General features: G+C 49.5%; 2 protein-coding genes across 3 annotated transcripts; one reads left to right on the forward strand and one right to left on the reverse strand.

The window, feature by feature from the left end:
* The first annotated feature begins 8,180 nt into the window (after nt 1-8,180).
* On the forward strand, nt 8,181-26,153 carry Castor2 (cytosolic arginine sensor for mTORC1 subunit 2). Its single transcript, XM_055606034.1, has 9 exons — nt 8,181-8,305; nt 9,858-9,928; nt 17,382-17,575; nt 17,741-17,873; nt 18,277-18,400; nt 19,248-19,358; nt 19,741-19,823; nt 20,273-20,367; nt 20,456-26,153. The coding sequence occupies exons 1-9, from the start codon at nt 8,181-8,183 to the stop codon at nt 20,519-20,521; spliced, it is 1,002 nt and encodes a 333-aa protein (XP_055462009.1). The 3' UTR covers nt 20,522-26,153.
* A 3,777-nt stretch (nt 26,154-29,930) lies between these two features.
* On the reverse strand, nt 29,931-60,073 carry Rcc1l (RCC1 like). Of its 2 annotated transcripts, XM_055606221.1 has the most exons (11): nt 59,714-60,073; nt 55,486-55,615; nt 52,683-52,811; nt 51,842-51,908; nt 50,241-50,292; nt 49,072-49,156; nt 47,665-47,846; nt 42,946-43,033; nt 41,047-41,220; nt 38,852-38,937; nt 30,725-30,872 (listed from the first exon to the last, which is right to left on the reverse strand). In XM_055606221.1, exons 1-11 carry the CDS (start codon nt 60,065-60,067, stop codon nt 30,795-30,797), a joined length of 1,425 nt encoding a protein of 474 aa, XP_055462196.1. In that variant the 5' UTR covers nt 60,068-60,073; the 3' UTR covers nt 30,725-30,794. The 2 variants fall into 2 exon arrangements, with proteins under 2 accessions (XP_055462195.1, XP_055462196.1); XM_055606220.1 differs by lacking the exon at nt 38,852-38,937 and having other exon boundaries at nt 29,931-30,872.
* Nucleotides 60,074-63,161: the final 3,088 nt, after the last annotated feature.

Consider the following 63,161-nt stretch of genomic DNA (forward strand, 5'->3'; position numbering starts at 1 on the left):
GCTGTCACTTCCCAATCATCTGTTTAGATGTGTGTGTGTGTCTGTGTGTATTATGCACACACCACAACATGCATGTGGAAGTCAGTTCTTTCCTTCCACCGCGTGACTCCCAGGATCAAATTCAGATGACAGGGCCTGGTAGCAAACACCTTTACATGCTGAGCCATATCAGTGGTCCCTCGATTAGGATTTCAATCTCAGCAATGGACTATGCCATTGATAAGGTTAGAGCCCTCATAATTTACTTGTCTCCAATATGCCCTAGTGCCCTCTACCTCATATCCCCTCACACACACCTACTGGAATGTGCTTTACCTGATGCCTCTGGGTTCAATTCATGAGGATTGGCTACCACAGCTGGCATTTTTACTGTTCCTCGCTTGGCCTGTCTCCTACATACCTGTTTGAAAACATCTTGTTTTGTTCTGAGACAGGGTCTCATGAAGTATCCCTGGCTGGCCTCAAACTAGCTGTGTACTGAAGCTGGCCTTGAATGTCATCCTTCTGCCGCCATCTCCTAAGTACTGAACTCATGTACACTCGGGCACCGTACCCGGTTTCTGAAATAGTGTTAAAATCTCTCCCACACTCTTCATGCAGAAGCTACAACTCCCCTTCCTCTCTCACGCTCCAGGCACTCTTGTGTTTGGTTATGAAGAGTAAGGTCTGCCTAGTGCGCCTTGTAGCCTTGTAGCCTTTGCTTGGTAGGAAGCCAGCCGCCATGTTGTAGGACACTCAGTTCAGTCCTCAGGAGGCGGAGTCAGGAGGATCACGAGGGCAAGGCCAGCCTGGGCTCCATAGCAAGACTGTGTCTCCAAAAAGACGAGAGAACAAGAGCAAATAGTTTTGTTTTTCAACTCCGAAGCTCTGTGGAACACAGTTTGTGCTGACACTTCCCAGCTCGTTGAAGACTGTTGCCTCTTCGTCACTCTGCTGAAAGGCCCCAGTTGACTTGGTTTCTCTTGCCTTCCCCCCTGACAGGAAGTAGTAGCATTTTCTTTCACTGTTTGGTGGAGCATCTTGTGATCTGCTGCTGTCAACAGATATAAGACCCACATGGGGGCAGGAGCTGTGGCTCAGTTCCCAGATGCTTGTCTAGTGTGCCCGAAGCCCTGTCCCCAGTGCCGCATATCTCAGCATTCAGGAAGTGGAGGCAGGAGGATCAGGAGTTCAAGGTCATTGTTGATAACACAGAATAGAAAGCCAGCATGGACTTCATAATACTCTTTCTTAGACAAAAAATCAAAAGACACTGGCCAAGGAGGAAAGCTGCCTGAGATGGGGTGGCAACTATTGAGAATATGAAATGTCGGGTGTGGTGTCGCATGCCTGTATTCTCGGCATCCTGCAAGTTTGAGGCTAGCCTGGTCTACAAATCGAGTCCAGGACAGTCAAGGCTACACAGAGAAACCCTGTCTCCAAAAGCAAAACAAAAACAAACAAACAAACAAAACCTCGCTGGAGAGAATTCAGTGGTTAAAACACTTGCAACTCCTCCAGAGAATCCAAGTTCAATTTCCAGCACCCATGCTGGGCAGCTCACAACTGCCTGTGTCATCTGCGGCCGGTACTCACACACAGATACACAAGTACACATAATCTTTTTTTTTTTAAAAGAACTCAAACAGCAAACATTAAATGAATAGAACACTGGTGAGGAGAGAGAGATGTCTCACCTGTTGTTCATAGGTGTGTAAAATAATTATTAGTAGTGGGACACTTCCTCCAGACACTTATAAGTGGAGCTGGCAGGATGGCTTCAAGAGTAAAGGCCCTTGCTGTCAGGCCTGACAATTTGGGTTGGGTCTCTAGGGTCCACGCTTTCTAGGGGAGAAACCATTCCCACAGAGTGTCCTCTGACCTCCACACATACAGACGGACACACACAATTTGAATAAATAACTTGTGTTGTTGGCTTTTTTCAGTCCATTTTTTAAATTTGTTGTATGCTGTCTTCATGCACACCAGAAGAGGGCATCGAATCATATTGCAGATGGTTGTGAGCCACCATGTGGTTGCCGGGAATTGAAGTCAGGTCCTCTGGAAGAGCAGACAGTGCTCTTAACCTCTGAGCCATCTCTCCAGCCCCCAATAAATTAAAAAAATATATATTTTTAAAGATTTATTTTTTAATAAAGAGCTAAGCATAGTGGAACACAATTGTCACCTGGTACTCAGAAGACTAAGGCAGAAATTTCAGACCAGCCTACAGAGTGAGTTGAAGCCAGCTTGGGCTACATAACGAGACCCTGACTCAAAAAAAAAAAAAAAAAAAACGGAGAGGAGGCTGAAGAGATGACAGTGGAGTTCCAGGCGCTTGCCAGCACCCACACAGCAGCTCACAACTGTGGCTCCAGGAGATCTGAAGCCCCTGTCCAGCCTCCACACACACGGGCACATACACACACACACATCAGATAACTAAACATACGGGTTTTTTGTTTTGTTTTAGTTTGTGTTTTGTTTTTTGTTTTTGTTTTTTTATCTGAGAGGAGGGAAAAAATAAAAGAATTGCTTCTGTGCTTTTTGGGATACATCCTGAAGAATTGGAAGGAGGATCGTGTGCGACTCATACATTCATGTTCTCGGTGACAAGACTCACAAAAGCCAAAATAGGGTTGAAACCCAAGGATTCCTCAACAGGTGAATGCATAAACATGTTCTACATGGGTATGAGGAAATGCTAGCCACCCTTCAAGAAGGACGTGTTGACGGTTGCTGCAGCCTGGATGAGCCTTTAGAACACTGTGCTGAAAGATAGAAGCCAGTGCTGTGTGGGGGCAGGGCAGGTTGTGTCACTTCTGTGACTTTCTCAGAGCAGATTATAGAGGCAGATGAGACAGGTGTGGCGCCCCAGCACCTTCGAGGTAGAGGATCAGGAGCTGCGTGAAGGTCATCCTTAGCTACATCGTAAGTTTGAGACCAGCCTGGGCTATATCAGACCCTGCCTCAAAAATATTAAGAGAAGAGTAGTAGAGGTGGCTCAGCAGTTAAGAATATGCCTAATGTAGCAGAGGTTGGTGCCACACACCTTTGAATGGGTGGATCTCTGAGTTCCAGGACAGCCAGGGCTACACGGTGAGACCCTGCCTCTGGGGAGTGAGGGGGGTTAGTGTTAATAATTAGAAAAGCTAGGTATGGGGACCCATGCCATAACGGAAGAGAAGGGGAGAGGGAGGAAAAAAAAAGAGAGAAAATACTTTTTGCCCACAGCAGAGAGGACCAGTAGCCGCCCAGAGAAGGTCCAAGAGAAAGAGCTGAGAACTACAGGGGACAGGAGACATGGCTCAGTAGTTAAGCACACTTGCTGCTCAGCACCCAAGTCCAATGACCCACAGCGTCCTATAACCGGCTCTGGGAGGTCCAGTGCCTCTACTGGCCTCCATCTGCACCTGCACTCTTGTACACAGGCACACATACATACTTTTTTTTTTTTTTTTAAGTCTTTACAGAAAAGAATGTAGAACCACAGCTGCTTCCTGGGGAGCATCTCACCTTCCCTAGTGAAGTGTAGCTGTCACACAGGGTGACTCGGTGAACTGTTAAGACACTGGAATTGTGGACATGCACTGGGCCTCACCCAGCCTCACACTCCCTAAATTAACACAGTTCTCTGAAGCGAGGCACTCTCCCCCAGGGATGTGGGGGACATTGGACATGGCCGTAAATTCCCACCAACCTACAGCTCCTCACTGGACAACTTACTGGGGGCCTCCGGTGACGGGAAGGGCCCAGGCTTCAGGAAGGGGCACCATCCCCACACCCCAGCCTGCCGCCATGGTGTTTGTGGTTGTTTTGGGGGGGGGGGGCTTATTGAGATGGTGTAGCCCAGGCTTTGCTTTGAACTCACAGTATTCCTCCTGCCTCAGCCTCCCAGGGGGTGGGATTACAAGCATGCACTGTCACGCTGGGTTTTATATGGTACTGGGCCTTGTGCATGCTAGGCAAGCACTCTGTGAACTGAGCTATGTTCCCAGCCCCTTGGTGTGTATATGTGTGTGTGTACACATATACACACACACACACAAACACATGGTGGCCAGAGGTTAACTGTGGTTGTTGTTCCGCAGGCACTGTCCACCTTGTTTTTGGAGGTGGAATTTCTCACCATTTTGAAATTTACCAAACAACCTAGGCCAACTGGCTAGCCGGCAAGCCTAGGCTTCCCTGCCTCCACTGAGATTAGGGTCAGAATGACCACACCAAGCTTTTTCACACTGGTTCTGGGATCAAACTCTGGTCCTTGAACTTACAAGGGAAGCCCTTTATCCCTGTCCTAACACCAGTTGGGTTTAGATCTTACCAGGTAGTCAGGTAGAGAGCTTGAAGCAGCATTTAAATCTAAAACAAGACTGACTGCATAGGATTTCTAAAAGCCAGGATAGTGAGCCTCCTGTCCCCAGGAGTATGCAAACAGGCTACCCAGAGCGGCCTCCTGTGGTCCTACCCCTTTCCTGGCTCTCTTTCCGCCCTCTGTCAGGGTGAGGCCAGGAAGTGCCTTTCCTTTTCTGAGACTGGGTCTTGCAGTGCAGCTCAGATTGGCCTCCAGCTGGAGACCCGCCTGCCTCAGCCTCCTGAGCGCCGAGGTTCTCAGTTTATCTCAGCACACCCAGCCTTCTGTGATGTGTCGAAAGGTGAGTGGCGGATACCGCATGCACACTCATGCACGGGTTCTGCACACTCATGCACGGGTTCTGCACCCTCATGCACGGGTTCTGCACACTCATGCACGGGTTCTGCACCCTCGCAGTCATGAAGAAGGCGTCTCAGGACATCTTCCCGTCAGTCTCCATCTTACCCCTCTGAAGTAGGGTCTCCCACTGAAGAGCTCCTGGGATCCACCAGCCTCTGTCCCCCCATGCCAGCATTACAGGCACACACAGCCATGGGTGCAGGTTTTTCAACCCACTAAGCCATCTCCTTAGCCTTCTGTGCTTTCAACAGGGACCTTGTGATAAACTGCGCCACTAATTAAATGAGCACTTACACATCTCTTCCCTTCGCTACATTTATCCTCTACATCCATCTGTGAGAAGGCTCTCCATCAGATACTGCCTCCCACTCACCCTCCCTATCTGCTCTTTTGGCTGCAAGTGTGTTTCTGGAACAGGGCGTGGCCTAGCCCAGGCTTGGGGACTTGTGGCCCAGGATGCCCTGGGGAGAGGCCCTAAGTGAGGGCCTCTTTCTGCTGGGTGAAGAAGCAGAGAGTAAACAGATCAGATTTCCAGAGGCAGCCAGGCTAGCCACCCAGGCCACCACAGTGATTGAAGATAGGAATGTTCTCAGAGGTGACTCAGCGCCTGGGCCCCTGATTCAGGCAGCACTAGGCCTTGGCTTTGCCTGGGTAGTTGGCTCCAGCCAGGCCCAAACAGAATTGCTGTAAATTTTGAAGACAGGCTTATGTCAATCCCGTAAGGGTGAGGGAACACAGACATCTTCAGTGGGGCTTGCTGCAGGCTCAGTGACCTCCCAGGTTCATTGAGAAGCAGGCAACAGTGGTATTCATGTGAGAGCTAGATATGTGACATTTGTGTAAGAGCCTGGCCTGGAGGCTGAGGCAGGAAGATCTCTACTTGCAAACCAGCCTCAGCTACATAGGAAGAAAGGGAGGGAAGATAACGGAGAAAGGGTAAAGGTATGAAGGGAGAGAGGGAGGGTGGGAAGGAGCTTAATGCATTTCAGATAGTTGACAGCAGTAACCAGGCAGGGAAAGAGTTGTGGAGAGAACAGCTGCGCCTGGAGGAGCCTGGGGATGGAAGAGAGAGAGTAATAGTCCAAGGCTGGCAAGTCCACCCCCAGGAGTGGGGAGGCTGCTCCAGAGCAGTCACTGCAGACTCGGGCTCTTCTTCCAGCACCCACATCATAGTTCACAGCCATCCATAACCCCAGCCCCAGGAGCCGATGCTCTAGTTTGACTTCCTTGGGTACTGAGCAGAGAATAGAAGACAGTTGCCATCCCTGAGAAGACTGGAGACTGTGGGAAACTCAAGGTTTCCGGAAAGGCTCTGGCCAGCCAGCTAGGAGCCCAATCACAGGTCAGGGGCAGGATGGTAGGGCGCCTGCCATCCGATGTAGAGTGTGGAGGTCACTGGTAAGATTAAGTGGGTGGAGAAAAGCCAAGTGCTATCCAGCTGGCAGTGGCTGTAGGCTTGTGACCTGAGGAAAAGATATGGATGAAGGACAAGCCTTTTTTAGAATGGAGAAAAAGCGGACGGAGCCTGGAAGGTGGCTCGGTGGCCGAGTGCTTGCTGCAGTGGCAGAGGACCTTACTTTCCCAGCACCCATGTTGGGCAGCTCACAACTGCCTGTAACTCAGCTTTAGGGGTTCCAACACCCTTCACTGGTAACTGTGGTCACCTGCATTCAGCAAGCACAGACCCCCCACAAACACAAAATTAAAAATAAAATAAATATTTTTCTTTCTTTTTTTAATGGAGAGGCTTGCTGCTCTTTGAAAGGACTCAGGCCCTGCTTCGGCAGCTCACATCCATCCATAACTCCAGCCCCAGGAGAGCAATGCTCTCATCGGACTTCCTTGGCTTCTGGGCATGCATGGGCTACACATACACGTGCCCACAAAACACTCAAACACATCAAATAAACAAGCCTGTAAATAAAATTCTTTTAATTGGAGAAAACTTGAGCCCTGGGAGGGGAAGAGGCCCAGGGGTGAAGAACACAAAATGAATGACAGTTTTTGAAGGAAGTGATTCTTAAAGGCCAAGCTGCTCACAGTTGTGAGGTTTTGAGAGGGACCCTCAGCACATACCTATATAATAAAAATTAAGAATGCTTAGCTGGAAGCTAGGCATAGTGGCTCATGGCGTTAATGCCAGCACTCGAGTGGCAGAGGCAGGTGGATCTCAGTGAGTTCAAGGACAGCCTGGCCTACAGAGTGAGTTCCAGGACAGCCAGGGCTACACAGAAAAACCCTGTCTTGGGGAATGGGAATGCTTAAAGGGCCAGAGGGGGAGAAATAGGTGAGGCCTGGAGGTCTAGGGGGTGGGATCAAGCCTCAGGGAGGAGATGTCTACACTAGAGTAATAAAGACCATCTAAAGATGGAGTCAGACATGGGCCACAACCAAAACCGACAGCTAAAAGAGCTAGAAGAACCAGCCATCAACAGGGAGTTTGAGTGGCATTGACCTAGAGAGCAAGGGACTTCAGTTACTAGGCAACTGGTCAACAGCCTCAGGCAACACCCGAGGGGGGGGGCCCTCCAGGGAGTGTCATTTGCAATTAATAGTGTCTGGGATGTAGGGAGATGGCCACAGGACCACAAATTGCTTAACGCAAGGGTTTGACTTCCAGTGTTCTTACCTTCCCGTGTTGACAGAAAGTTGGGTATCCTTAGGAGATGACTGGACTGTTGTGCAGAGCAAGGAACGTAGGAAATCCATTGGGTCTCCAGTCCCATTAGGAGAGGTTAGGAGAATGTGAGCTCCTTTGTCCAAACTTAGTGAGGACAGGGCAAACAAAGAAACTGGGGTATGGCTCAGCACTAGATCTGAGCATTAGACCTTCAGTGAGGGGCTGGGTGTGGTAGAATGCCTGCCTAGAATTTCCCTGTAAGGGGTTGGGGATTGTGGCTTAGCATGCAAGGCCCTGGGTTTCAACCCTGGCACCTAAAAAAAAAAAAACAGGTGTTGTCAAGCTGGTAACCCGTCACTGTGGAGGCTAAAGCAGAAGGATCAGGCGTTGAAGCAGGGGAACTGCTGCAAGCCATCCTGGGTCTATGTGCAACCATGAGGACCTGAGTTTAGATCCGAGCCCCCGAGCCCAGGTATTGTGTGGCCCTTGTCTTAGAAGCCATATGGTGGGAGTTGCAGATACAGAGGCGGAGATTCCTGGGGCTTGCTGGCTGCCAGGCTAACCAAAATAATGTGAGCTCCAAGCTACAGGGAGACCCTGCCACAAAGAATGAGAAGGATAGCGGGGGACACCCAACACCCTCGGCTGGCTTCTCATACATATGGGCACATGTGACAGCACACACATCCAGATATCTCGAACACACACACAGAAACAAAGGAGACTGGTCTGAATGGTCGGTGGTGGCTCTCAGCCTTCCTAGTGCTGCGCCCCTCTAATACAGTTCCTCATGCTGTGATAACCCCCCAACCATTAGAACTTTCATTGCTACTTCATAACCATGGCTGGCTACCGTCGTGAATCGTAATGGAAGTGTCTGGTATGCAGGAGGTCTGCCGTGTGGCCGCTGCAGGGGCTGTGACCCCCCAGGCCCACAGGCCCGGAACTGCTGCCCTTGAGGAAGCTCCCACATGCAGAGCCCTTGGTGACCAGTGAGAGCAACAGGTCCTTCTGCCCCCTCTGCCCTAAAGGTCCTCTCTCAGCCTGTGTGCACACTGAATGGAGATGGATGTCCACCAGCTGGCCGGCCCCCCGGGACATGTCACTTCAACAACTTCTTTTTTTATACCTCATGTCCACAGAGGCCCTAGTTGCCCTCTGCTGGTGTTTATGCCCTCCTGACCAGTGTGTCCGGTCTATTTCTGGAGTGTCCCTACAGCCCTGAGGGTGGCTGGAGTGTCATGCCCTCTCCTGTAGACCAGGTTCTCGGGCAGCTGGGAGGCCCCATCCCTCCCAGCACGCACCTGCTTCAGCCCTCCAGAACCTGAGAGCTTTAAGGTTCTCTGAGGATCTGAGGCCCCTATAAGGAACCCCACAGGAGTACTGATGGCCACCTACAAGGTGACAGTTTACTTGAGTCCTTTGAGGCAGTGAAATATTGTGTAGGTTAGAGTTGACAGTTGACCAGGCCGTAGTGGTGCACACCTTTGCTCCCAGCACTCTGGGAGGCACAGGTAGGTGCATCTCTGAGTTCAAGGCCAGCCTGGTCTACAGAGTGCCAGGACAGCCAAGGCTACACAGAGAAACCCTGTTTCAAGGGGGAAAATAAGTTACAAGTTGACAGTGGGGCAGACATGGACAGAGAAACCAACAAGGGCTGGCGAGATGGCTCAGTGGCTGAAAGGGACTGCCACCAAGTCTGACAACCTGAGTTCAATACACAGAACCGACTCCCACAAGTTGTCCTCTGGCAGCTGCACGTGCACCACAGCCTGCTCACGTGTGCACAGACACAAATAAATGAAAAGGGAAGAAGCAAAAAGTCAAGAAGATGAGGAATGGGTGCTAGCCGGCCCCAAACAGGCATTTTCTTTGTTGGTCGGTTGTTTGGGTTTCAGGACTTGTGAATTTAGTGTGTGTATGAGTGTGCCTCTGTGAGTTTCTGTGTGCCGCATGGAAGTGAGAAGGCATTGGTGCCGGAACTGAAGTTAGAGGCAGTTGTAAGCCACTTGATACGGATGCTTGGAACCCAGCCTGAGTCCCCACAAGGGCGGTGAGTGCTGTTAGAGCCATCCCTTCAGCCCCTTGAAGATCAGGTTTGTGGCGTATCATTTAACACAGGGCAAAGGTTGCTTTCCTAGTTAGTTGTGGTGCATATCTGTAATCCCAGCCCTTCGTAGGTAAAGGATTGGGACAGTTGCAGGACAGTATTGCTGCATGATGGATGGATGAGATGGGAGTCAGCCTGGGCTACAAGAGACTGTCTCAAAAAAAAAAAAAAAAAGTCACCCTTTTTAGTGGATAGTTCTTCGGGTTTAATACAGAGGTCTGATTTTGCAGCTACCACCACATACCAGAGAGTACACAAGGGACTTGACCTTGTAGCTTATTGGTACAAAACCTGCCTAGAATTCCCCAGTGAGGGGCTGGGCCTGTGGCTCAGTGGGAGAATGCCTGTCTAATCTCTCCCAGTGAGAGGTTGGGGGGTTGGCTCAGCAGGGTCCTTCCCAAACTGACCAGATATTCCTGTGTCTTTCCACTTAGGTGCAAGTTTTTCAGCCTGACAGAGACCCCCGAGGACTACACCATCATCGTAGATGAGGAGGGCTTCCTTGGTAAGTATTTCTCTACCCATGCTGGGCTACCTCCCTGCCTCCTAATTTCTTTTTCTATTTTCTTGTTATTTTCGTTGTTAAGAAGAGTTTGAAGGGAAGCTGTTTTGGGGATTTTTGTGCCTTTGTTTGTTTGGAGATTTGGATTTTTTTGTTGGTGATGACTTTTTTACTTTTTTCATTTACTGATTTATTTTGTGTATGTATACACACGTGCCAGAGCATGGGTGTGGAGGTCAGAGGGCAACTTGTGGAAGTCAGTTCTATCTTCTACCATATGGGTTGCTGAGATTGTAGTCAGCTCATCAACCTTGGTACAAACATGTTTACCTACTGGGCCATCTCACTGGTCCTTGTTTGTTTGTTTGTTTGTTTGTTTGTTTGTTTGTTGAGGTAGGGTCTCCCAGCATAGCCCAGGCTAACCTCAAGCTTATGTTCCTCCCAGCAGCTGGGATGATAGGAATGTGATCCCATGCCTGACTATCTTTTGTCCATTTTTTTTTTAATGTTTTTAATACAAAGACATTTTTATTTAGTTAATGTATATGTGTCTGTGCCTGTATATACGAATTGCACCACATGCATGCTGAAGACTGAAGAGGTCAGAAGAAGGCATCAGCTCCTCTGGAACTAGAGTTACAGGCCATTGTGAGTTACCATGAGGGAGTGGGAACCAAAACCAGGTCCTTTGCAAGAGCAGTAAGTGCTCTTAACCACTGAGCTATCCCTCTAGCCCTATTTTTTTTTCATTTCTTCATTTAAATATCATTCAGTTATCCTAAAATTCATCCTTCTGAGGACTAAAAAGATGGCTCAGTGCATAGAGCACAAGCTGAACTTCCAGAGGACCTGTGTTCAATTCCCAGCACCACATGGGTGCCTCAAAACCATCTGTAACTCCAGTCCCAGAAGATATAATGCCTTCTTCTAATATCTGTGAGCTCCAGGCACACACATGGTACACAGACAACATTCAGACAAACACCCATGCACATAAAATAATAAAACAATAATTTTTTTCAAAACTTAACCACCATTTGCCAGTCAGTGGTAGCACATAATCCAAATAATTTGGAGGCAGAGGCAGATGGATCTCTTGAGTTCAAGGCCAGCCTGGTCCACAGAGGGATTTCCAGGACAACCAGGGCTACACAGAAAAACCTCAAAAAAAAAAATTTTTTTAACCACTATTTTTGATATGTAGGTGTAGCAAGTTTTGTTTTTGAGACAGTCTCAAGTATCCTAGACTGGCCTCAGACTCTCTACTTAGCTGAAGATGACTTTGAACTTCCGATTTTCCTGTCTCTCTTCAAGTGCTGACATTACACATCTGGTTTATGCCACGCTTCTGGCAAAACACTGGGTTTCTTGCAGGCTAGGGCAGCACTCTCCTTGACCCTCAGTGAGCTTGCGAGAATGTTCAATCACCTCAAAATGAAGCCCTGTACCTATTAGCAGTTATCACGTGTCCTCACCAAAATCTGATGCCTACTTTTGTTTGTTAGAGAAGCTTTTTTGAGCCAGGCACACACCTTTAATCCCAGCAAGCAGATCTCTGAGTTCAAGGCCATCCTGATCTACATAGTGAGTTCTAAGGCAGCCAAGGCTATAGAGTCAGACCCTGTCTCAAAAACAACGACACTGGACTTACTTAGTCATTTAGTTTCGAAGTTCTAGAGCTGATAGTGTCTATGGTAGGTATGTGCTGTACTGCTGAGCCTCACTCGTAGCGCAGTCTCTGGCTTTCAGTGATTTCCCAGAGGCTGTCTGCAAATGGAAATGCACTTGTCTTGTCTTGCCTGCAGAGGGAGCCTTTGAACGTCCTCACAGGTGTTGGCAGTCCTGGGAAAACTCTTAAGTGACAGTCTTCAGAAGTCTGTGGCGAGAGCTAGGAGGGCAGGCACAGGTACCTCAGTATCTAAGAGACTGAAATAGGGGATCAGTAATTCAGAGTTAGCCTGAGTTACATTGGAAGACCTTGTATTCAAGCTCAAAGGGCTGGGGTGTGGCTCAAGGGTAGAGCACCTGCCTAGTGGGGTCCATCCTCAACAAGAGTATAAAATCATGACTTGGATCTTGGAATTGCTTCACCTGCTACTCCTGAGCTTCCTCAATGAAAAAACATACTCTAGTGATAGCTGTCATTCCAAAAACAAAAAAGCAAACTTTTGATAGAAGTGATAGTTGCCACTAAGGCAGGAGGGTCTCCTCACCACATCAACAGCTTCAGCAGGAACCTTGAAATCTAATTCTAGTGGTCCACAGGCTTAAAGTTAAGTATACATTTTACAGAGGACGAACCAGCCGTCAGTCAACAAAGTAAACTCAAGGCTAGCCTGGGCTACATGAGACCTTTAGACTGGAAAAATGCCTCAGGACTTAAGAGCACTTACTATTGCAGAATTGATCTGAGGTCAGTTTTCAGTCTCCGTTTCAGGCAGCTCACAGTAACTCCAGCTCCCAGGGATCCGACTCCCTCTTCTGGCCTCCATAGGCACTTGCACACACATGAACATACAATACATACAATACATACATACATACATACATTCAGTTTGATTGGGGTTCTGTTTTTTTGTGTTTTGTTTGGTTTGGTTAATTGGGTTGGGTTTGGGTTTTGGTTTTTCGAAGCAGGGTTTCTCTGTGTAGCCTTGGCTGTCCTGAACTCACTTTGTAGACCAGGCTGGCCTCAAACTCATAGAGATCTGCCTGCCTCTGCCTCCCTGAGTGCTGAGATTAAAGACCTAGAAATACATAGTTTTTAAAAATAAAAATATATAAATAGGTCTGATGACATTGTCACACTGATACAGAAAACATTAACCACTGAACATGTATGCCTCTGACCCTACCAGAATCATAAAAAAAAAAAAAAAAATAGCTTAAGTTGTGCTCCAGACACCTGAGGCGTTATCTACTTCATCGTTGTGTGACTGCCCAGTAACTTCCACCTGAGCTTCCTGACTTGCCGCCATCAGGAGGTGGAGTCGACACCAGGAACAAAGGGGGACCACTTCACAAAGCTGGAATTCAGGGTACCCAGGCTCCTGGGAGACAATAAGGGCATCAGATGCCACCCCCTAAGAAGTCCTTTCTGTTAGGAAGTTTGGGATCCTTAGAATTCTAAAAACAAGAGGCTAGGAAACGGACCAGTTCATAAAGTGCTTGCCAAGCAAGTAGGAAGAACTGAGTTCATATTCCCTGAACCCATAGGAAGGAAAGAGGGAAGGGAGAGAGGGAGGGAAGGAGGGAGGAAGGGAGGGAGGGAGGGAAGAAGGAAAGAAAAAAGAAACTGGGCATGTTATGTGCTTGTAACCAGAACTAGAGTTTACAGAGGCAGGAGGATTTGTGATGCTCCCTCTCCAGCCAGTCTGGTTCAGTGAGAGACCCTGTCTCAAAAACACAGGGACTTGATTGCTCGGTGGGTAAGGACGCCTAACAACCTGAGTTCCATCCCCACAATGACATGTGGAAGGAGAAGACTGACTCCCACAAGTTGTTCTGACCGCCACATGTATATCGTGGCACACAGGCCTGCATAAGTACATATACACACGGTAAGAACTTAAAAAAAAAAGATGTGAGCAATTAAGAAAGACACCAACTAGACCTCTCACGCACATGGATGCACACGGGTACACACAGAAAAGAACTGAGACAGGGCAAGGTGTTCCTGGAGAGACAGGTAGAAAGGACAAAGCCTGCCACCTGGGCCGCAGGTAGTCCAAGAAGCTCAGGGCTCCGGGATTAACCCTGCGCTGGTCGCTTCTCTTTTCTCTTTCCTGTGAAGCGGCCTGCCTCTCCATTACTACCTGGCTGACCACAGGCCCTTCTGAGTCAGCAGGACCAATGGGCTTCTCCAGGCTATGGTCACCATGGCGACTGAGCTAGGCAGATAGGATTCTGATGGACTTCAGTCAGCATCCCCTCCTCCCAAGCCATCCTTTTTGGAGCCTGGCCCAGCCGTGCCCCTGTCCTTGTCTCTTAACAGTGCTTCCAACCCCATCTCTTTGGAGACTCTAGATATTTTGAATGTTTGGAGCCTAGATATTTTGAATCTTCTTTTTTGCTTATTTGGTTTAAAAAAAAAATTTTTTTTTGAAGCATTATCCCATATATCTCAATCTAGTAGCATCAAGGATGACCTTAAACTCCTGATCCTCTGCCTCCACTTCCCAGGTGCTAGGACCACAGGCCTACACCACCACATCTGGTTTTATATGGTACTGGGGCTGGTTGTGGATACCAGAGGCATTCTGCCAAGCACTGCATGTCCTCAGCCCATTTTTGTCGATGTTTGTTTTGGGAGGGTTGGAATGCAAGCTCACCATGTAGCCCAGGCTAGCTTGGAATTCAAGCTTCCTCTGCCTCAGTCTCCCAAGGAGCTGGTATGACAGGTGCACGCCACCATACTACACCTGCTTTTGTCTTTGAGTCTTGGTTTGGTTGCTCCCAATCTAGAGAAATTGGGTAAATTGCTAGTCCCTTCCAAACATCTGTGTGGAGTGGACAGCTGTGCTTCCTCTACAGGGTCCCTGTGGTGTGCATAGCTTCATAGTCCACTTCTTCCCATATCTCTGTCCTACTCCGTGCCAGGAATGGGGCCAGGGGGTCTTAGCAGGAGCGTGAGATTTTATGAAGAATCTAATAGGAATCTCTGGGCTTATATCCGTGGAGGTACTGTATAAATGGTGCTGTGTGACATTTCCTGGGGAGACATAAACAAACATCTCTTCACCCCAGATAGGGCACCAACAGCAGACCCAAGAAGATTCCACCCAAGTCTAGCTTATTGAGCCTGTAAGTTTATTGGGGATCTGTAAGTTTACTTACAGGAACATGGATGAGTCAAAGGCAGCAGGATCACCAAAAGTCCTCACCAGCATGGGTGATGACTCATGAAACCTGCATCCCTGCAGCTCCCTGCACAACCTGAAGACAGCTCCTCCAGAGTCTCCTTCTCCCAGCGACTGTATCAGGGGCTCTGTGAGGCTTGTAAGCTTCAGGATCTTCCTGAGCCCTGTGACATTAGGGGTTTGGTTACTCTGTTTGTTTGATTTGGCTTGGTGAGACATAGTCTTCACTAAGTATTGGCTGTAGATGAGGCTGGACTTGAGCTCATAGAGATCCTACCTGCCTCTGCCTCCTGAATGCTGTGGTTAAAGGTTGGTGCCACCATGCCCAGAGCCTTGTAAGTTTTGTTGGCTTCCTGGTTTTTCCAGAGCCTATCTCCAGGAGGGAATGCTTCTGTTTAGAAACATAGCTCCCTGACTTTTGGGTGCCTGTATCTCATGCCCGGGATTCCTTGGAGACTGTCTCTCATGGATGGGACAAAGGTTGAGAGAAATAGGAACTCATGGGGTGGAGCTCAGTTGGTAGATCCTAGCCTGGCATGCATAGAGCCCTGGGTTCCACACCCAACACTGCATAAACCTGATGTAGTGGTCTGATGCCCGTCATCCCAATGATCAGGGGGTGGAGACAGGGATCCTCAGCTACATAGCTAGTTTAAGGCCAGCCTGGGATACATGAAACCTTGTCTCAAATAAAAAGTGGGGTGGTGAGCTGACTGTGTGGGTAGTTTTGCTTTCTGTACAGGTCTAGTGACCTGAGTTCAGTCACATCGAATAGGAGAAAACCAACTCCAGTTATCCTCTGACCTGTACGTCCACACCCTGCCATATACACCCACTCAAACGCATCATGTACACATACATACATGTGATAATAATAAATAAGGGGCTGGAAAGATGGCTCAGTAGTTAAGGGCGCTTGCTGTTGTTGCAAACAACCCAACTTTGGTTCCCGGCATGCGGCTCACAACCATTTTATGGCTCCAGTTCCAGGGAATCAGATGCCCTCTTCTGGCCTCCAAGGGCAACTGTGTTGGCATACTTTTTTAAAAGACTTTTATTTACATTTCTTATATATCTTTCTCCCTACTCCACCCCAGTCCCTTCCAACATCCCAAAACTAGGTAGGAGAGAGAAAGGGTTAGTGAGAGAGAGTGGGCCACAGTTCTCTTAGCTACTTCCTGCTGGTTAGGGTTGTTTGGTTCCTTGGAACCAGTCCAATCCTCCTTTCAGGAGATCTCCAGCTTCTTGTCTCACTGCATCAACAGCAACCAGGAGTCCCAGGGGGAAAGCAGCAGCAGCAACAGCGTTGTTCTTTCTTGGAGCTCCTCAACACTTTCTGGACTCTGGCATGTATTCTCTCCAGAGTCCTAAGATTTCAACTGTCTGCAGCTTGCAAGGAGCTCCTCTCAGCCCGCACAAAGCTGCTGTGGGCTATCTGATTCAGTCCCACATCCCACACCTGGGATTAAAACAAGAACATGTTTATATCCACAACATCACTGCATTTACATGTGCACATGAACACACACACAGAATGAGAATAAATCTTGGGGCTGGAGAGATTACTCAGCAGTTAAGAGCACTGGCTGCTCTTACAGAAGACCTGGGCTCCATTCTCAGCACCCACATGGTGGCTCACACCCGTTTCTAAGTAACTCCAGCCCATGAGAGCCTCTCTCCTAGCCTCCAAGGGCATTAAGAATGAGTGTGGTATATAGGCATAAATGCAGGCAAACTATTCATATACACACAAAAAAATTAAAAAGGAAAGTTTTTAAAATTTTTATTAAAACAAACAAACAAACCAACAGAAGACTTAGGAATTCAGGGCTGAAGAGGTAGTTCAGTAGTTAAGAGGACCCTGGGATTAATCTGACACCCAGTAGTGGTTTACAACCATCCCTGACACCAGTTCCAGTGGATCTAATGCCCTTTTGTGGCCTCTACAGGCACCAGGGACGCATGTGGCACACAGACAAAAAAGGAGACAACATGCACATAAAATAGAGTAATAAAATATATTTAAAAAAAAAAAAAACTAAGAGTTCACTAAGACATTACCAACTCTGCTTTACAACAGAGGAAACTGAGGCTGGACACAGACAGAACAACTTGGCAGGTGCTTTAGGCCCCATTGAGTTACCCAGCATACTATAAGCCGTCCGGGATGTCACCTGCTCAGCCTTCCCTAGAAAGCACCTTTGAGCCATCCTGTTAACTAAATGAGGACACTGGAGGCTGGAGATAGTTAAATGTACTTGCTGCTTTCCAGAGGACTTGTGTTTGGTCCCCAGCACCGATGTCTGGTGGCTTACAAACATTTGTAACTCCAGTTCCAGGGGGCATCCCATGCCCTCTTGTGGCCTCCTCAGCAATTACATTCACGTGCACATACCCACACAAAGGCACACACATGCACATAAATAAAAATATTTTTTAAGTGAGGAAACTGAGGCGCAGAGACAGACAAGACAGTCTCTAAGACATCAGCCATCCTTACATCTCTGCCTACCTCTCAAGCATGGCCTGGTCTGGCCTGGGAACACCCAGGCCCCACGCAAGTCACCGAAACTATCATCCGTGTCGCCCGCCCCTTGCAGAGCTGCCCTCTTCCGAGCACCTGAGCGTGGCTGATGCCACCTGGCTGGCGCTGAATGTGGTGTCTGGTGGCGGCAGCTTCTCCAGCTCCCAGCCCATCGGTGTTACGAAGATCGCCAAGTCTGTCATCGCTCCACTGGCTGACCAGAACATCTCCGTGTTTATGTTGTCTACCTATCAGACCGACTTCATCCTGGTGAGTCATGGCTGTGGTGACTGGCTGCGCCCTCTCAGTGTCACACACACGCTGCTGCTTCTAGCAGACGCGTTATCCTGTCCCGTCTGCTGCTCTGCTCCTCACCTCAGCCCTGTGTGCTAAAGCGGGATGAGCTGGGACTCAGACTCCACTTTCCATCCTCAGGTGCGTGAGCGTGACCTGCCCTTTGTCACTCACACCTTGTCCTCCGAGTTCACCATCCTTCGGGTTGTCAATGGAGAAACGGTGGCGGCTGAGAATCTCAGCATCACCAATGGCTTTGTGAAGCCCAAGATGGGTGAGTTGGGATTGAGGGAAGCGTCCCCAGCAGAAGGCCCTGCTCTCGGAGTCCACCTGGTGTTCACTGGTTTTCAGGTGCAGCGGGCAGGAACTGGCCAAAAGTGGCTCCTGTCTCAACCCAGCTCATGGTGTTGGTGTTCCTCTGGCAGAGACCATGGAATAGAGGCTTAGAGCAAAGGAGCTAAGCCAGTGGGTGCTGTTGGGAAGGACATCGTTGCTTCCAGAGCCACTTGTACAGAGCCCCCAGGGTCCTGAAGGGAAACTTAAGAGTCAGTGCAGTTTGTGTGCTGGGGGGTGGGAGAGCCGCATGGGCTGCTCTGAACAAGGTCTGGGGCTGAACCAGCTCCTTCACACGAAAAGTTCTACTCTGGCCTTAAATCTTGTGTCCTGTGCTCTTTCAGTCCAGAGGCCAGTCATCCACCCACTGTCCAGTCCAAGCAACAGGTTCTGTGTCACAAGCCTGGACCCTGACACGCTGCCGGCTGTCGCCACTCTCCTCATGGATGTGATGTTCTACTCCAACGGGTAGGTCCCTGCGGTGAGGTGCTGGAGTGGGGGCAGACATGAAGATACTGCTCCACCCAGGAGGCCTGACTCTACCCATAAAAAACAGTCTGAGGGAGGAGGCGCATTCTGCCCAGGACCCTGAGGGGGAAGGGGGACACGAAGGCCTGCCTAAGAAGCAAGTCTAAGGGAGGAGGCATGGTTCCACCAAGGAATCCAGTCTACATGGAGAGGGACCGTTCTACTCAGGAACCCGGTCTGAAGGGGGAGCCGTGATGTGCCTGTCAACTCTTACATTCTTTCTACCCCTTCGTGTTTTTCTAACGTGGGTGATGGGGTTGGGGGTTGATACAAGATGTCTCACTTAGGGCTGAGAACTCAACCGTCAGTCTCCACGCTTTGTCCAGATGAGTGTCTGCATTAAGTGCTGCCTGGTGCAGAGAGATGCTACTCTCTCCACACTAATGCAGCACTAATTAGCAGGAGTAGGACAGAAATATTTAGAAGGCTAAGTAACAAGAGGATTTTCCCCAGGGGCTGTGACCTCCCAAGCCACAGCTTTTGACCAGGTTTACAGTCCCAGGCATGAATTCCCTCTTGTGAAGCTCATCCTAGTTTTAAGCAGAAAGTCGTTGGTTACACCAATAACCATCATGCTACTATGGCACCAGTGGATACATCTTGCCTAGCAAGTCGGTATTGTAGTAGCATTCAGGGTCTATGACTTCCTGAGTTCCTTGGGCTAGATAGGCTTTTGATGGAGGCAAGGCACAGGCAAGACCAGCCTCTCCTGCCAGACTGGGGGGTGGCAGATAGCATGAAGGATGTGGCGGGAGCCCCATTCTCACAGCTCCATCTTGATCCCCAGAGTGAAGGACCCCATGGCCGCCAGTGATGACTGTGGCCACATCCGCTTCTTCTCCTTCTCTCTTATTGAGGGCTACATCTCACTGGTGATGGACGTACAAACCCAGCAGAGGTAGGTAGGGGTCCTGTGTGGAGGTTAGCGGGGGACTGGGTGAGAGCACACACTTTCTTCCCGATCGGTCTGCCCTATTTCCTTCACTGGAGATGTTCCTACAGGTGCAGGCGTCATCCAAGGTCCACAGCAAGAGGGGCCAAAGTGGAGATGGGAGCCACCGTCTCAATGCCATCTGTCCCCAGGGTCTCACCCCAGCATTGGCTGCCCTTCCTGCCCCTCGTGGCACTGCCATGTCCTTGAATCCTGTGCTGTCCCACCTGAGAGATAGCCATTCAGTCACTCTGGCCCTATAATGCTCCCATAAAGCAGAGAAGGCTCCCCGGAGCTGAGGAAAGCACCAGTTAGCAGCAGCCTCAAATCCTTCTTACTCCCTCTAAAGGTTCCCGAGTCATCTGCTATTCACGAGCGCGTCTGGAGAGCTGTGGAAGATGGTGCGGATAGGAGGACAGCCTTTGGGATTTGGTGAGCCTGTAGGGTCTAGCGTGTGTGTGCAGGGGTCTATGCATGAGCCCAGGGGACCTGGCCAGCTCCACCCACTGCATAAACAAGGAGATCAATGGTAAAGCAGGCCAAGGCCCCCATTCTGACAGATCCCTTGCTGGTGACAACTATACGAAGGCCTCAGGAGACCAATGAGTGGACTTCACCAGAAGGCCTTTATTTTCCCCACAACTGAAAAATTCATGCAGTGGGGCTGGGAGGGAGACTTAACAGTACAGTGTTTGTCTAGAATCCTCCAGTGAGGGGCTGGAGTGTGGCTCAGTGGTAGAGCACCTGCCTAGAATCCCCCAGTGAGGGGCTGGGGTGCGGCTCAGTGGTAGAGCACCTGCCTAGAATCCCCCAGTGAGGGGCTGGGGTGTGGCTCAGTGGTAGAGCACCTGCCTAGACTCTAAGCACCCATATTTCCCTAGATGAGTGTGGTATTGTAGCCCAGATCTCCGAGCCCTTGGCAGCCGCAGACATCCCAGCATACTACATCAGTACTTTCAAGTTCGATCATGCATTGGTAAGTGGCCCCCGGAAAGAGGCAGGGTGAGTAGGGAACAGGTACCTGGACTAATGCACTTGTTTTTCCCTGTGTTTCCTGCTTGCAGGTTCCAGAAGAGAATATTAGTGGGGTTATCCATGCCCTGAAGGTCAGTCAAGGAGGGAAGCATTAGAAAAGGCTCATCTCTGGGCTCCTCCCTGCCACAGCCCACCTGGGCCTTTCCCTAACGAAGGTTATTCTTGCAGTATTTCCCTAAGGACTTGAAAGATCGGCCCTGGGACCCTAAGGACAGGGCCTCTGGGACACTCCCCGATTCCTGAATCCTCCAGGCCGGGGCCTAAACCAAGGCCATCCCTCATCCACCTCCTGCCTTCCAGAGTCCCTAGCCTTTTCAATAATGACTCCGTTTCCCCCCAGTGGAGACGTGCCCATCTTCCTCCCCAATGTTCCAGCCCAGAAAGTGGTCTGTGAGGCCCAGGAGGCTTGGGAACAGCCCACGGCCTCACATACAGCCCACAGCAAACACCAAAGGAAGCTGTCGCCTCCCACGAGACCTCGGGACATCTTAGGATGTTGCTGGCGCAAGGTTGGGTATACAGAGCTGGGGAAGCCCCCATGAGGCCCCACCCCCAGGATCAATGGAATGGTGGCTGCTCTATTTTCAGAGGCTTCGGGGCTGGTTCCCTCAGAATGGAGGCCAGCAGGCTGCCCTCAGGTCATAATGGCCAGTGATTCTCAGACAGTAGCAGTGGGCTCCCTACCCCCAAGCTGGGGGGGTGGGGAGACAATATCCTAGAACCCTACCTGCCGACTACACAGGGCCTGTTCTGATTCCCACTATGACTGCCAAGAGGGGCCCTGGACCAACCTCCCACCCAGCACTTGTCCCTGGAGGAGGAAGGAATCCCAGGACACCTCTCTCCCACCAGCCTAGAGCACCAGCTTCTATCTCTTCTCTTTTCGCTCTCCCCGGACCCAACATGGGCAAACAAAGACTCAGTTTTCTTCCGGCAGTGGGCACCCCCACCAGCCCAGGCCTAGGGTGCCTTGAGCTGTGTCCACCTCCCCAGCTGTCACTTAGACCAGCTGGGAGTTGTCTCCCCTTCATTTTCTCTCTTCCCCACTTTCAGGGGACAAAGAGGCCCCAGGTCAAATACCTGCTGGAAATCACAGCCAGCAGCAGTCAGTGGCCATGGTGATAGCTGGGAGGCGGCTGGGCTAGGCATCCGTAGAGAAGAATCACGGTTGCAGTTTGCTTACTCATTGTTTGTGCCTACAGGCAGCTGGGGAAGGAGCATTGTGTTTGGAGGAGGTGGGGCCTGTTGGAGTCTTAGCAGGGTGCGCAAGGGTCCACTGGCACTTTGCACCGTGTCTTTGGGCACAGACACGAAGGCGAACATGGATCTTAAGGATCTTGGCCTTGCCTTCTGAGGAGGGCTCTGGGTTGCAGAGCTCTGGACACCAGGACCCCATTAGCATCCCTGTAAGGCATCCCAGCGTATCACAACTGAGAGCGGCGCCATTAGCTGGGACTCCGTCAGACTTCTCACTCTTGGGGTTCTTCTCAGGCCGGTCTTGCACTGTCTCCAACAAGGTCAGAGGAGGGAATGTTTACTCACCCCTTCACAGGTCTTGTGTGAGCTGTGCTCCTTTCTTCTCTGGGCCGCAGAAGTACACTCAGGTGGAGGAAGGATTCTAAAACCATGTGGAAGCTCAGAACCGGTCATGCTAGTCAAAATCACCTCTGGTTGATTTTGGTGGGTTTGGTTTGGGCTTGGGGGGTATTAATTCCTTTTGCACAAAATCCTTACAACAACCAAATCTTATCAATTGTTTTCTGGTCCCAAAAGGGAAATGGCCGAGTGGGCAGGGCCATAGTGCGGCCCCGGAGTCTCCTTTCTCTCTCCCTGGAAGGCCTTGATTGTCCAGGGCGCACCTCTTCATAGCCCCTTCTGTCTCGCTTTCCAGTTATCCCTCCCCACCATGTAAGTGTGCTGGCGCCATGCCCCCTGCCCATAGTTCTGTGGCCCCCTAGACTTGCTAGGATAAGACTGTATTGTACACACCTATAAATACGTGTTTTATGTTGATAGAGATATATTCTGTAAATAGCATATATACTTGAGCAATATATATGTTAATATATTCTGTGTGCGCAGGACACAGGCAAGGGCCCCGCCTCATGTGCACACACACTGGGACATTTTGAGCCACCTTATATTTTTAATTCAAACATGTAGGCAATACGATGATTGGAAAAGCCTTGGGGTCCTTGAGGCCAGCCTGGAGGGGAGACAGAACCAACAGCCTCCTGCGTGTGGGGCAGCCCGTGAGGGCCAGTGTGGCCTGCTTCGTAGCTGCTGCACCCCCATTTCCACAGCCTAGAGCTCGGATGCCCTTGCTTTATCTGAGGGGATCGGGATGTTTTCGCTTACATTTTAACAGTGGTTCTCTCCCTCAGGGCCACTCTGCAAACTTTGGTAAACCCCTTGTGTTTCAGCCTCCCTCCCAGAGTCCCTTCGCATCTTAGCCGACTTTTGCTGTTGTTGTGTTATTTGTTCTCTTAAGGCAGGATCTCTTTGCATAGCTCTGGCTGTCCTGGAATTCCCTATGTAGACCAGGCTGGCCTTGAACTTCTAGAAATCTGCCTGCCTCTGCCTCCCAAGTGCTGGGATTAAAGGTGTGTGCCGTCACACCAGCTGATTTATTTTTTACTTTGTTTTATTCCTGCAAGCTTAGGAATCTCAGGTTCTCTTCCTAGGACTGACCCCACAGGACCCTGAACCATACATATTCCCCCAACTGTGTTTTCGGAGAGAAGCTGGGGCCTGGGTTCTGCCTGCCAGCCTTCAAGGGACAGTGGGTCCTGGGTAGCACTGGCATGACAAGGTCTCTACAGCTCTGCAGGGCATGACAGCCCCCAGGCCCTCCACTCTTGTGTTTTTAGTGCTGTCTCCCCCCTCCTGGTTATGTGAGGGTGACTTCTCACACACCCTCTGGCTGACCCAGCCTCTAGCAGCATGCTGGTCATCAGTCAGGGCTCTCTCAGCTCCTAGCAGCACAGAGTCGCTCTTGGCTCACGGGGAGGGTAAGAGAACGAACTGGCTGTTAGGAAGGTAAAGTTTATGGAAACTTAGCCCCACCCCCACCCCGGGCAGGGCAAGTCATGAACTCCAGAGGTGTGTGCGTCTGCCTGAAAGGCACCCTAATCAGAAAAGCGCACCCTGGGCTGTGGCTCAGCAGATAGTCGGCTCGCCTACCATTCATGAAGCCCTGGGTTCAGTTCCCAGCACTCAGGAGATGGTAGCAGACAGATCATAAGTTAAGGCTAGCCTGAGCTGAGAAGGGTCTCAAAAAAAAAAAAGTTAAATATCAACTGCACAGACTAAAAAGACCATCCAGTGTCCTCACTGACAAATGCCACCCCACCCTCAGCCCACCCCTTTGGCTCAGCCGCACAACTTGAGGCCCACCTGCTTCCCAAGAAGTTGCTTCTCCCCCACTCCCCAGCAGCATGGGCGACTGTATGTTTTCCCCACTGGGTCTCTAAAGACCCGCCCCACACACCCATAGAGGCATGCGGCCCCGCCGCCAGGGGAACCCCTTCCCTGAGCCTCCCCGCATCAGCAGTCACCCTGTCCCTGCAGGTGACGGGTTCCTGGTGCGCTGGGACAGATCCGTGGACCTGGTTCTGTCTGTGCCCATCAGCCATTGCTGAAGCCACCTGCTTAGGCTGGTGAGGTGGCCCCCCATGATGCAAGGAACTGCGCAAGTGGAAAGCTATTCGGGCAGGTGGAAAGGAGCTAGCCCCTAAGCACAAGCGGCACACACCACACACATGCCCCCCACCCCCGCCGCCTTTTGTCTGGTACATCATCTTCAAAGGTCTGAGCCACCTGCCACCAAGCCCTCCCAGGCACATTCCCCAGGCTGGCCTTTCAAAGTCCCCAGCCAGCCCTGGGCCAGCAGCCCGAGCCTCTGGATTGGATGTGGGGACGATATGGGTGAGGCAGCTGACAAAGGGAGCTGAAGGGAGAAAGGGTCTATTTTGACTCTTGAGTTTGACGGGACAGTCCACCAAGCCGGGGAAGGCATAGCAGCAGGAGTGTGAGGAGACGGTCATATTGCGCCTGGTCAGGAAGCAGGGAGAGGCGTGCTGGTGCTCAGTTGGCTTTCTCCTTTTCATTCAGGACAGGAGCCTAGCCCACAGTAGGCCTGCGCACCTCAACTAATCCAGTCTCTGACAGACCAACTCAGAGGTTTGCCTTCTAGGTGGTTCTAGATCCTGGCGAGGTGCCTGTTATCCAGCACAGGACACCCCTCGCCAACATCTGTTTTTTTTCTGGGAGCAGAACTGGGGAACCGTAGAGGATGTCAGCGCTTGGCTTGGTGGGAGGGAGCCGGAATGGAGATACTGAGCTCTTAACAGGGACAGGATACAGCTTTGGGTTTTCAAGTGATGAGCACTGCGCTGAGGGTTAGAGTACAGCCTAGGAGGGTGGAAGACCTCCCTTCTGACATCCAGAGGAAAGTGAGGCCGAGATAGCCCAGAGCCGGTCAGCCTTGCTCTGCTGTGTGGGGCTGTTGTGGAGGGCTGGAGCTAACTTAGTAGTCCTAACCTTCTCTTACATTTCAGAGTTCATCCCAGCTACCTTTTTCGTATCCATTTTCTAATCAGAAGCAGCAAAAGGACACATTTAACTGACCCCAGGGTGACCCTAGCTTGAACTCCACCCTCCCCCAAGGCTACTCAACGGGGGAAGGGAGATGCTGGGCTGTTGCTGAAGGCACCAATAGAGGCCCGAGGCCTAGGCCATGGAGCTCGTGGACATCAGTTTGGTGTTGGTGGCTTGTGGCGCTTGGTAGAAGAGGAGAGAAGCTGGGAGAGTCAAAAGCACAGGCTGGCCGCGTCCGTGTGTCAGGGTGCTGTTTATTTACGTGTGTGTGTGTGTACATGTATATTAGGCATGAGTGTGTATGTGTCTCAGAGCTGCGAGCTGCTCTGTGCAGTGTTTGGCCCTTCGCCTAACCCATGGCCAGAGTTAACCAGAAAGGGACGCAGGCCCCGGCTCCGGGGTGGAGTGTGGGGTTGCCCTGGTGGGATAGGCGCCTTCCCCCATTCTCTGCATCCCCAAGACTCTGCTCCTCAGAGGCCCGGGGAGTCCATGCAGGCAGCCTGAGCTGGCCCAGGCCCACCCGTGGGACTCTTCAGCCCATTCAGTTCTAAAGACAGTGTTCGAAGGGAGAGGCGCTGGGCACAAGAGGTGCTTCTTGCTTACGAGGAACCCTTCTTGGGAAAGGGTCCACAAAGCTAGAGACTGCAGCAATGGGCACAATTCAGGTCTCCGTGGGCTGAGCCTAGCATGGTTTCCTTCCTACTGCCTCAGTCTACCTGTATCACAGGAAGTTAGAGCAGGGTCAGCCCCAAAAGAATAGGGAGCCGAAAGTGCAGCGTAGTTCCCCCAGCCCTCCTTTTGTATGCCAAAATCATTTCCGTTATCCTGAGGCAGGGGGCAGGTGTGGGTGCCCTGCCCAGAGCCCCAGCTGACCCTCACCTGGCATGTCGTGCCCAGGTCACCAGCAACAGTGGTACTTCATCAGTCCTGCAGCGTGGGTGAAAAGGAGGACCGTTGTCTGCTCCACCTCCAGGGCCCCTGTGCGTTCGTTTTCCTTGTCAAAGAAACAAAACCCTTGAGAGTTGTGTACTGTATGATGGAGAGGGAAAAAAGTACCTAATGTTCCCCCTAAAAAAAGACAGTATATTTTGTACTTTGTAAAGTGTTCATTAAATGAAGGGGAAAAGATGGTGTTGACTGATAGCTGTCTGATTTTTATGTTGACTTATCCAGGATCACGTCTCGTGGTTTTCCCCACTTTCCACATTCTGTTCGAGAGAACGAGAGAACTTAGGTCATGGCCAGCAGAAGCAGGATAACCCTCAGGTGTAACGCCTTGAGTCTAAAAAACTGCCCAGAGTGAGAAGGGTTATCCCAGCTACTGAGGCTGTGTAAGAAGTTGCCCCAAAACAGTGTCTTAAAATGATCTATATCTGCATCCCAGCACTCGGGAGGCTTGGGCAGGGTGATGGAGGGTTCCAGGCTAGCCTCAGCTACACAGTGAGACCTCAAATAAAAAGGGCTGGGGAGGTGACTCAACGGTGAAGAACGCTGGCTCTTAAGCAGGTTCTCCAAACACCTGGGTTCAATTCCCAGCACACACCACGGTGATTCACAAGCATCTGTAACTCCAGCCCCAGGGAATCTGACGACGTCTTCTGTGTCCCCATGTGGTACACAGACATACATGTAGCAAAACAGCCATAGGCATGAAATAAATAAAAGCTAAAAGGAAGAATGATTTGTCCTAAGGAGAATTTGTAGAGAAAAGACTGTTCACAGCATCCAGGAAGAAGAGATGAGAACACAGAAGAGACCAAGGCAGAATCTTCAGTGACCTGCTCCTTCTATCAGGCACCTGTCACCTTTCCCCACCTCCCTGTAATGCCATTAAAGGGTGAATCAGTCCATCCAGTCATAGATCCACTGACTAGGTCAAAGCCTTCATGATCTAAATGCTTCTGTACACAGGATCCTAGACACAGCCAGGAATGTGTTTGCAAACCTAGACATCTCAGTCCAGTCTGACCCCACCCCCACCCCCATGTGTGGCCTAGGACCATCTAGAACTCCTGTTCTGAGATCTGATGCCCTCTTCTGACCTCTGTAGGTACTGCACACATGTGCTCATACATGCAAGCATACACATAAAATCTTAATTTTTTTAATTAACATTGGGCTAGAAAGATATTTTAGGTTAAAGAGCCCTTGCTTTGGGGCTGGAGATATGTCTCAGAGGTTAAGAACACTTGCTGTTCTTCCAAAGGTGCTGAGTTCAATTCCCAGCAACCACATGGTGGTTCACAACCATCTATAGTTAAGATCTGGTGTGCAGGCAGAATGTTATATAAATAATAAATAAATCTTAATAAAAAAAAAAAACTTTCTTTTTTTTTGCAGATGAGACAGGTTCAGTTCCTAGCACTTAATGGTGGCTCACAGCTTGCTCTAACTCCAGTTTTGGAAGATCTTATGCCACCTTCTGGCTTCAGTGGCCATTACGCACAGATGGTGCACAGACATACGTACATGCAAAACACATATACACATAAAAATAAATTTTTAAGACAAAGGATGACAAGAGGACACCTAGGAAGAGGCGGTGACTCGCTTCACCCTGCTTGCTTCGCATGCTCACGAAAGCAGTACAGAGCTCATACACAGAGCCCTCGCTGGAGCCGAATGAGCAGCTGAGATGGTGGCTTAGCAGGGTTTCCAGGTGTCCAATACTGGGAGAGGCGGTGCTAAGGACTGTACAGAAGCCATGCTCACATTCGAAGGGCACAGATAAGCTGCGTGGCCAGGCTGAGCAACAGGTCAAACAGGCTTCAAGGATAACGACACCCCTTTTTGTACACAGGTGACTAAGGTCAAGGTGCTTTGTTTGGCTTTTTAGTTCATTGAGACAGGGTCTCGTGTGCCCCTAGGCTGGCCTAAAACTGAGCTGTGGCCAAGGATGACCTTGAGCTTTGGATCCTCCTGCCTCCATACCACTGCCGGAGTTCCTGGGAGTTACTGAGTTGAACCACATTCTGTTTATGAAGTGCTACGAATCAGACCCAGGGCCCTGGGTTTGGGCTTCGTGGCTGCTAACCAAGGGCTCTAGCACAGCTACATTCCCAGCCCCCTTTTTTTTCTAAAGACTTTTTAAATTAAGAACATTTTTACTCCTATGCATATGGTGATGGGAGGATGCTTTTGGAAGCCTGAAGAGGGGGACAGATCCCCTTGTGGACAAGTGGACAGATCCACTTGTGAGCCACCATGTGAGGGCTGGGAATTGAACCTGGGTCCTCTGGAAGAGCAGCCACTGCTCTAAGCCATCTCTCCAGCTTCCCTGGAGCTGGAGTTCCAGACATGAGTAAACTCCCTGCTGTAGAAACTGAACACAGGTCCTCTGGAAGAGCAGTAACTGTTTTTAACTATTAAGCAGTCTCTCCAGGTCCTCAGCCCTTCTTCTAGTTCAAGGTCACAGCAAACTTCCCTGCTGTAAGCCTAAGACTAGTCCTTACAGAGTCAGGGTCAGCATCAGCCTGGGTGAGGGGCCCTGTAGCTGCCAAAACAGCCATTCTCTCCAACACCAGCCAACTGGTTCCTGTGACTGCCTACTTGTTGACCCCTCAGCTTTACCCCACCCCCCAACCTTCCAACACATATCATTTCCTCTGTCCATTTTAGGGTTGAATTTGAAATGTCCCCCACAGGCTTGTGTACTGAATGTATAGATGGTCCACAGCAGATGGCACTGTTCTGGGACACCAGAATTTCTTAAGTAGGTGTGGCCTGGAAAACAGAAGCTGGTCGCTGCTGGTGTCCTTTCCCGGTGGAACTGCAGCCCCGAACTCCTGCTGCACTTCCTGAATTGCCACCATGTGAGAGGCATCCTCAAGCGCCTGTCACCATGAACTCTGCCATGCCTTCCCCGCCATACCGGGACTGGAGCCCTCTGAAAGCACACAATAAGCCCTTCCTCTTTTAAGCTGTCAGGTATCTTGGGTGAAACTTCGCTTTCCTCCACCGCCCACACAAGCAGCCACCACACTCTGTTGTATTTTCTTTCTTGTCCATTTTCATCACCAGGGATAAGCTACACGAAGCAGGGATTCTCCTACCCACGTGACTCAGTGTGTCCTATACCCGAAGTGAAGGGGCTCACAAGTCCCTGGCAGAGTGAACCAGTAACAGGAGTGGGGTGGAGCAGGTAGTGTGGGAGATCATAATTAGTGACTCAGGTGCGAGCTGTCTTCCCAGCCAAAGAATATCTGTTCAGAAAAGTCTTTCAAAGGGCTAGGGAGATGACTCGGGGTAAAGGGTTGTAGCTGAGAAGACGACCACCTGAGTTCAATCCCCAGAGCAAAAAGGCAAGAGCCAGGCCTGGCGGTGCACACCTGTGATCCCAGCACGCTGGGAGGCAGGGGGCAGGTGGATCTCTGTGAATTTGAGGCCAGCCTGGTCTATAAAGTGAGTCCAGGACAGTCAAGGGCTACACAGGGAAACCCTGTCTTGAAAAAGTAAAAATAAAAAACATTTTAAAAAGGTCAACACAGTGTCATGTGCCTGTAATCCTGCCTGGCACAAGGACCCCTAACCAGCGTACCCTTCCAGGCTGGAAGAGAGCCTGTGTCCAAACATAAGGTAGAGCTTGGGTGTGCTGAAGCACATATTTAGTCCCAGCACTCTGGAAGCAAAGGCAAGCAGACCTCTACGAGTTCAAAGCCAGCCTGGTCTACAAAGTGATACCCCATCTCACTAATAAGATGGACTGCACCTGAGGAACAATGACACTTTTTATACTGTCTTGTGTCTTCCACATAAATGCCTGTGCGTGCTCGTGTGCGCACACCCACACACAACACACACACACACAGAGAACATGTCCCAACTGGGACTGCCTTCTAAAATGTTTTCCACTGGCTTCTATTTGCTTCTTTTATGGTCTCAAAGTAAAACTTTACAAGACCTCCATTCTTTAAAAAAGCAGAAAATAGACTTTATTCCAAAAGACCTTTTCAAACACTGTTCTGAAAGCAAAAGACAAGCTTTCTTAAAAACAAATATTTTTCCCAGTTCCTGAGGCTTTCTACTCCAAGGCTGGCCCTCCAGCCAAGATTCCACAGCCCTCAGCCCACAAACATTTGGCCTGCAGCTTCTTTCTTCAGGGGCTTCAGGACTGTTAAACCAGGCAGTGAGGAGGTTCCAAAGCTGGGGTACTGTAGACTCCTGGGAGAAGGCTGGTTCACAGCAGCCGCTACAGGAAGAGCCTCAAGCCAAGGCCTTCTGGGCTCCTGGACTGTCTTTGTGGGGTGGCAGCTGATCAGAGAAGCCCTTCTGAAGTCAGCGGGCTCTCTTGCTGAGCTAGGGCCAGCGAGAGGCCCAAGTGTGTGTTGTTGTAACAAGGGACGGAGAGTTCTTCTGAGCGCCTTGTCATGTCTCCAAGCTCTTAACATCAAATGTGTCATGAAGAGTGAACTTCCCCTAATAATAGAGTCTAGTCCCCAGATGCCACCATGTATTACCTGGAAAGAGAACTGGCCTGGCCAGCCAAGGTCCTCATGCCCTGGTACTCCTCGGGAGCATGCCAAGTCAGTGGTAGCCATCCTGTGCTCAGTTCAGAAGGCAAGAGGCTCGGCTGGGGAAGGGCCCTGTCCACACACTGCCTAGTGTAAAGTCCCCACTGAGGACACAGACGCTTGCATCCTGCTCCGCAAAGGCCCTGGCCCTCTCCAATACCCTCAGAAGCTCTGCTGGTGTCCACACCCCTCTGCCAAGCTGTTGCTGTCAGTATGGCTCGGAGGCTGGGGCCAGACTGGGATGGGCCTGGGAAGAGGTTCAGATGAATGACTTGGCCAGGGTCACCATGTGATCCACACCACATGCCATGTCCACTGGCTCTCCGGGCATCGTCACCTGGAAAACAAGCCCCGGGACACAGTGAGAGGAAGGACAGGCAGGCTCTGCAGCTCTGCAGGGAGGTGGAAGCGGGTGGGGAAGACTCATGTAGCCCAGGCTAGCCTTTAACTCCCTCTGTACTGTGGCTGACCATGAACTTCTGATCCTCCTGCCTCCACCTCCCAAGTGGTGGGTTCACCGTCTGGTTTATGTGGTACTGGAATAGACCCCAGACAGTATGCCCACTCTAATTCACAGCTCACTAGTGTCAGGAAAGGCTGCCCTTCCTCTGTGCCCATCAGTGGCATCAACTCTAGTAGCCATCCTAGACAGGTAGCCCAGGGGAAGGACACAGATGCTCCTGGTACTACTGTCTGTGAGCAAGGCTTCCAGAGTCCCTGCCTGGAGCTGAGTGTTCCATGACCTTCCCTGGGGTGGGGGCCACCGAGTACTTCCTTAGAGCTCCAGGAAAGCTTTTTCCTGGTTAGTCTAGTGTGGAACAGGACACAGGCTGGATCCTCTATGTCCCCACCATGGCCATGCAAGAGGCAGTTTCCAAAGGCTTTAGGGCCTCCCCACAGACCTAGCCATGCTGTTTGGCTGAGCCAATCCTTCTCCCAGGAAGACCTAACCCTCAGTGCAGGAGAATGGCGGCCTCCAGAGGCCGCTCAGTGCTGAGAGCTCTCCCTGCCATGGGCACCCCAGACTACCCCAGGTATACTCAAGCCTCAGGCCTGCACTAGGCCGCCTAGTCCCTTTGGCTCTTTAAATAGTACACTGCGTGTGTGTGTGTGCACGCACATCATGGTGCACTTGAGGTTGGAGGACAGCTGTCAGGAGTTGGCTCCCCCTCCACTTTATGGATACTGGATAGTAAACTCAGGGTGACAGGTTTGTCAAGTGCCTCTGCCCAGGGGGCCTCACAGGCTCTAAAGTAATTTTTAATTTTACTTTTCTTTCTCATTTTGTTGTGTATGTGGCGTATGTGTGCAAACTGTGTACGGTGTGTATAATGTACTATGTATAACATACATGGAATGAAGTGTGTGGTGCGTGTGGAATGTATTGCATAGGTATGTGTAGGGGTTTTATGTCAACCTGACACAAACTAGAGTCATCAGAGAGGAGGAAGCCTCAATGGAGAGAATACTTCCATAATATCAGGCTGTAGAAAAGCCCGTAGGGCGTTTCCTAACTAGTGATTGACAGGGGAGGCCCAGCCCATTGTGGGTGGTGCCGTCCCTGGGCTGGCGTCCTGGCTTCTACAAGTCAGCAGGCTGAGCAAGCCATGAGAAGGAAGCCTTAGGCAGCACCCCTCCACGGCCTCAGCATCAGCTCCTGCCTCCAGGTTCCCGCCCTGACTTCCTTCAGTGAGGAAGTAACATGAACATTTAAGCCAAATCAACCCTTTCCTCCCCAGGTTGCTTTGCTCACGTGTTTTATGACAGCAGAGTGACCCTGCACTGTGGTATGCGTGGTGTGTGTGTGTGTGTGTAATGTGGCCTGTGTATGCCTGTGTAATATCTGAGGGTGCAGTGTAAACGTGGCGTGTGTGTGTGTGTGTGGACTCGGTGTGCATGGTGTGGGCACAGTGGTGTGTGCGGCATGCGTGCGGTCACTGGGGATACGTGTAGTGCGCACCTGTCTATGGCGTGTGGGGGATCGCAGGATATGTACTATGCGTATGTCTATGGGGTATGTAGGCATGCTGTGTGGTGTGTATGTGGAATGGAGTACGCAGTCTGTATGCTATGTGCTGTGCAATGTGTGTGTTGAGTGTGGTGTGTGTGGGAAGCGTGACTGACGTCAGGAGTCCCCCTCTAGCACCCTCCACCTTCCTGAGACGAGGCCTCTCACTGGATCTAGAGGTTGTGATTTTAAGCTGGGCTAGCTGGCCTACTCCCATCAGAGAGCTGGCTGCTCGCGCTCCCATGGGGCACTGAGTCACAGACCACACCGTCCCCACTCCTGCAGGCGCTGGGCTACAGACTGCACCACTGAGCACAGCCTTTACGTGGATGCTGGGGCTCCACAGCCATGCTTACACTGCAAGCACTTTACCCACTGAGCCTCCTCCCCCGCCCCTTAGCTTGGCCGCTTGTTTCAGAGAACAGGATTTCACTATATAGCCTTGTCTGGCCTGGAACTTGCTTTGTAAACTGGGCTGGCCTTGAACTTACGGTCAGCTTGCCCCTGCTTTCTGAGTGTTGGCATTAAAGGTGTCACCACATACTGCATCATTTTAGCTTTTCAGACAGGGTCTCAACACAGCAGGGACCGGCCTGACCCTTGCGGCATTCTCCTGCCTCTGCTCCCCCAGAGCTGGGTACACAGCACTCTGCCTACTCTCTCTTTTTCTCAGGGTTACTATTATCACAAACAAGCAATGCTATGCTACAAATTAACACTCAGTGGAAACCATGACCACAGCTGGGGATGTCGCCACTGGCTAGAGCACTTGCCTGGCAGGCATGAGGCCCAGGTTCAATCTCTAGCCCCTATAAATCAGGCATGGCGAGTCACCCCTCTCATCCTAGCACTCCGGAGGTGGAAGCAAAAGGACCAATGAGTCCGAGACTAGCATGGGCTACCTGACTCCCTGTCAAATAAACAAATAGCCAAATAGCCAGGTGGTAAGAACCTTTAACTGAGAGATCCGACTGCCTCTGCCTCCAAGTACAGGATTAAAGTGCGTGCCACTACCGCCCAATTTCCACACCTCTTAATAACCCCATCTCCCTATACCTTGTTCTCCACTGAGAACTACCTAAATCAAATCTTGTGTCTTCACAGGCTCTCAGTGCCAGCCCTGGGCCTCTCTAGGCACAGCCTGCATGACCTGGCCTTCAGACCAGCTGTGGATGCAGGATCAGCTGGCCAGATCCCTATTCAACCGCCCTCCCGTGCTGGCAGCTGCAGAGAAGCCGAGTGCCTGGGCAATTTCCTGAGTTTAGGACTGAAATGAATGCCTGCAACAGGTGGCCTGACCTAAAAGCACCAGTGTGCTGACTAAGGAGCTTCATCTCCATCAGGGGCTGCTGGTGACAACAAACCAAGGCAGGAACCACGCCACACTGTCTCACTGCCTCCCCAAACAAAAACGCCTTGGCAAAAGCTGCCACACAGATCACTGAGCAAACAGAAATGGGCCCCAGGCGACAGGGGCAGCACAGAGCTGCAGATGGTGCCCCAGTCTGGCCCCCAAACAGCAGTGTCTGGCTGCGCCATGGTGACCTAGGCAGGTGGGCTCTTAGCAACCTCCCAGGAGATCATCTGTTTGCCTTCTCTGGCTGCCCTGGTGCTCTGCAGCCAGCCCAGTGCCCTGAAGCACACAAGTAATGTTCCCCCAGATGTTCTGGCCATGACAGCCCAATGCATGAGCAGCTCACTGGCCTCTCACTGATGGCCAGGACCTGTGGCCAGCAAGGACCTTTGGGAACAGGGGTGGCTCCTGACACTCCATTGCCCCGTGGCGCGTCTCTCAGGTCTCTGCCATGACTCCACAGCAAGCCTATCCCTGGTCATGTGGGGATTTTGGTCTCTGGATCTCAGGTAGCCCAGGCTGGCCTCAAGCACCCTATGTATCTGAGGATGACCTTGACCTTCTGATCCTCCTGCTTCCACCTGTTGCTCCCAAGTCCTGGAATTACAGATGTGCCCCACCACATTCAGTTTATGTGGTGCTAGGGATTGAACCCAGAGCTTCTTTCATTCTACTGAGACAGAGAATGAATGATTCTCACTATATAGCCCAGGCTGACCTGAATCCCCCTGCCTCAGCCTTCCTAGTGGCTAGGACTGCAGATGTGCACTGCCGTGCCCATCATGAGAAAAGGTGATCTGCATGTGAATCCTGCATCACCTATGACTTATATGTGTGACCTTATGGGATCTGCCCCAGGCCTCAGAGCTCACACTGTGCTCTGAATTATGGTATGAGAACCCCACCCCACCCCACCCTACCCTGTGGCTGCGGTTTGGGATTTCAAGTATGCTCTGAAGGTCCATGTGTTGAAAGCTTGGTGGGAAATGGCAGGGGGAGGGCCTCCTGAGAGGAAAAGAGGCCCGGGGAATGTATTAGACTTTCCACTGCTCAGATGAAACACCATGGCCACAAGCAACTTGGGGAGGAAAGGGTTCACTTGGCTCATGCTTCCCAGGTCGCGCAGTCCATCACTGAGGGAAATAAGGCCGGAACCTGGACTCAGAAGCTTATGCAGAGGCTGTGGAAAATACTGCTTGCTGGCTTGTGCCTCGTGGCTTGTTCATCCTTCTTCTGTGTACCCAGGACCACCAGCCCAGGTGTAGCATCACCCACAGTGGGCTGGTCCCTCCCACATCAGTCACTAATTTAAAAAATGCCCTAGAGGTTGCCAACACTATTTTATGGAGGCAGTGTCTCAATCGAGGTTCTCTCTGATGAGTCTAGCTTTGTCAAGTTAAAAAAATAAAATAAAATAAAACAAAAAATACAACAAAAACAACCTATCCAGCATAGGGAACATGCCTTTGAAGGTAATGATGGGACCTTAACCCCTTTCTATTCCTCTAATCTCCAGCTTTGATGAGGTGAGCTGCTTTAAGGTCACATGTCCCAGCTATGTTGTGCTGTCCTGCCAGAGGCTCTAAGCAATAGGATCAGCTGACCCCAGCAAAAATTCTAAAACCAGGAACCAAATTAAACATTGTCTCTGTTTAAGTATTTTGTTACAAGAATGAAAATTAATGAACCCGTCAAACCCTCCTCTTCATCCGGCCAAAAGGTGGTACGGGACAATGTAGTTGCCTGGCAGGAGCCCTTGGGTCTCAGCAAATGTGTAAGGGGGTAGACGATGGGGTGCTGCCAACACAGTAGTCACAATGGCAGACAGGCTCATTCCTCAAGAGGAAAGCGTATCAAGAAGCCCACGGCCAGCAGAGTACCATTCCTCTGGCTGCATGAGTCAGAGCAAGAGGGTGCAAGCTGAGAATGGAGGCCTCAGGCTCCAGCTGCCTAGACATGGACTCGTACCCAGCAGGTATGCCAGGTCACCTCAGCAGGTAACCGGCTGTGATAGTTGATTTTCGCTGTTACCGTAACAGGCTCTAGAATCACCTAGGAGACACACCTCTGGGCATGTCTGTAAGGGAGTCCCTAGGTTGGTTTATTTGAAATGAGAAGACTCACCCTCAGTGTGCACAGCACTATCTCATGGCTGGGTCCTAGACTTAATAAAAAGGAGAGAGTGAGCTGAGCACCAGCATCCATCTCTCTCCTCCTGACTGTGGGTGCCATGTGACCAGCTGCCTCATGCTCTTGCCTCCATGCCTTCTCTGCCATCACAGACTGTGTACCCTTAAACTGTGAGCCACAATAAATCATTCCTCCCTTTAAGCTGCTTTTGTCAAAGTAACAAGAAGCTAAGAGCCAAGTGTGGTAGTGCACCCTTTAATCCCAGCATTTGGGAGGCAGAGGCAGGCGGATCTCTGTGAGTTCCAGGCCAGCCTGGTCTACAAAGCAAGTCTGGGACAGCCAGGGCTATACAGAGAAACCCTGTCTGAAAGAAAAAGAAAAGAAAGAAAGAAAGAAAGAAAGAAAGAAAGAAAGAAAGAAAGAAAGAAAGAAAGAAAGAAAGAAAGGAACTAATTCACCTACACTCATAGGTAAGTGACAGGCCTGTGAAGCACTTGTTGAGATGCAGCTACTTCCATTGTTTTCCAAGCCCACACTCAGAAAGAAAAGAGAAGTAGGAGGAAGAAGGGGGGAGTGTGTTGTGAGGTGGTTGCTGGCTCCTGCCATTGGTCTCGTGGTGACATCTGCAGCCTGGGGAGGCATACAGGCCAGACCACTGTGGGAGCAATCCATACATAATACTTTTCTCTAGAAGAAGTCACCAAACAGGGGCAATGTTGCACACGCCTTTAATCAGAGCATTTGAGAGGCAGAGGCAGTTGGATCTCTGTGAGTTTGAGATCAGCCTGATCTACAGAGTGAGTTCTAGGCCAGCCAGGGCTACACAGGAAGACCGTGTCTCAAAAAAAAAATAAGTGTCCACTTTCAACTTAGACTCCTTCAGCCTCCATATACAGCCAAATGAGTGCAAGAGATGCAGAGGACGGGATTAGCAAGATGCCAGGGTTGGTAGGGGACTTGCTGCTTGGCCTGCTTAGCTGAGTTCAATTCCTAGAACCCACATAAAGATTAAAGGAGACAACCAATGACAAAAAGTTGTCCTCTCACCTCCAAAAAATGTAGCATGGTACACATGTGCGCTGTCCAAGACACCCACACATGATAAATAAAGAGATCCATATGAGCTAGGCAGAGACAGCAGATCTCTGTGAGTTTGAGGCCAGCCTGGTCTTCAGAGTGAGTTCCAGGACAGCAAAGACTACAAAGAGAAACCTGGTGTCTAGAGAAGAGAGATCCACAAGAAAGCCCAGCCCAGCAAAGGGCCAGGGAAGCAGTGGGTCTTTGGCAGGTGGATCTTTATTCAAATGATATGTATGTTTTGAAATTTTACAAGTGATTTTAAGAAATGGTCTGGGGATGTAGCTCCATTGGCAGAGTGCTTGCCTAGCACACATGAAGCCCTGGGTTTGATTCCCAGCACTACAGAGCAAGCAGATGTGGTGGTGCATGTCAGAAGGTGTGCCCAGGGAGAGAGACACAAAGGTGCATCAGAGAGCAAGCGCCAGGCCAGGCACCACCAGGCACTACCAGAGCGGTAGGCACTTCTCGGTGCTCTGAGGCCTCCACTGGTGGGATGTTTGGGTTTTTCGGTTTGCTTTGGTTTTTGGTTTTTTGAGACAGGGTTTCTCTGTGTAGCCTTGGCTGTCCTGGACTCACTTTGTAGACTAGGCTGGCCTCGAACTCACAGAGATTCTGCCTGTGAGTACTGGGATTACAGCCAGGTGGATTTCTGAGAGTTTAAAATGATCTTGGTCAACACAGGAAGTTCCATGCCAGCCAGTGCCACACAGCGAAACCTCAGATAAAGAGCCTCCATTTTGGCAAGCAGTCCTCCAGCTTCCACTAACTACAGCGACCACAGCCAGAGAGCAAAGGCCTTTGTTTCTGTTTTTCAATCGTTAAGGTGTTGAGGATCTTATTTATGTCTTTGTGTCTCTGTGTGTGTGTATCTATATTAGAGGACCTAAGTCATGTAAGTGCAGTAACTACAAACACAGAAGGAGTAGGCTCCCCAAGACCTGGAGTAACAGACAAGTGGGAGCCATCTGATGTAGACGCTAGAACCACGCCAGGTCCTCAAGCACCCTTACCCACTGAGCCATCTCTCTTTTTTTTTTTTTTTTTTTTTTTTTGGTTTTTCGAGACAGGGTTTCTCTATGTAGCCTGTAGTTTCTCTGACTATCCTGGAACTCACTCTGTAGACCAGGCTGGCCTTGAACTCAGAGATCCACCTGCCTCTGCCTCCTGAGTGCTGGAATTAAAGGTGTGTCCCACCACCCACTGGTTATCTCTCTTTTCTTAAGGGTGATCTTTTCATGTCATGTTTCCTAACCCAGCTCTTTAAGCTGTTCTGAAAAGAACTTAGCTATTCCATGTAGCCCAAGCTGGCCTCAAACTTGCCATGTAGCTAAGGATGACCTTGAACTTGTGATTCTGCTTCCACAAGTCTAGTGCTAGGATTGAAGGTAAGGGCCACCCCACTAAGTTGATACGGTGCTGGAGATAGAGCCCATGCACGCTCTGCAACTACTCTACTTACTGAGCCACATCTGTGGCTCACCTTCTTACAGGGACTGGAGTGCTGAGCAGGCCACTCCCTCCAGCTCTGCCTGTGGCAGTTAGCTGGACACACTGACTGCACAGAGCAGAAAGGCTGATGCTACGGCAGCTCCTGCTCCTCACCTGCACTCAAGCCTCCCTGGAGCCCTTCCCAGAGCACGGCAGGCAGCAAACAGGAAGTCCTGGGTGCTGGCCCATAATTGTTTTGCCACAGCCAGCCCATCCCTTGGCACATCTTGCACAACCCACCCCTGCGTGGTCTTACCCTCCATGGGAAGTACTGGTCTTCCAGGTGTCCGATCCCCAAGCACCCTCGGATGTTCTTGCCCCACACGAACAGCTCCCCCTTGTCTACAAGGAAAGGAAGACAGGGCTTGGCTGGAGCTACACAGGAGCAGGCCATCCAGAGGACAGCCTTCCAGAGCCAGCAGTAAGCAGTCGACTGCTCAACTCAGCCTCTGATGTGTGTCTCGGAGAAAGGCACCTTCCAGAATGTCCCACATCCCCAGACCAGGACCTCTGACAGCCAGCCCAGGGAAGACAAGGCTTTCTGCAGAACAAGGACTAGGATTCCTGTGCACAGCCCAGTCTGTTCACCTTCACGATCTGCTACCACCCACAGCTCCATCTAACCCAGCTCTGCCCTTTTGCACTGACAAGTGGGGCAAGGCGACCAGCTCTATTTGGATTTCGTTGTGTGAGCGTGTTCTGTGAGGAGGCACAAAGCAACTGCATTCCTAACTGTATCGGGTGTATGTCTGTGTGCGGGGCATTGGGAACAGGACAGTAACTGAACAAACAAAAGCAACTTCCTGATCTCAAGAACTTGACCTAGTAGAAGAGCCAGAAATGAACAAGTGACCAAACTAATAAATACAGTGATTACACCCTGGAGAAAGTACTTTGTTGCTGAGCCACGCCCCTCAATGGCAAAGTCTAGATAAGCTATTCCTCCATGCATGTCCCTAGCCTTTCACTGGGGGATTCTGGGCAGGTGCTCTATCTCTGGGCTACACTGCCAGCCCCTCACTGGAGGATTCTAGGCAGGTGCTCTATCAGGTTAAAAATGATTCTTCCCCCTGAATAAGTACTTGCCTGGGAGTCTGGCTAGGGAGGAAGCTAACCTCAGCATGGAAACAACCCACTTCTTGAGTGTAATGAGGAGAGCGTATCCATAAAACCCACCGGGCATATAACAACTTGATACTTCCCCCCATCACTGGGGGATTCTAGGCAGGTGCTCTCCTTCTGAGCCACACTCCCAGCCCCTCACTGGGAGATTCCAGGCAGTATAACCTTGAACTTTTGATCCTCCTGCCTCTGAATCCCAAGACCTGGGATGACAGGTCATCATGCCACCATGTGTGGACTTTGTGTAATGGGTTGAAAGAAGGCCCTACCACTCAGCCACACCCTCAACCTCTCACTGGGGGATTCTGGGTCAGTGCTCTACTTCTGAGTCAAATCTTGAGTCCAAAAATGAAAAGACTTTTTTTTGTTGTTGCTTTAGAGAGATACCATTATAAATTCACAAGTGGGAGCTTAAGAGAGTGAAAAGGAGCCATGAGATTTGAGTTAAGCATGGAGGTCAGTTACATGGCAGATTAAAAGTACAAAAAGAGCAAACTTAAGCTCTGGTGAGAAGAAAAAGCTACACCTTTCACTCAAGACTTTTGACTAGCAAGGAAGTGGCAGACTGCCTGGGGATCACTATGGTGGCATGCACACATAACTCTGCCGTCCAGGGACTACAGAACAGCCACCTGAACTGAGGCGAGGTGGTGGTACATGAAGAAGTCCAGATGCTTGCGGAGTAACTTGCTATTTCATGGCTCTCTAACCCACCCAGCTTTCACGAGCCTCCAGCCAGCCGCCTCTGTGGTCATCCCACCCCAGCACCTTGTAGAGTCTGAGCTTTACTGCTGTAAGGTGGACCACTTGCCACCCCGCACACTCACCCATGCATGGCCCACACCTCTCCTGGTTTTCACTAGCACACTACCGGACCCTTCTGCCCACCTCGCCCCAACAGATGCCTCCTGTGAGATCACATGACAGCATAAGCCTAACCACACCAAAAACCCCAAAATGCCAGCATGAAAAGAAGATGTGTGCTGTATGATACAAACTGGATTACCTCTGCCATGGCCTCCCTCTTTACTTATCCCATGAACACGTAAATCTATTGGATGGATGGATGGATGGATGGATGGATGGATGGATGGATGGATGGACGGACGGAAAGGAGAGGGAGGGAAGAAGGGATAGAGAGTGAATGAACAGAAGGATGAACAGGAATGGAGAGATATGGATAGATGGTGGAATGGAGGGAAGGACAGACAAAAAGGTGAGTGGATGAACGGTTGGCTAGGAACGACTGTAGTCTGATGACAGAGCTGAGGTCTGTCCCGGTTTGGGAAGGAACAGATTCAGGCCTGGCTGCCCAGCAGGCTAACTTACTGGTGAGTGCAGCGAAGTGACTAAGCCCACATCGGATCTGGGAAACCCGGACTTCAGGGTTGAACTCCGTCAAGCCAAAGAGCGTAGGTGGAATCATTTCTGGAAGAGCCGTTTCCAAGAGATTTGGTCCTTTCCCGAGAATTCCATAGCCCCAGACGAAAATGTGTCCTTCTTCTGTTTTACAACAAAAACAGGAGTTGTGAGTCAGGCAGAGCAGAGCCCTCCCTTGCCATGAAAACTACAGGGGATGAGGTGGGGCTCAGTTGGTAGAATGCATGCCTAGGATTTGGGAAGCCCTTGGTTCTGTCTCCAGACTGCATAAGTCAGGCATGGAGGAAGAATGCCTGCACTCAGGAGGTGGAGTCAGGAAGATCATCTTGGTATACCTGAGACCCACTGTACTGCCAGGTTGATTCTCCCAGCCAGGAACAGTGCTGCATGCCTATAACCCCAGCACTTGGAGAGGCAGAGGCAGGTGGATCTCTGTTAGTTTGAAGCCAGCCTGGTCTACAAAATGAGGAGGGCCAAGGCTACACAGAGAAACCCTGTCTCAAAAAAAAAACAACTTTTAATTAAAATTAAAAAGAGAGAGAGAAATCATTCTCTCCCTTACTAAGTACTGGCCTGGGGAATTTGGCTAGGGAGGAAGCCAATCTCAGAGCAGAAACAACCCACTTCTTGAAAGTAATAGGGATAGGGTATCCATAAAACCCACTGGTCATACTAAAACTTGACACTTTCCCAAGTGTCAAGACCATACCAGACACAAGCCATTCTGGCTGGATTCTTAAAACTCTTAGAAATGAGCTGGGTGGTGGTGGCTTACACCTTTCTGCCAGCATTCGGAAGGCAGAGGCAGGTAGATCTCTGTGTGTTCGAGGCCAGCCTGGTCTACAAATCAGGTCTAGGACAGCCAGCACTACACACAGAAACCTGTCTCAAAAAAAGAAAGAAAGGAAGGAAGGAAACAAAATTAAAAAAAAAAAATGCTTTTTAACTTGCTTTTTGGGGAGTACAAGTATTGGGGGAGTTTGTTTGGGGGCTTGTTTTGTTTTTATTAAGATTTATTTTATGCGTATGAGTCTTCTGCTCAGATGTTTATCTGTGCACCACATGGGTGCTTGATGCCTGAAAAAGTGAGAGAGTATCAAATTTCCTACTATGTGGAAATATGCTGTGGGTGGTGGGAGCTGCCATGTGGGTGATGGGAACAGAACCAGGGTCCTCTGCAAGAACAAATGCTCTTACCCACTGAACCATTCCTCCAGCACCAGGTGTTTTGTTTTAAGACATAGTCTTGCTATGTATTCCAGGCTAGCCTCTACCTCAGCCTCCTGAATACTGAGAATCAGAGGCCTGCACCACAATGCCCAGCTTTCTTTTCTTCCCTTTTCCTCTCTCCCTTCCTTCCTTTCTTCTCTGCTCATCACCCTGCCCCCATTCCTTCCTTCCTTCCTTCTTTCTGGCACAGTGCTAAGGAGAGTATCTGGCTCTTCATGCATAGGAACTTTACCACTGAGCTATTCTGTAGCCCTGGCCATAACAAGTGCACAATGCTGCTGGGGGTGACACTCAGAGACAGAGCAGGATTTTCACACGAGACCCTGGGCATGTGACTCAGGGGGCAAGCATCTGCCGAGAATCCCCCCCAGTAAACAAAGGGACTGGGTCTGACCCCCAGCTCCAGCTGTGGCTGTCTATCTACCTACATCATGAGCTACTAACCTGTTGGGAATCTCACCTTTACCCTGCGATCACTGAACTAATACAACAGCGGTTCCCACAGCCACCCTCTTCGGGCTGCCATCTACAGTCTATAAATCTAAAGTACACAAACTGTCCCCTTCCCTCTCTATCTGCCCAGTACTTCCCAAAGAGCTGCCAAGAAGTGGCTCTCACCATTCAATATAGCACAGCCTGTGCCACCACAAGCCACCTGCTTCACTTTGCCTACTTCAGAGAAAGGCAGGCACCGGGGGACATTAACCTGTACCAAAGAAAAGGGTGACACAGTTAGACTCCTTGGCTAGTGTCCCGGATCACTTACTAACCCCACAAAGGTCTCCCCAGCATCTCTTACTCACAAAGCTTCCCAACCAAGGGCTTGGGACACAGAAGGGAACCAGAGCGGCCAAGTTCCCACTCTTCTGGGGGGCAGATGTCAATCAGACTCAGCTCCTTGCTACCAAAGTGTGGAGGGGATTTCCAGGAGTCCCTAAGAGGCTGCCCTGGCAGTGAGAGGGGTACAACATCACCTCCAGAGCTCTCAAGGTTAAGCAGGGGTAGCTAGGCAAGGGAAGAAGGGAACATCCTTCAGTAGGAAGAGATGTACAATGGAAAAAAGGAAGATTCCAGCACAGGAGGCAGAGGCAGGTGGATCTCTGGGAGTCCCAGGGTAACCAGGGTTATGAACTAAAGTCATGTATTTTGGAGAGGGAGAGAGAGGGAGGAGGAGAGAGACTGATATAAGCATGGTGACGCACACCTTTAGGGCCTGCATTCAGGATGCAGAGGCAAGCTTATCTCTGTGAATTCAAGGCCAGTGTAGTTTACGTAACAAGTTCCAGACCCATTAGAGCTACATAGTGAGACCCTGTCTCAAAAGAAGAAAAAAAAAAAAAAAAGGAAAACTGGTTTTTAAGAGTGTCTTCTCTCTTTCCAGCACCCACATCTGGTAGCTCATAACTGCCTGCAACTCTAGCTCCAGGGAATCCGACACTCTTCCAGCCTGTGGGCACCTACACTTACATGCACAGACCCACAAACACACAACACATACACACAAATCTGAAAACAAAACAAAACAACAAAACTAGTAGGGAAGCAAGGTCACCCAGGACACTAAATCACTGTATGGATATGGTCCTTGTTATATATGAATCTGAAGTGGCCCCAGAGGCTCAAGTGTTATATTGGGGGTGTTTGTTGTTTGTTTTTTGTGTTTGTTTGTTTTGAAACAGGGTCTCTCTACAGAGCTCTGGCTGTTCTGGAATTCACGATGTAGACCAAACTGGTCTTGACCTCACAGCAATCCCCTCTGCCTCCCAAATGCTGCCATTAAAAGCGGGCACAGCTTCATCCCTGGCTGAGCTTGTGTTCTGAAACTTATTCCCCAGCTTGTGGTGTGTTGGAACACAGTCCAAGAATGGAATCGTGTGAGAATGGAATCTTGTGAGAAAATGCCAAGAAAAAAAGATAAGAGCCTTGTGACCTCAGTTTCTTCAAAACACAGAATTGTTCTTGGACTGTGTTTTTGTGCTCCTCCTGGGTAAAGCAGATAGAGCTGAATTCGCTTCAGCTATTGTTACTGCCGCTGAGGAAAAACCATTTTTGCCACGTGCATTTGTCTTGTGATTGTATACTTTACCCAGTGACTCTTCGTAAACCTTGGAGTATGTGTCTGATGCTCTGAATAAAGTTGGCTGTTGCATGACTTTAATCCCACTCGTTTATTGGCTGCATTCTCCCGGGTCAACTACAGTCGTAAGCAGTGGTGCTACTTTGAAGGCCAGAAACTTTTAGAAAGTGGAAGCTGGCTGGGAGAAGCAGGGGCTTGCCTTTGAAGGTTGATTACAGCCAGACCCCTGACTCCATAGCTCTGGGTGTGGTGGCTCTTACCTGTATCCCACTACGCTGTTGGCTGAGTCAGGAAGCCTGCCCTGAGTTCTCACCCAGCCTGAGCTCTAGTGTGAGAGCCTGTCTCAGACACGTAGGTAGGTAGGTCGGTACATACATACATACATACATACATACATACATACATACATACATACATACATACATAAATACAGCTGGTGAGATAGCTCAGCAGATAAACCTGTTTGCTGCCAAGCTTCACTAACTGAGTTCAATCCCAAGAACCAGCAAGGTACAAGGAGAAAACTAACTCCTATAAGCTGTCCTCTGACCACACACACACTCTAAACAAACAAGTGTAAAAACGTTAAAATAAGCGGGGTGTGAGGATGTACACTTTTGATCTCGGCATTCAGGCCAGCCTGATCTGCATTGCAGAATCTACAACAGCCAGGATCTTACACAGTGAGAGATCCTGCCTCAAAACAAAACAACAATAAGAAATGAGAATTGTGCTGGCCACTCCCACAGTGGCTCCAAGAATCTAGGCCTCCTGTGTCCACTCCCATGTGTGAGCTTGGGCTAACCCTGGCGACTTGGTCCCTCTGAGGAAAATTCAAGAAGTGAGGGCCCCCTTGATTCCAAAGTCAGATGATCCACCACTGGGTTCGGTCTTGCTGACCTTCTCTGCCCCTCTCACCTGTTGGTCTAATGGAACCAGATGCCACACCATGCACACCCCTCTCTCCAGGATGGAGTGCCATATGGCAAGAAACCAAGCCCACATGGCCAACAGCTAGCAAATGGCCAACTCCCAGGGAGGCAGCGCGGCCTCAGTCCAACATCCTGACAACCACCAGCAGCATAGGCCGGGAGGCAGCTCCTTTCCAGTGAAAGCCCTCGATGACTGCAGCTTAGCAGCCTCAGGGCCAAGACACTTGTTTAGGCCCTGACAGGTTCCTGACCCACCATTACACGAGAAATGCATGTTACATGGGAATGCAGCTCCATGGTATGACACCTGCCCAGTGTACCTGAGGCCCTGGGTACCATCCCCAGTGCCACAAAAACAAAAACAGGCCAGGGCAGAGAAACAGCGTGGGAGATATGGCAGTGCTGGCCACTAGCATGTGCATTTTGGGTGACAGAGATGTTCTGGGAGCTTGACAGTAACGAGCTGTGGGAGAGGGGCTTGGCTTATCTAGTTTGTTTGTTTTTGTTTTTGAGATAGAGTCTCTGTGTAGCCCTGGCTGTCCTTGAACTCAGAGATCTGCCTGCCTCTGCCCCCCAAGTGCTGAGATGAGCCACCACAACCAGGCTATGTTTTGTTCTTATTAATTTCTTAACTATGTATTGTATACATATGTACATGCACACATGACACACGTACAGAGCACAATGGAGTCACACCTTGTGAGAGGCAGATCTCTCTCTTCCCTGGACGGCAAACTCAGGCTGTTAGGCTTGGTGGCTAGTGCCTCTACCTGCTGAGCCAAGCTGCCAGCCTGCAACCTCTGTGAGTGAACCAAACCTACTAAACTGTGCATACTTCATACTGGTGAATAACACTGTGTAAATTATACTTTCATTATTAAAAAGTTACCATTAACAAGTAATATCAATGATGAATGGAAAGATATTAGTATGAACTGAGAAGATGGCCCAACTGGTAAAGTGTTTGCTATGTAAGTATGAGGACCTTAGTTCTATCCCATCACACACACACACACACACACACACACACACACACACACACAAGTTGGGTGTGAGGGTGTGGGTGTGCTCCTATAGCCTAGCACTGGGGAGGCAGAGACAGGTGGACCCCAGAACTGGCTGGCCAGCCAAGCTAGCCAAATGAGTGAGGCCCCAGTGCCAGTGAGGGGACCCTGTCTCAACAAATCAGGTAGATGGCTCCTGAGGTTGACCTCTGGGCTACACACAAACATGCATACATACAACACACTAAAAAAAAAAAAATGTTAGTCATGAAACAATCTCTACTTTTTATGTTCAAAATAGTCCTAAATAAAATGCTAAAGCTGACTGGGCACAGCGACACACACTTGTGACCCCAGGATGGGGAGCCTGACTCTGAACCAAAGGCTAGCCTCAGTTACAGCACTGTGTTTAGAATCCACATGCTCTGGAGTCTACATTTTTCTTTTGACTCATTGAGCCAGGGTCTCATGTAACCCAGGCAGGCCTCAATTGTAGCCGAGATTGCTCTGAACTCCTTATTCTCCTGCCCTCCATCTCTTGAGTGCTAGGATCCCAGGTAAGCCCCTCCACACCCAGCTTGTTGGCTGTTTCACTGTGTGGCCCAAGCTAACTTCCAACCTGTCACCAAGCCTGGCTACACAGACGCTACCCTGAGGCAGAGGCACTCTATGACGTGGTGGGCACATGCGTACACTACCTTATGCGGTGGGGAGGGGAGGACAGACAGAGTGCACTGTCTCAGCTGGAGGTGGTGCCACTTGCCTTGTGATGGCAGCACTCATGAGGCAGAGGCAAGAGGAGTGCTTACAAGCTGAGACCAGCCACAACTGAATGGCAAAACCCTGTCTTGGAACACATACTCACTGGGGAGGTGGCTAGGTGGTTAAAGTGCTTGCCTGCAGGCATGAGAACTGGACCCTGGAGCTCCAGAACCTATATAAATGCCAGGTAGGCTGCCTAGGCCTCCAGCCTCTGAAGGCCAACATAGGGGATACCCAGAACGAGCTGGCCAGCAAGACAATCTATATTGACAAGCTCTGGGTTTGATTAAGAGTCCCTGCCTCGGTCAATATGATGGATGAATAGTCAGGGATGGTGTCCAACATAACCACAGGCCTCCAGATGCACATGGGTGCACACACAAATCATGCACAGTACACATAAACACACACACACACACAAATTGAAAAGCACACAAAAATAAAACAACACTGTTAAACCAGGGCTAGTCACAGTGGCATTTTTGGGGGCTCTACGGAGACAGAGCAGGAGCAATGAGACAGCAGGCTACACCTGAAACACCCCTCTAAACTGGCTACACACCTGTGTGGAGTCGGTGACCGAAGCCAGCTGCAGGTACTCAGAATTTCCCCAGCCAAAGACACCTCCATCGGCAGACACAGCCAAGCAGTTATCACCGTAGGTCGTGACCTGGACAACCATCACCCCGGCAAGGTCTCCACCCAGCTTGGTGGGTGTGCTGGTAATGTTGTAGTGACCCAGGCCTGGCACAGTAGGAAACAGTGGCATTAACTCATAGTCACTGGAGACTTAGGGAAGAACAAGCACATTGGTAGCCCTTTGCCCCAAAGAGGACAAACAAAGACGCCTGGCATGGGCTGGAGAGATGGCTCAGACATTAAGAACACGGGCTGCTCTTCCTATTGTATCCGTAAAACACCTGGCATAGTTTAAAACCCTAGGAATTTTTAGATCTAAATCAAGTTGAAGAACTTAAGACATAGAATCCTGACTTCCAGGACAGCCTGGGCTATTCCGTAGTTCGGGGACAGCCTTAGAACACAAACAGACCCTTGTGGTGGTGCACACCTTTATTCCCAGGATGCAGAAGGCTATGTGAACTCAAGGTCAGCCTGTTCTACATAAAGAGTTCCAGGACAGCCAGAACTAAATAGAAAGACCCTGTGTCAAAAAAAGGAAAAAAGGAAGAGAGGGAAGGAAGAGGAGAGAGAGCAGATCCTCATACAAAACCTCATAAAGTCAAGTTAGAAAATTTTGGGAGATGAAATACAGTAAGGCTTCCAAGTCTGCATGATTATAAGCAATTGCCGTCTTTCTTCTTTTTGCTGTCTTTTGCGTTGCAGTGCTAGAAATGGAGCTGACTCTGAGCTATGTCCCAGCCCTAGAGGAAGCAGTTTAATACTCTGATGGACTTGCTAGGAGATAAGGAAGCCAGGCATAGTGGCATGCACCTGTAGGTACACGGACCCAGCAGGCTAAGGGAAGAGGCCACCCAGACAAGGAGTTAGAGGCCACCCATACAGCACAAGACCTTATTGGGCAGCTGGCCAAAGTACAGACTCCTGGGTAAACTGGTATCTCAGAGCAGCAGAAGCCCTTGGCAACAGGCCTTCAAGAGGAATGCTCTCTAATTCAGGTCCTGAAGTTTCCCACAAATTAAACTCAATGAAACACAAGTTCGTAAACAAGTCACTAAGCCCCCAAGGGGAGAGAGTACTAGCAGGAGTCAACAGCCTGCTCCTCCAGACTCTTGTCGCTGGGAAATGAGGCCCAAAGCTCTGCCACTGACAGCAGTGCTCAGGAACCTCTGACACCTTCTTGGTTCGTTTCTATGGAAACCAGCAGCAAAAAGAACAGGAAAGGATGCAGAAGATGGCATTCCCCAGACAACTCAAATCTAGACCATGAGCCCTACAGCCCACAAAAGCTGCAGAGGCCACCGGCCAAGAAGGGCCAACAAGGACCTACCGGTCTGTCCATCGGCACCCCATCCACAAGAATAGACTTCACCTCTGTCTGTGAGGAACAGGCTGTGGTCCTGACCACAGACAACCTGGCAGACACAGAGAGATGGTGCAGTTAGTGCCTAGGCAGCCAGGCCCATGCAGAGGGCACTGGATCAGGCGGGCCTACCCCAATTCACCTTCACAGCTGACTCTCTCTGATGCCATGCAGCCTACCTTGTCCACATCCTAAGAAGCAAATCCAACAGTTCTTTCCTCCTCCACTCCAATGCTGAGGTCCCATCTGGGTACCCCTCCACTCTGTTACCTCACTCAGCCTCTTCACTTTCCCTGCTGGAGTCTGCTATCTCGTCCCTCTTCATGCTTCCCTTGAAGGCACTGTCCACCTGGAGGCTTTCCTGCAGCCTCATACCCCATCACTGCCTGTCTACAGGACAATAGGATAGCATACTTCTTTTTCTAACTCACAGGACAGGTGCAGGAACAGTCACGACCCCCTAGCACAAATAGAACCACCCAAGGTCACACAGCAAGTAAGTGGAGGAGCAGAGACTTGAACTCATATTCATGGGACTATGAAGCCAGTTCAAGAAGAACTCCGCTCTGTTGCGACCTTACTGCTAGTCCTGCTACATGTGTGCCCTTCACTTCCAACCCTGCTCTTACACTCTAGCATCAGTTCTGGTCTCTGGTAAGTTCATTTCTACTAATCTCATCAGCCAGTATGTTAGCTGGGTTTAGGTCAATTTGACACAAGCTAGAGCCATCAGAGAGGAGGAGCCTATTGAGAAAATGCCTCCAACATAAGATCTGGCTGTACAAAAGCCTGTAGAGCATTTTTTAAATTAATGATTAATTGGGGAGGCCCAGCCCATTGTGGATGGAGCCATCCCTGGGGTGGCGGTCCTGGATTCTACAAGAAAGCAGGCTGAGCAAGCCATGAGAAGGAAGCCAGGAAGCAGCACTCCTCCACGGCCTCAGCATCAGCTCCTGCTTCCAGATTCCCACCCTGACTTCCTTCAATTATGAACAGCGATATGAAAGTGTAAGCCAAATATTTTCTTTCCCAAGTTGCTTATGGTCATGGTATTTCATCACAGCAACAGTAACCTCAGGATATCCAGAGAAGCCCAATGACAAATGTGACATCACCTCAAGTACCTTGCAACCTACCTGGACCACCTGTCCATCAAAGTCCTGCATCCTGTGCACTTTGTGACTCTCGCTGAAGCCAGGAGTAGATTGAAGAGAAGCAACAGATGCAATCATGAGCACCAGTGCAGGATGGGCCCCATCCAGCACCCCATCTGTGCAGTCATGTTCCCACATGCACAAAGCAAACAGGACAGCTCTCAAGGTCAGGTGTAGGGTAATCAACTGAGGGTACCTTGTCTGCCAAGTTTTCAATTATGTGTGTGGCCATGTGCACAAATGTACAGGTGCCCTTGAGACCACAGACATTGTATCTCCTGCACCTGGAGCTACAGGTCACTGTGAGCCACCCACTGACATGCTGGGAACAGAACTCTAGTTCTCTGCATGTGGAGTAAGTGCTCTTCACTGCTGAGCTTCTATCAAGCCGGTTTGTTTGATTCTTTATGGTGCTGAGGCTGGAATCCAGGTTTCATGCAAGGCAAGCACTACTCTAGCCCCTAACTTTGGACTTTGGGCAATTGCTCTACAGCTGAGCCATGCCTGTTTTTGTTTTTTTGGGTTTTTTGTTTGTTTGTTTGTTTTTGTTTTGTTTTTGGTTTTATTTGGTTTTTCAAGACATAGTTTCTCTGTGTAATATCACTGGCTGTCCTGAGCTTGCTTTGTAAGCCAGGCTGGCCTCAAACTCCTGCCTCTGCCCCTGAGTGTTGGGATTACAGGTGTGCACCACACACCTGGCCCCTACCCCTTTGATTTATATCTTTGGAGATAAGGTCTATATAAACTGGCCAGCCAGGCTTTTCACTTTCAGCTCTACAGCCATACCTACCAAATGCTGGGATTACAGCCATGCACTACTATGCCTAACGTGGGAAAATATTTCCAACACTAAACTAAAAAGACTAAAATAAAGGGAATTTTTTTAAGTTAATTTGATAAAGTGAAAAAATTTACAAAACGGAGAATATCCAGATAAAATGGTACACACCTTAATCCCAGCACTCAGGAGGCAGAGGCAGATGTATCACTGTAAGAGCGAGGTCAACCTGCTGACATAGAAATTTTCCAGGCCAACCAAAGATACACAATGAAACCCTTTCTCAAGAAAAATAAAAAAAGAACCTGAAATGAAAGAAAGGTGGCACACACCTTAATCCTAGCATGCAAGAGGCAAAGGCAGGTGGAGCTCTGTGAGTTCGAGGCCAGCCTGATCTACAAGGCAAGTTCAAGGACAGCCAAAGCTACACAGAGAAACCCTGTCTCAAGAAAAAAAGAAAAGAAAAACTGAGAGGCCTGGCAAGATAGCTCCGTAGGTCAAGGCACTCAACACCAACCCCAACAACCTGAGGTCTATCCCAGAGGTCACATGGTAGAAGTGAAAACTGACACCTGAAAAGTATCCTCTGACCTCCATACATGAGATAAGGACATGTGTACACACACACAACGTTTAAAAATGTACATAGCATTACCAACTCCCTTCCACCTCCCCTCTCACCCTACAAATGGCAGGGCCTCCATGAGCTGAGGGCTCCTTCCTGGCACCGAGAACCATGTCCTGCCCCAGGGCAATCCGAAGCCTTCCTGTCCCCACAAAGCGGGAAGCAGCGCTGTGGACTCACCTGTACACTTCATCGTCCACCACCTTCCGTCCGCACTGCCCGTGGGAATTGTTACCCAGGCTGAAGACTGAAGCACACACGGCACAGCCAGGCCGTCAGGTCAGCTCTGAGGACTCCTGGCCTGTTCACCCTCGGCAACCCTAATTTCCCTCTCCCGCACTGGCAGCTTCTGCAGCAGCCTGTAAGGGTGGCAGGGCCTGGCATGCTTTTCTTCTAGACCTGCTCCCACCGCCAGGGACTGAGGATCTCAATCAACTGCTGTGAGCCCAGGAGGAAGAAACCAGTGACAGAGGGGCCTTCAGTTCAGCTAGATAATGGAGGCTAACAATGTCTACTACCCCGTGACGTTATTAACATGCTTATAACCTATACAAACACATACTCAGGCATAAACATGTTAACATGCAATTACAAAGCAAATCTTAAAAAAAAAAAAAGTCAGGGCTGCAGCGATGACGGAGTAGTAAAGAGCTCTGGATGCTTTTCCAGAGGACCTGAATTCAGTTCCCAGCACCCAAAATGAGCAGTTATGACCGCCTAGCTCCAGAGGATCTGATACTGTCTTGTGACCCCTGCAGGCACCATACTATGCAGCATACACTCAAATACACACACATGCACACATAGATAAAACCTCAATACATCAAGGGCTGAAGTAGAGCTCAGGGGCAGAGTGGGCAGCAACTTTTGAGCACAACAGGGAACATAAGGGTTAGCAAGTCTGCCCAACACTACCCTCCGATGCCACCCCACCAGTCTGCTGAGGGAAACACCACAGCACAGCAATCAGGAGGTGCCCAACAGCAGGCTGCTTTCACATGCCCTCAGCAAGACTACTCACCACCTTCTCTGTCGGTCAGGATAAGGGAGTGTGCCCGGCCGCAGGACACCTGCAACACCTTTGTCTCCTGAGGTCTATCCAGGGGCAGCGGGACAGGCGAGGGCTCCAAAACATACTCATAGCCCCTGGCTGAACAGAAGCACCAAGGTCACAATTCAGCTGCTGATTGGGTCACATTGGCTCTTACAGAAGCCTGACCACCCCACAGGAAGGAACTTGGCAGCAGTAACTCAGAGGCATGCACAGTCTGGACAAGGCCAGCCTGAGAAGACTGACTCCCAGCCTGCCCTACTGTACTACCTCTATGCCACAGGAGGCATGGAGTCCTGAACACTGTACTTGTCTCCTGGGGCTGAAGCTCAGTTCAGAGCACTTTCCTAGCACACATAACACCCTGGGTTCCACCCCTGGCGCCACATAAATCCCTGAGACAAAAAGATTCTAAGTTCAAGGTCATCCTCAGCTGTTAAACAAAGGCTCAAAACCAGCCTGGGCTACAGGAAACCCCATCTTAAAAAAGAAAAGACATCTGAGAGTTGAGCCTACTAGTCCTGGGACTCAGGAGACAGCAAGGAGAGCTAGATTGAGATCTAGGTTCAATAACAGGCAAAGGCAGAAGGATCAGGAGTTCGAGGCCACCCTCATCCACACAGCGAATCCCCCTGCCTCCACTTTCCAAGGCGTGGGATTGCAGATGCACACCAGTTGTGTTCTTCTCAGGCTGGAACCCAGGCAGTGTTTAAGAACAGCAAGTAGAGGGCTGTGCCTGGCCATTATACTGACGGGCACAGTGGCACACGCCTTTGATGAGTCCAGCATTCCAGAGGCTGAGGCAGGTGGATCTCTGAGTTTGAGGCCAACGTGGTCTACATAGTTTCAGCTAACCAAGGCAGTAAAACTCTGTCTTAAAAAACAAGAGCCTGGCATGGTGGCATGTGCCACTTGGGGAGGCAGAGACAGGCAGATCTCTGAGTTTCAGGCCAGCCTGGTCTACAGAGTGAGTTCCAGAACAGCCAAGGTTACACAGAGAAACCCTGTCTCAAAAAACCAAAAATTAAATTAAATTAAAAAGCACTTTAAATTATTGCTAACTTTTTGTTGTTGGGTTTTTTTGTTTGGTTTTTTCAAAACAGGGTTTATCTATGTAGCCTTGCCTGCCCTGGACTCTCTTTGTAGACCAGGATGGCCTCGAACTCACAACAATCCCTCTGCCTCCCAAGGGCCAGGATTAAAGACATGCACAATCACAACTGGCTGTTTTTTATTTTTTCTAAGTCAGGGTTTCCCTATATAGCCTTGGCTATCCTGGACTGGCTTTGTAGAGCAGGGAGACCTGGAGTGCTGGGATCATAGGCATGTGCTACCACACCCGCCCTGTTGTTTTTTAAGACATGGTCTCACTTTGTAGCCTTGTTTACCTGGAACTATGTAGTCTAGGCTGGCCTCAAACTCAGAGATCTGCCTGCCTCTGCCTCCCAAGTGCTGGGCTTAAAGTTGTGCAATGCCACACCTGGCCTTTTCTAACTTTTTAAAAAAGATTTATTTATTTATTATCTATATGGTGTTATATGTGTGTCTGCATGCCAGAAGAGGGCACCAGAACTCATTATAGATGGTTATGAGCCACCATGTGGTTGCTGGGAATTGAACTCAGGACCTTTGGAAGAACAGACAATACTCTTAACCTCTGAGCCAGCTCTCTAGCTCCTCTAACATTTTTTTTAAAAGATTTGTTTTATTTATAATTCTGTGTAGGTGCATGTCTGTGTGTGTGTGCAAATGAGTGTGGTGTCTGAGGGGACCAGAAAAGGGTGGTGGGTCCTCTGGGGCTAGAGTTACAAGCAGTTTTGGGCTGTCTGATAGAGGTGCTAGAAACCAAACTAAGGTTCTCTGGAACAGCAGTACATGCCCTTGACCTCTGAGCCATCCTCCAGACTCCCTTTCTAACATTAAAATTAAAGTTTCAAGCATTGGCTTTCTTAAGGATTTCGTACATTTTTTTAAACTTTTTACAACTTAATTCAGTGTGTGAGCACAGACAGCCATGGCTACAGTCTGCATGCAGTGCTCAGAGGACAACTGAGGCAGTCAGTTCTTTGCTTCTACCACGTGGGTCCCCGGGAACAAACTCAGGCTTTCCTGCTTGAGAACAAGTGCCTTGCCCTGCTGAGCCATGTCGACAGCCCACACTCTAGGCATTTCAGAGTGTTAAGGGACAAGCAGGATCTCTTTAGGGATCGGCAAATAGCAGGTGCTTGTCTCTTTTTGCCTCAATGTTCCCTGTTGTTACCGAAGAGACTGAGAAATCATTAATCTAGGGCTTGCAAATATACCCCAAGACTGTCTAGTTTTGCTTTGGGCAGCTGTCTTTTTCTGAGACAGGTCTCAAGGAATCCTGATGGCCTCAAATTCACTATAACACTAAGGATGACTTTGGACTCCCGATCCTCCTGCCTCCACCTCGAGAGGGCTGGAATTTCAGGTGTGCACCACCACATCCAGCTGCAGCCCCTGAGGTTTTTTTGGTTGGTTGGTTGATTTTGGTTTTTTTGAGACAGGGTTTCTCTGTGTATCCCCGGCTGTCTGGACCAAGCTGGCCTCGAACTTACAGAGATCTGCCTGCCTGTGCCTCCTGAGTGCTGGGATTATAGGCGTGTACCACCGGGCCCAGCTCAGCCCTTGAGTTTTTAAGACAGGGAATTACTTGTAGCCCAGGCTGGCTCAAGTGCCACTTCCCTTGCTGAGATTAGTGGCATACACCCCTAATTTGTTGTTGTAGTTTATGGCAAGGACACCTGCTTACTTTTATCCTTCCGGCTCCTGTGAAATCCAAGCTGAGAATCTTTGTTGAGTCCCATACCCCAAACTTTTGTAATATCCTTGGTCTTTGAAGATAGCAATGTGAATCCATAGCCACAGGCAGCAGAGGAAATCTGAAAAAGAGTTTCACCATGCATCATGGATTGATTTGTGGTATCAGTTCTTTCAGCAAGTAGTGACAGGCTGTTTATAGACATTCATGTACGTCCCACAGAGACTGGGGCTCATCCTGTATGTAGGCTACACCATGCACCAGGCATTCTCAGCTCACCCACAGCACAGCTGGCAGTTGACGGAAGATCATAGTGTGAAACTTGGCCCCACCACCTACCGGCTGTATAGTAGCTTGAGCACCATTATTCCTCTCCAAATAGTTCTCACTATAAAAAGGAAAACCAGGGCCTGGAGTGATGGCTCAGTGGTTAAGGACAGTGGCAGTCCTTCCAAAGAACCTGGTTTCAATTTTCCGCACCCACAAAAGCTCACAACTGTCTGAAACTCTGGTTCCAGAATCTGACGTTGTTGCAGTATATCTGAACAAACTGTGAACCCTGAGATCATGTTGTTTACTAAGAAACCTGTTTCTAGTTGTGGTGTGGCTCAGCCCTAACACATATCCTTAATCCAAGGTTTCTGCTTGAATTAAATAAAGCCAACCATAGGTCAAGAGGCGGAGCAAGCAACCAGTTAACAGGAAGTGAACATAAGGGGAAAAATGGAGGGAAAGTAAGAGGAAGTCAGGAAGATGGAGAGACACATAGGAAATAGAAAGGAAGAACATTAAGTTTGAGAGACAGTGTGAGGAAGGAGGTTGCCTTTTTCCTTCTGGGATGTCAGCTGAGGATGAAGGTCAGCTGGGTGCTTTCTCTGCCTCTCTGAGCTAGCAGGCTTTTACCTGCTTCAGAGATACACATGCAGGCAACCAATACATAGTAAGCAAACAAATGGAAAACAAGGCCCAGCCAGATGACTCAGGAGCTAAAGGTACTCAACACCACTTAAACTTGATGATTGGAATTCAATCCCTAAACCCATATGGTGGAAGGAGAGAACTGACTAACCCTGCAAGCTGACCTCTGACCTCTACGTGTGTGCTATGACACACAAGCATAGGCATACATATGTATACACATGCAAAATGAATAAATGCTCAAAATTTTTTAAGGAAATGAAGGGCTAGAGAGATGGCTCAGCAGGTAAGCGTGCTTGCTCTGTCAGCACAAGGACCTGTGCCCAGATCCCCAGCACCCAGGTCGAAGTCTGGCATGGCTGCTGTGGTATTTATTAGCTCAGTTACGGGGCAGGAACAGGAGACTCCCAGGAGTTCCAGCCAGTCAGCCCGGCAAGATCAAGGGCTTCAGGCACAGTGAGCGATCCTGTATCAAGAAAATAATGTGGGCTGGAGAGATGGCTCAGAGCTCAAGAGCACTGACTGTTCTTCCAAAGGTCCTGAGTTCAATTTCCAGCAACCACACCGTGGCTCACAACCATCTATAATGAGATCTGGTGCCTTCTTCTGGCATGCAGGCAGAATACTATATACATAATAAATAAATAGATAGACGGAGAGATAAATAAATAAATAAATAAATAAATGGATAAATAAATAAATGGGTAAATAAAAAAATAAATAAATAAATCTTAAAGAGAGAGAGAGAAAGTAATGCGGAGAGCTCTAGAGGAAGACAGTCTGGCCTCCACATGAGCATACAAATCTACAGGCACACGCACCCACACAGAGAATGAGATGACCCTCCCACTGGTTGTTGCCAAGAAGAAATGAATTCATACATCCAAAGCCTTTACAACAAGTAGCACCTGATTTATGCTACAATGTAGTTACTGTGACGGTCAGCAGAAAAATCAAGGTGGCTCTAGGTGGAAAACAGAAGTGCTGCCAGGTGTGGTGTGCAGGCCTTTAATCTCAGCCACCATACTTCTGGCATGACTACAGAGATGATCTACATGGGAGGCTAAGGCTAACTGCACTACATGAGAGGTCAGGAAAGATTCAGGTTCGAGTCCCAGCATCCATGTGGCTACTTGAAACTATCTGTAGCTCCAGTTCCACAGCTCTTCTTCTGGCCTCTGTGGGCACCAGACATGCAAGTTATGCACAGACAAACACTCAAGAAAAACACCCACACACACAAAGAAAAAAACATCTACAGGTCTAAAAATTATGCCCAGCACACTAAGATTATTCTCATGCTTAGTGATGCCTGTTTATTTAACACTCAACAAATATTTGATGGGCACATGGTGCCATTTATTCTGCTCATGTGTGAAAGGCTTTGAGCAGCATCTAACAGTGTCAGCTAAAGTGAGAGCTTGATATGGGAATGGACCAGGAGGGGCCTTCCAGCCAGCAGTCTACAAGGAGGTTCGTGAATGCCTTCCCAATAAGCAACAAGTATGCTGGGCAAGACCAGGTCTGGTGGCACACACCTGCAACCCCAGCATGCAGGGTGCTAAAGCAGGAGGCTCACAGGTTTAAAGTCAGACTGGACTACACACTGAGATTAAGGCCAATTTGGGTTACATATGAATTCTCTATCTCAAAAACAAAATTTAATAAAGTCAGCTTTTACAAATTAAAATTCATTATTAACACAGCAATAAGAGTTCCACCCCATTAAATCAAGAAAGGAAAAGAAAATAAACATCCATTTAGAAATACGGTCTCTATACACAGACAACCTATACATAGAAAACACTAAGAAATACCCAAAAATCTGTAAGAACAGGGACTGGAACCAAGCCTGATGGTGCACGCCTTTAATCCCAGCACTCAAAGGCAGAAGTGGGTGGATCTCTGTGACTTCTGAGGCAGGCCAGACTAGTCTACAGAGCAAGTTCCAGAACCTCGAGAGCTCCATAACAGGAAGACCCCATCTTGAAAAACAAAAACCAAAAGCAAAAAAAAAAAAAAGGAAAGGAAAGAGGAATGACAACAACAAGGGCTGGAGGGATGGCTCAGGGGAGCATTTGTGGTCCTTTCAAAGAACTGGGGTTGAACTCCCAGCACCTACCATGGAGGCTCACAGCCATCTGTACTTCCAATTCTACAGGCTCTAACACCATCTGCTAGCCTCCATGGGCACCAGGCACACAAATGAAACAAATAGGTATGCAGAAAAAATGCCATACACTTAATTTCTTTTTTCAAATCTATAGAACCTTTTAAAAACTGCAACAAAGTCACAAGTACAAGATTGATATTTATTGATATATTTCCTACAACTACAAACAACAAACCTTTTTATTGATACCAAAAAGAAGGGAGGATTTTTTTTTTTCCAACTGAAGAGGCAAGTACTACAAGATAGTTACAAGCAGAAAGCCGTAGACCCTCCTCTCACACTGTGCACAAACAGTTCGTGGGGAGGGGGGGATATAGCTCAGTTGACACAGTGCTAGCATGGTACCCATAAATTCTCGGGTTCCATGCCCGGCACCACTTAAGCCAGAAATGGTATCACACAGCTGCAACCGCAGCATTCTGAAGGTAGTGACAGGGTCTCATTGTGTAGCCCAAGCCTGCCTGCAACTTGAGCCAATCTTGTCTCAACCAAATAGTCCAAGTCCTGGGACTGCAGGTGCGGGCCTTCATTGCTGGGCTGCTGAGCCCTTTTTAAACGTGACCCTTTGAGAGGTCAATCTCACACCTTCTCTCCAACTGCTCACACTGACATTTCCTTTCCCAACTTTCCATCATTTGTTCTAGCCAACGCATCTCTGCCCTTTGGGTTTTCCTTCCCTAACTTAACTCACGGAGTCTTCCTAGTCTAGATACAAATACCATCGTTTACACCCTACCAGCTGGGCCTTACTTAACCTCTCTGGTACACCCTATCATCCCCTGTAACTGGGAGGTGACAACTACAGCCTTTTGGGTACTGAGAAAATGATTCAAGGTGGGCAGAACACCTGATGTCAACTTCTGCAATCGGGCAAGAAAGATAAATTAAGACACAAAATTTTCTCGAGCCACAAGCAAACTGCACACAGAGAAAGACACAAAAAGCTGTTGAACTCATAAGCAAGCTCAGTAGTCAAATACAGAGCACTAAGATAAACAATTTTCTTGGCTGCCATCTCTAAAAGCCTTCCTCAGCAAATCCAGGGGACTAGGAGGTCATGCTCCCGGAAGTCCAGCCACGAAGGAAAGAAAGTCCCCTAAGGGAGGCCCCTGGGAAGATGCCACTCACCTTATGGTCCAACTCCAAGCGGTAGGGAACCGGTTGGATCCTGCGTCGGGGCCGCAGGCCGGAGCGGGGTTCGGGCCCCGAGGACGGCACCACGAAGGTGGGCACTCCGAGAGCCCCCGAGAAGCTGAAGCCCCACACAAAGACGCGATCCGCGCGAGTCGCGCGCGAGCCCACGTACTGGAACACCGGAGCGTCCCCTTCGGCCTCAGCCGCCTCCCGCCTGCTCCGTGAATGCCCGGCCGGTCTCCAGTGCTCGCGAACCGGTACCGGCCACCTCAGCCGCCGCCCCAGCAGAGCCTCGGCCGCCGCCAGCATCCTTCGCGTCACGCCCCTATCGCGTATGGGCGCCGCCATCTTGGGTCACCCTTGACCCCTGGCCTGGCGGAAGTAGAAGCGGCCATGCTGACTACTGGCTGAAGGTGAAGCGTTAAGGGAAATGCAGCCATGTTTACTATTGGCAGATGGTTACTACTAGAGGAAAGCAAAGACTTGGGAGTCATTGCATCGCCGTTATAATTCCCGAGCAAGGGAACTAAATGGGTGTCCCAGTGTTATTTGAAGATGCCTGTGAAGTGTGTGCTATGCTTCTTCCTGCCCTTTATAAAGTGTGTGTGTGTGTGTGTGTGTGTGTGTGTGTGTGTGTGTGTGTGTGTGTGTGTGTTGTTTTTGGTGTGGAGTTATTTAGGTGGTACTTGGAATTGAATCTAGGACCTCACATATGTAGGATATAGGCTAACATCAACTACTCTCCCAACCCCAGGAATAGTTTCTTATAAATATTGAAAGGAGGTAGAGGGAGTATTCTAGATGCTTATCTGATGGGAGCAAAAATAGAGAAGGTAGCTGGGCATAGTAGCTCACACCTATAACCAATTCTAGGCTGAGGTGGGAATGTTGCTACAAATTGGAAGCCAGAGAGAAAACCTTTTAACATATTTTTTGTTTGTTTGTTTGTTTGAGACAAAGTTTCATTATTTAGCACTAATTGACCTGGAATTTGTTATGTAGACCAATAGGTTAGTGTCAAACTCAGAGATTCATCTGCCTCTCCCTCCTCAGTGGTGAAATTAAAAGTGTACACCAAAGCCAGCACTGGTTGGTTGACTTATTTTATTTTAGGCAATTTTATTTCATGTGTATGGGTGTTTTGCCTGCATGTATGTCTGTGTACTATATGTGTATTGTGTCTGTAGAGGCCGTGGAAGAAGGGGTTGGATCCTCCGGAACTGGAGTTATGGTTGATAGCTCCCTGTGGTCCTCTGGAAGAGCAAACAGTGTTCATAACTGATGTGCCCTCTCTCCAGCCCTCTGATTAATTTTTTTTTAAGACAGGGTCTCACTCTGTAGCCCAGGCTAGCCTCTAACTCACTACAATTCTCCTACCTCAGCTTCCCAAGTGGTGGGGTTACAGACCCATACCACCATGGCAGGTTCAACCCAAGTTGAACTATGCCTGGCTTCCATGTGTCCTTCTTAGCTCCTTTGGATCTCAGCTCCAGAATGAAAGGCTAAACAAAGTAATTCAGTCCCTGAAATGAGGTTATTTTCACAAAACAAAGATTACAGAGCATGACATGGCTTCCTGATTGCTAGCCCCTAACGGAAAGAGCCAATCCTTCCTCCCTGGCTCCCTTTGCTTATCCTTACTGGATATTGCTTGATAGTCAGGAACTTACTAATGTGTCTTCAGATGGGTCTCATGTAGCCCAGGCTGATCTTGAATTCACTGTGTAGCCATGGGTGGCCTTGAACTCCTGACCTTCATGTTTATCTGCAGTACAGGAATTACTGGTGTGTACAACCATGCCCAGTTTACTGGGTCCTGGGATGGAACCCAGAGCATCCTGTGTGCTAGGAAAGCACTCTGTCTGTCAACTGGGCTACAATTGAAGCCTTATAATTCATCCAATTTTAATTCCTCCCAAGAGAAGCTCAAAGTGTATAGAATATGTTACATATCTAATTTATGAAGTGCGCGTTTATCATTATGTGGCTAAAGTTTTGTAGTAAAGAAAAATCTACCCTAAGGATAAGGGACTAAAATGGGAACAAACAAGATGGCTCAGGGGATAGGTGCTTGGACAGCCCAAACCCTAGGACCCACATGTTGAAAGGGTAGATCTCACTCCTGGGGCTGGAGTGATGGCTCAGAGGTTAAGAACACTCACTGTTCTTCCAAAAGGTCCTGAGTTCAATTCCCGGCAACCACATGGTAGCTCATAACCATCTATAGTAAGATCTGGTGTGCAGGCAGAATGTTGTATAAATAATAAATAAATCTTTAAAAAAAAAAAAATCTCACTCCTGCCACTTGGTTGTCTTCTGACCTCCAAACCAGTTCCGGGTCATGGGTATATCTCCACACATTCACACAAAATAGATGAAAAATAAGTTAGAAGCTGGGGTGGGCAGGAAAGAGCTTTGCTGAGGTCTCCGCTCCAGTGGGGACGTAAGTCACCCAGAAGGCCAGTAGCCAGCTGGGCTAGCCCTGTGGTGCCAGAAGCCTCCCTGTGCTTAGAATCCAGGCGAAACCCTTCCCCAAAGAACAACAAGACACAGCCACAAGACTCTGTGGCCTCAGACTGTGGCCTCCACAGCAGAGCAGAGCCTGGGCAAAGAAAGATCTTTGAGACTCATAAGGAGGGTCCTTACTTCTGGTATGAACTTAAAGCGAAGTTCATCTGACCCTGCAGGAGTCAAGGCAAGATGTGTGCCTTAAGATGTGGACCACACTCAGGGAGGCAGAGGCAGGCCGAGCTCTGTGAGTTCAAGACTAGCCTGGTCTACAAAGCGTGTCCAGGACAATCAAGGCTACACAAAGAAACCCTGTCTAGAAAAACAACAACAACAACAACAAAAATGTGGACCATAGCCAGGTGGAGTTGGTGGCAGTGATGGTGGCATTGGCAGCACATGCCTTTAATCCCATTGCTTGGGAGGCAGAGGCAGTTAGATCTCTGAGCTTGAGGCCAGCCTGATCTACAGAGTGAGTTCCAGGACAGCCAGGATACATAGTGAGACCCTGTTTCAAAACAACTAAACTAAAAAAAGATGTGGACCATAGAGGACAGAATGAAAAGGGTGAAAAGAGTTCATGGATCTTAAACATCCTGGCAAGTAGGTCCTGTATGAGTGGAACGATGTCATGAGCTGTATTGTGAAAATAGGGGCCAATGAATGAGTGGAGAGCAAATGCAATGGTTCACGGCTGTCATTCCAGCACTATGGATGCTGAGACCACAGAATCAAGAGTTCCAGGCCAGCCTGGACAAGAGTGTGAATCGATATCAAAACTGCAATTCAAAATCACTTGTTGGTATTACTCAGTGGTAGAGCACCTGTCTAGAAACCCCCAGTGAGGAGCTGGGGTGTGGCTCAGTTGTAGAGCACCTGCCTAGAACCCCCCAGTGAGGGGCTGGGGTGTGGCTCAGTGGTAGAGCCCCTGCCT

Source organism: Psammomys obesus, unplaced genomic scaffold (assembly GCF_907164565.1).
Source record: "Psammomys obesus unplaced genomic scaffold, mPsaObe1.curated_primary_1811, whole genome shotgun sequence".
Classification (NCBI taxonomy): domain Eukaryota; kingdom Metazoa; phylum Chordata; class Mammalia; order Rodentia; family Muridae; genus Psammomys; species Psammomys obesus.

Excerpts from the sequence above, each read along its gene's own strand:
- Rcc1l (XM_055606220.1), bottom strand. The coding sequence starts at position 60,067 with ATGGCGGCGCCCATACGCGATAGGGGCGTGACGCGAAGGATGCTGGCG. Across the intron at positions 43,034-47,664 it reads CGGTCACCGACTCCACACAG|GTTAATGTCCCCCGGTGCCT; the intron begins GTGTGTAGCCAG and ends TCTTTGGTACAG. Across the intron at positions 30,873-41,046 it reads TCACTTCGCTGCACTCACCA|GTGACGATGCCCGGAGAGCC; the intron begins GTAAGTTAGCCT and ends CTTGTTTTCCAG.
- Castor2 (XM_055606034.1), top strand. The coding sequence starts at position 8,181 with ATGGAAGTGTCTGGTATGCAGGAGGTCTGCCGTGTGGCCGCTGCAGGG. Across the intron at positions 8,306-9,857 it reads TGCAGAGCCCTTGGTGACCA|GTGCAAGTTTTTCAGCCTGA; the intron begins GTGAGAGCAACA and ends CTTTCCACTTAG. Across the intron at positions 20,368-20,455 it reads TCAAGTTCGATCATGCATTG|GTTCCAGAAGAGAATATTAG; the intron begins GTAAGTGGCCCC and ends TCCTGCTTGCAG.